The sequence below is a fragment of the Anopheles moucheti genome, chromosome 3 (assembly GCF_943734755.1).
Source record: "Anopheles moucheti chromosome 3, idAnoMoucSN_F20_07, whole genome shotgun sequence".
NCBI lineage: Eukaryota > Metazoa > Arthropoda > Insecta > Diptera > Culicidae > Anopheles > Anopheles moucheti.
The window spans coordinates 6,143,755-6,215,843 of NC_069141.1; the positions used below are offsets into that span (position 1 = coordinate 6,143,755).

Here is a 72,089-nt window from a genome sequence, read left to right on the forward strand (position 1 = left end):
GGGGGAAAAGCCACCGTTTGGATCTGACGTTGAACGCTTCCGGATGGAAAAAGCGGGACGGTAGTCCGGGTGGGGATGGGTGTCCCGAAAGCCATGGCGCAAGTGTTTACCTCAACCAGCAGCATAAATTGTATACGTAACGTCAATAACAAAAGGTCAGACGCCGCTGGGAGAAGATAGAGCGAAACACAAGCCGGAAAACAAGTAACCACCATCAAGAAAGGCTCCTTCTGCAGTGATATGCTGGGCTGGATGGGTGAAAATCACGACACAAAATGGCACCAACCAATGGCACGGAGCAGACTGATATTACACCACTAGGCAAAATCGCCCATCGTAACGTGCCAGTGTGTAGTTTTTTCTTCGTCCTCTGACACATTGCTCTGCTTTCATAATTTGGCACGGTTGATTTGTTTGGCGTTCAGTGTCGCCTGCAGCTTGCAGGCCGGGCTCGTAATTGAAGCGTGACCGTGGGCTATTTGCGTTCACGTGTCCAGCATGCATGCACAAATTGTCGGCACTGTGATTCGCCCCGCAGCGTCTCCGCAGCGCCTTTCAATCAACATGCGCATAACGCCTGAAAGGTAGGCACACCGCAATCACGGTCCGATTTTTACGATGGACGATGGCGATGGGGTTGGTGTTTTGTTGTGTATGAAACTGTTGTTACTCCCAGCTTGTGTAGGATGGGTTTGTAGTGAAGCGTGTTGTTGTATACCTACCGTCCACATATTCCGAAACCGCCCGAAGCAGCCAGCCATTACCGGGGTTTTGCTTGGCTGTGTTTTGTTTATGCTGCCACAGCACGACCATCGCACGGTGGCGTGCGCGGCCGGTGCTGCTGATGTTGATGCTCGTGGCAGGAAGGAATGCACCCGACCGGAGATTGGCGAAACGTAGGGCCAGTTGCTGTGTACTATACGAGCTGCTCGTAGCGTTTCAGGTTATTTCAGCCGGCTCTCATCCACCGGTCTATCGAATATTCCAGGGCGGCCACCCAGCTGCGCACCGTTCGATTAGCGGCGAGGTCAGGACAGGCGGAAAATGTATTGCGATGCGAACGATGAACGGACGAGCCACCATTCCGGGCGAATGGATAATGGGAAAAATATCGTGACGTGAACAGAAAGCGATTCCGGACGAGAAAGCGAGAACGAGAAAGTGGAAATCGGAAAGCGAGGGGAAAAGAAAATTAAATTTCCAATTGATGGCTTTATTGCGATGAATGGACGCGCTTTGTATCCTTGTCCGAGGGAATGGTACGGTGTAAATAGCCATCGTGCTTGTGTTTTTTCTTGTGGGATCTGCTTTTATAGCACGCTGCGGTGCAACAATAACAGGTCACGCTAACCGGAAGAAGCTGTTGCGATATTTTCAATAAAAATTTGCATGTGATCCAGTGTGCAGGATTTATGGTGCATGGTTGTCGCTTTGCTTTATGCAACGTCAGTTGGGCGAATAAAAGATGGATGAATACCAACTCACAATAGGAAACAGATATTTCTTATTCGGGGTTAAAGAGCTCTACGCTCTCCGTAACGTAAAGGAGAGCATATCTTTGTCATGTAGATAATGAAATGAATTCTTCACCACTTACCGCTTCTTATCCATCTCGGTCTCCGTGTGGAAGTAGTAGTGTCTGAGGCTTAGCTCTGGTGGTACTATCTCAAACGCATACTTCTTACCACCAGCCGAAGAGGGCTGTACCCGATAACCTTGCAAGCAGGCCATTCCTATTTCGATGAAGAGAATGAAACAGTACGTTAAACTCCATCCCAATGTGTACCAGTACATGCCAAACAAGCTCACCAAAAGCACTCTTGCTGGTGCCGTCGTGGTAGAAGTAAAGCACCGCATCCTTTAACACGCAGTACCGTTTGGTCCACGAACGCCATTTGCTGCCCAGCTTGGTCAGAGGTCCACTACAGTCTGGTTTGCTGATGCCCGTGGCTGCAAGACGCAGATTACGCGCACTGACACCAAAGAAAGGGACGATAGTTCAATGATGAAACAACGAATTTTGTCTATTTTTTGCAGTAATCACCTATTCTCCAACCATGGATCACACTGCTGAGCGGCGTGACTGATAATGGCAATCCATCGGCTGGCAGCCTCATCAGAATCCGCCGACAATTGCACCTTGGTGCCATCCTCCGTGTCGATGGCAAAGCTGTACGGGCGTGTAATCGGCTCAAGCGGGATGCGTTCGATCGTGTGGTTTGTCAGCATGATCGCACCGATCGGTTGGTTATCCTGTTAGTGTAGGATACATCGAAAGGAATATTCTGTGTTGAGTATTGCATACTTTCAGGGGTAAATATGCGATTTTCAAATAGGCAGTTGGTATTCGGTAATAATTACTGAAATGAGGAGTAGTATATGTCTTACCGCATCTGATTTATAGTAGTATAGACAATGGTCTGGTCGAAGGGAGAACCATCGTCGGACCCATTTACCACCGCTGGCACAATACCTCCACAGGAATCCGGTGTAGATCGAGGGATGCGAGGCGATGTCTTCCATGGGGGACAGCATCCCAATCGTACGAGCGACCTGTGATGGCATAAGGTGTGGTCCAAGATGTAGCTCCTAGTCAGGATGGGTCTAGGTACTCGTCTTCAACTTACCTCCAACTCGAGCGTATCGCTGCCAGCGTGGGCAATTTTCACAACCTCCGAGTGACTTTTGTCGATCACCGATATACCGTTGACCGACAGTACAATATCACCTACCTCTAGGCCAGAAGTTTCGGCCGGCGTGTCCGGTTCGATCGCGGACACGACGACCGGCTTCGAGCCGTGTATACGGAATCCGAACTCGCCAGACTTCCTGCATACGACCACCGTTTTATCGGTGTCTATAGATAGAAATAGCTAGTTAAGTGAAATTCTTCAACGCATTCTCCAATGCGGAGATAGCTTACCGAAACTGTTACTATTTTGACGTCGGTACATCTCGACGCATGACTTTCGGTGTACTAGGCGATGAGTGATTGCTTGATATTTCTTACGAAAATCTCGCTCCGAATCGGTGGAACCACGCCGCTCGAGCGTCGCATCTTTCGGACGATCAAAACTCCCGTCCGGTAGCTCGTGTCGTCGCCAAACGTCTCGATCGGCGATACAGATCCACAGACCGGCCTTATAGTTCCCATGATAAATGCCCTGTTCTGGTTCGGACGCGGTATCGATGTATCCTTGGCCGGCCGGTGCTACGCAGGGCGACGATCCGGCGGGACGAAGATTATTCTGTTCGATCTCCTCCTTGCCACGCTCTTCGCTCTGGAAACGTGAGGTGAGAGGTGGTGAAACTTCATTAGGATGTGAGCTATCATGTCGCTTGCACACATGAGACAACAAGATTTTCTATACTTTCAACACAGCCACTAAACATTGACAGTGAAACAGAAACTTCCGTAGAAACTGATACTCTGTCTAGGGTATTGCATACTTTCAGGCGAATCTCTGAACACAGACAGGCTTGCTTGCCACTTTACACAAAACAGTCACTGAGGCGAACGAATCTTCCCCTCGCACACTCATACGCACAACTACCCAGAGCACACAACAACGGCAGAGTTGATCACTAACCGCTTACCTTGGCGCGGTACTCCTGCCGGCTCTTGAAGTGTCGCCGATCGACGTGCCGATCTTCGGAGCGAAAGCGTTTGTCCATCTTCTTGTACAGTCGCGTATGGTGCGGCGTTTTGGTGCAGTCCGGTGAATCAGCGAACCCCTCCGGCGGCTGCACAATGTCCGGCCGATCGTTATCCGTAGAATCGAGCGTAAGGATCGACTCCTCCGATTCGCCTGGGAGATTGGCCACCTCGACCTCCTTACCACAGTGAGAGCAATGGACCTTCGTTTAGAGTTGGGAAATGAAACGCGTTACGGAACGTAATATACTGAGAGCAGGAAGTCTTACGATGTTCATTTACCTGTTGTTCGCAATGAGACAACGCGTCTGCTTCACTGTAAAATACCGAATCCGAACCGGGTGACACCGATCGCAGTGATTCGGTAGAGATCGCTTGCAGACGCTTCTCGGGAGATATTTTTTGCTTGTGAGGAGATCCCCCGGTGGGTGGACTTCGGATCTGGGAGTAGTACTGCGAGGGGCTGAGTTTCGTGCCGGTAGTAACAATGGTTGGTTGGGGTGTTGCCGGAACCACCGCCGTTGTAGGCGCTGCCGTCGTCGTTGTGATCGGTTTGTCAGGCGATCGTACCAGAGGTGTTTTACTACGTCGTGGTAATGTGCCTGATGGTCCAACTGTTCCCGCCGTTGCTGTTTCTTCCGGCACTGCACTACGCGCACGCGGAGACTTGCGAGTCTTCGGTCGGAAACGTTTCTGCTTGCTGCTGGGACTCGCTCCATCCAACACGTTTAGCGCACTCTTGTCCTCAGGCGAAAGTTTCTTGAAGCCCGGACTCGGCTGGCGGAGCATCGGTGTGGTGTAGGTTTTAATCGAGTCTTTGTCAAATTCCAGCTTGAAGGTGCTCTTTTTCCTGCGCCGTTCCTCCTCGTTCCAGTCGCGACCCCGTCGAGCGCTTCGGGCGATAGTTCCGGTTGCGGAGGCAGAGTACGGTACCTTCGGCGTGGCCTCCTTCTCATCATGCGAAGAAGAATACCTCTTTTCGCTCCGCTCGTCGTCTGACAGTGATTGCGGCTTCGAGGGTTTCACCTTGCCAGCGATCGCTTTCGGTAGGGCGGGCCGTGAAGGTGAACTCTTCTTGCTGACACTGAAACTATCGCTCGAACTGCTGCTGACGGAGTGCGTCGGTGAGGGTTTCGGGATCGGTGGCGGTGGGATCTGTGGCGAAACGGATTTCTCCTCGATTGGAGGCGTCTCCTCGCACACTGCATCGACCCGCGCAAGGCTGTAGATGGAGGACGCACTCTCAAAGGATGATCCGTCCTGTGTGGTGGCTGTAGGTTGTAACAAATAAACATGAAATCATTTATTCACCACTGCACGGTGCATTGCACTGTAACGTCTACCAGCAACAAGCCTCCATCGAGGGGGAAAATGTTCCGGGAAAATAAAAGCAAACGGCAGCTATAATCAAAACAGCGTTAACATCCTTCGAAAGCTCCTTTCATGAACATTTAACAACGATTGCATCGGGATGTGGAGGATTAACATTAAGGTGGGTGGGATTGTTTACTCTCTGGGATCGCTTATGTTTAATGAGGGCAGGGTTTTCTTAGCTCATTACCGACTTTAAGGTACATTGGAGATAAACCGTTGATTACCGGGATTGGATAAATGGAAAATGGTGGTTGGCTTGAGCGAATATCATTGGAAGCACATTGAATGAATCACCAATGCAATTATACACTCGGACTTAACAAGCGCTAACGATGATTGATTAATGTTCAAACGACAGTTGACAAGTTAATTCGCGAAAAGCAAAATGACATTTTGTTTCAAGAATATTTTCTGTCCATGCTTCTAGAAGTGACCCAGTGACAATATTGGCACAGTTTGAGAGATCGAAGGATCAATGCTTTTGATGATGGTGATGATGATTTTCGATCGTTGATAGTCTAGGTTACACATAAACCATATTTACTGCGCCGAATAGTGCAGTGTAACACAATCACTAAAAGTGCATTGGACAAAAATTGCTTACTTTCGGGTCATGTGACAATAAAGCATTTAAACAATAACAACTTTAATAAGCCATGGTTTAGTTCAAAATTATTGATATTCGATCTGAAATGCAAACGAATCGTTTATATGTTTTCTATAATTAATTAAATGATAATTAGCACGTGACGGCATATTGTACGTGATTATATGCCGGAATAATTAACTTTCATTTATTAGCTCGTAGGTCAGGTATGATAGCATTGTCGTATTTTATACCTCGACTGGACTTTATGTAGGGTTCAGGTATCAAATAAAGCTTTGCCCATCATTGTTAACTTGACGTGGCCCCGTTGAGGGTTGTAATTAGGTAAAGTGCATTTTTTTCCACCGCAACGGTTTAATTAAAAGGTAATTCATGTTGTGTTTTCATACGACATGCTTTTATGTACAACCATGGTATGTGGATTTTGTTCACACATTCGTAACGTTAATTGATGAGTTGATGGCAAATTATCGACCGTTGGAATAACAAACGAAAATGAGATCTGTGTTTTTTTTGTATGGTTTTATGGGAACAAATGGGAACAAAACGAACAGTGTTGCAAACAATATACACAGCGTACACATAGAACACAGGGAGCAGGTAACGAAGGAGACGAACCACAAAACGCAACACAGTCTGGGAGTGTACATAGAACAAACATTTGGCAGGGAACGAACGAACAGTGCGTGCGAGTGTGTAAGAATCGGACATTTCGAACCTGTTACTTGCTTGGTCGGTCTAGTGGCGTGGACCGTTTTGTATGTACCTTTAGCTCCCGAAGCACCGCGCTTCGAGTTCTCGGTGCACGTGACATAGTCTTCGGTAGTGCTGCCCTCCGATCCAGCACCACCGCCACCGGGCGTTGGCTCCTGACAGAGCACCGGATGGTCCTTGAGCAGATCGACACCGTTCCCGGGCGAACCTTTGGTGAACCGTGCGGCCACCGGTGTGGTAACCGTGATTGGATGGTGGTGGTGGGGTAGCTTGGCTGAGGAAGGGATTGGTTGCTGAGGTGTCGTGGAACCACCACTTCCGGGAGCCATCGAGGATGACGGACTGGAATCGGTTTTACCGGTACGGTCACTAGCGTCGGCGGAACTGAAATGAAGTATTTATGCGGAAAAATGTGTTATTTCAATTTTCATAACATTTCCTTTCAATTTCAATTCCAAAAATGAAGAAGTAACTAAGAGAATGACAAAGAAAATAAATAATAATAGAAAAACGAGGAAAAACGCCTAAAATTATGCTATTTGCATGGCATATGCGTAAAGTGTGCGGTGAAATCATGGATATAGCCCGAAGGTTTTTTTTAAATCTATTTCAAGCTGCATAAAACATCCATAAATGTGTTAAAGGTATCAAAATCAATCGACACGAAGCAGCTTACGAGTTTTTTGCATTAATACAGCTCTCGCACTTACCGATGGATTAAAGGTTCGATTTTCTGCAACTTTTGCTGCTTCTGCTGCTGTTGTTCGTTCCGGGCGGCTCGCTTGGTAGGTGACAAGGGTCGCGAAGGACGGCGCAGGGTGGCTGACTTTTGCCACTGCAGATCACGTTCCTCACGTTCCATGCTCGGCGACGGAATGACGGCGATCAATGGGGTCGTGGGCTTTACAATACCGATGCCGGCCACGCTCGGTTGAATGGCCGTCCCGTTCGGTTGTTGCTGATGGCCCGTGCTGGGCACCGACACGATGTTTGTCTGCAGTGCAGTAGTGGCCACGGTTACAGGCAGCGGTGGCAGTGGCTGAAAAGCATAGAACAAAGCAAAATGCGCTTGAACACAAAAAATAGCTACGAGCATCGACTGCACCAGACCAAACATTTCGGAATCCTTCGCAAATCCTGGTGTTTAATCCGCTAACGGGGCCAGGGAGTGGTTAAAATTAAATAAAACCATCCTCGATGACGATGGCTATGTGGAATATGGATGCAGTGCCGAAAAAATGCACACCACCGAGCTATGCGGCTTGCGATGCACTGCAGCGTGTTTTAAAACATAAAATTAAATCATCGCCCTTCGTTTCTTTCTTGAGGCCAGGCGGCATCTGCAACATTGCAACCACCCGTCACAGTAAGTTAGAAATCGAGCTGTTGGCTTCGGTATGGCAGTGAATCCTGTTTCCGAAAGTAATGTTTTATAGCAGACAAAGTCCACTCTCAGCTGGAACAGTACGTACAATCTCATCCCACCGGTTTATGGGATTATGTATGCGAATTTTATTAAAACCGTAGCTCCAAAGCTAACCGAGCATACATTCTGTTATCTTGCAAATCTGTATAGAAAACGTTATGCAGCTATCTGTTAGTGTATTCAAAGGAGTTTAAAATATTCGTATATCGATCGTAAAACCGCCCTCCCAGCGTGGTTCTAATTTATAAAATACAATTCAATTTTCAGCTTTTTGGAATACTGGTGCACGTGACCGTGATTTAAGCTTCAAATTCGATGTCAAATTTCCATCAAAATCGTCTCGATAGCAAATATTCGTTCGGATCGCTTGACTATGGATGAGTCACCATCCCCGGAGTAGGCTCATGATGTGCCATGAACAGTGTAAATTTCATGCTGGGCTTATCCGGTGCTTTCTAACTATAGTTGAAGGGATGTAAACAATGCTGGGGCGTAAAATGGGGCGCCTCCGGTCGGTGGCGTTACAGCGGGCCTGTTCCCAGAAATAAGTCTTTTCCGTGAAATATGCCAAAGTGCGGGCGAGCAAATGCTGGCTTCGAAATGGTTTCGGGCAACCGAGCCGAGGTGTAGAAATTATTAATTAGCAAAGTGTTTGCTCGCGTACTGCGCGTAGAAGGATACAGAAGAAAAAAACGAAAGGTGAAAGTATCCGCAGTCGCTTCCGGTGCAATATTTCAAGCGAAGGAAATATACAGCGAAAACATACTGAAAATCAATCAGGATGGAAAAAAAAGGCTTAATTTCGTTGGGAAGCTAAATGTTTGCCTTTTGGTTTTTGTTTTGCGCGACGCGTTTCACGAACGAAAGGTAACATTTGGGAAATTATTTGGAGATAAATAATCCGACAGCACCTTCATCAACACTTTCTGAGGTAAGGGATACTTTCACCAGGGATTTAATTTCCTGCTGGAGAAACCCTTTCGTTTTCGATTTCATCGACCGAGCGGTTAGACGGTTTCGATTAAATGTATTATTGACCAATAAAATTAAAATAAACGGAAAACAAGAATTTAACGATGACTGCTAATACTGTTTGCTTATTTAATTAATGTTAGGAATCATTAGAATTACTGGGCTTCAAAAGTCTGTGCTGTGGAACGAAGACAAATAAAAAGACTCCAGGTTTTCGATAAAATGCATAAAACGCTTTCCATCTCATATGGTTTGCAAACATAATTCCAGAGATCCTGGAATTGTACAACTTGGAAGACAAACAGCAAACATTCTATTGAATTCTCGTCTTTTCGATGGGATTTCCCTTGCAGATACGAAACAGAGTAGATCGATGTTGCTAATATTACCTGATCAGCAATGTCTTCCATATCCAGCGCATCCGTATCCATAGAACTCCGTTGCTGGTGTTGCAGAAGAAGGTTCTTTCTTCTCGATGATGGTGTCAGTTTCCCGTTGTCCGTAAGACTGCGAATAGAAAGCGAGTTGGCATTAACTTCCAGTTAACCAAGAATACGTTGGTTACGAATTCCTCTCACCTTGTAGTCATAATCGTTGCCTGTGACTCGTTCCAGTTCCCATCGGATGTATCCCGTGTGACATCGTTCGCCAGCGAGTCCGATGAGTGGAAGGGAGAAGCCTCTCGGTGAAGCTTCCCGGTCGAAGCGGAGCGATCCTCCTTCTGGGGCGATGGTGGTGCGGAAAGATGACGGGATCCTATCGCTGCTCCTATTGATCTAGACCTAGACGACATCCTCTGTGCAGCGTGCCCATGAGATCGTGCATCTCCACCAGCATGCTGTTTGATGGGTGCCTCAGGCAGCTCATCGTCCTCCTGCTCGCAGCTCGTCGGCTGGTCCAGACTAACCGAACGCTTGCGGAAGCTTTCCTTTCGTCGATCCACCATCACCGGCGGTTCATCGTCCGGAACGGAGCTTTCACTTGCATCGCGATAGTCCGGTTTCGGTAGTGCTGGTACACACTGTTCACGCATCGTAGACCGCCCTTCATCGTCGCTGGCGGTCGGCACGGTAGAGCTTCCACCGTCGCCATCTCCCGTACTCGATTTGCGCCGTTCGGCGTGTGCCAACTCACCCTCGGACTGTGCCTTCTGGAGCTTTTTCTTCTTGACCGCCCCCGGCGAAGGAACGGGAGAAACGCGTGGCTTAAAGTCGATGAAAATCTCCCGCTCCTCACCGGGACCGTCCAGCTCCGGTTCGCTCTCGGACTCGCACGTCGAACAGCTGCCCTCGGAAGAAGACTTTGTGTCGTCCTGCATGTCCAGCGGTTGAATGTTGGGCGGAGTCACCGGACAGGATGGTGGGGCGGTATGGGAGGTGTAGTGTGTTGGTAGGACGGGTGGTTGCGGTTTGACCAGCGGTTGGAACGGTTGTTGTGTCTTTACCGGTGTGGCAAACTGTGCCTGCATTATCGGTTGCACCTTCTGGATTTGCTGATGTGGAATGGAGTTCCGTTTGGCCAGCGCGTGTGTGTCCGGCGTTACGAATGCGTAGGATGCACGCCGCTGTTGCTGCTGCTGATGTTGCTGATGTTGTTGCTGCTGCTGGTGAAGCCCTTGAACAAGCGGGAGTCCAGTCGAGTGCTGCTGCTTCTCGGGAGGGAGTACAATCGAGTGGGCCGACATCCGTCGGTTCAGGGTCGTCACCGAAGGCGTGCTGTCAAAAGATCGAACATCTTGATTAACGCTTCCGTTGGACAGGATGAGATGCTCTGGGGCGGGTAGCGTCGGGTGTGACTGATCCCGATAAACTATCTCGTGATGGTGATGTGCGTGGCCGAGGTCACGCCGTGGCAGTGTGTGCGTGTGGAACTCCTCCGGTTTGTGGTGGATGCAGGTTCGTCGCGGCAAACTGTGCGTCTCGAACGGTACGTAGCCATTCTCGTAGCCGTGCGTGTACTGTGACTGATGTGGCGTCGGTTGGAGTTGGAGCTGCTGCTGCTGTTGCTGCTGATGGTGATGATGCACCTGCTCTAGGTCCTGTTTACGCAAGAACTGGAATGTCGGTTCGGCGGCATGGCTAGCACGACGCGGCAGCACTATACTGTCATAAGCGTCGTACGGATAGGAAGCCGTCTCATAGGACGTCCGTGAACCGTCCGTCGAGCGGTAGGAGGTGGCACTGTCCTGCGAGTGGTTTCGCGAGTGCGTCAGGTGCGTACCGTCGGAATGGCTCAACTGTGAGGATGTACGTGACGATGGTAGCTCGAAATGTGGCCCTACATGGGAGGCGGGCGGTGACGTGATGGTGAATGGGGATTTCGGTGGTTCTTCCGATTGCGTGCGATGCAGCAGCTCATGATCGAAGTTTACATTCGGACTGCTATGTGCGTTATGCGTTTTTAAGACCGTCCGATGGATTTATGAAGCGCGAAAGCAAATTCAAAGCGATAACATGAAACGAGAACGTATGGAACCAGGTGAGGCATAATGTATTTACCGAAAAACGAATGTATCCTGCTATGTTCATGATGCTTGAGAGCAAGTGCAAGCATGAGAGCATTGGTAAGCAACGTGCCTTTAGATATTTATGTCAGTACGTGAAAAAGCCACTCATTCGGCTATACTTACGTTCCCGTGTCGACAGGTTGGATTACGTTTGGATCGATTCCATTCTCCTGGATACGATCGCCAGCTTCCGATAGACTCTTGGTTAACTTACGGCCCCCTCCGTTGAGTCCTCCATTCGTTTGGGCACCTTGGGAAACCATTTTTACCTGTGACAAGGACGAAAGATGGATTGGTTGATCTCACTTAAATAGTCGAACATTTGTATTTTATTTTAATACAAAACTCTATGTTGAACAAATGCAAGGTGTTAAAAGAAACGAATTTAATGTTACTTGAAACACTTTCAAGTTGGATGCATGTGATATAATTATCCTTGTATGTTTGTTAACCCGTATGTAATACACCTTGATTTATGCGCGAAATAATCTCAAAGATATATTACGTCAGAATGTATGCAATTCGCACGACATTTTTCGCATTACAATATTAAGGTTGTTCTTTATCTTTCGTTTTAAATAAAAAATACTTCGTCTTGGAATCAGAAGTCTTAGTTATGGTAAGTTTTAAACATGTTAAAAACATTGAGTAAATCCATGAAATGTGGTCCAATGGATAATACATGATGCAGTAGAAATAAGGATTTATCGAAAGAAAGTAAATTATCACTCAGGACATCTTGAGCTAGAACAGTGTTGAAAGAAAATAATGTTTAGGAAACAATATAAATTAATGTTTACATAAACATTAGCAATGCTCGCAGCACTTTGTTGAGCTCCAAATAAACGGAACAAAATAGATTGTTCCTGACTTTCGGGAACAGGATTTTGTTTTCTGTTTATTATCGAACCCACGCCCATCGCATTCCAATTTCATGATCCGTAACGAGGGCTTAAGGGAAAAACAACAAGCTTCAACCACAGCATGGGCCGGATTCGGCATATGCAATAAATCTGAGCTGCGAAATTTATGGAGATTTTATGCTTCATACGTTCCGTGCACGATCCTAGTGCCTTCATAAAAAGAAATCTCAGTGTTTTCGTTGCGCAGGCACAGTTGCCATAGCGGCTTTTGTTTCTTCGATGCAAATTCTTTGCAAAGATGGTCACAACGGGATCGATATTCGGTGCAAAGGAAGTAGAGTGTGTGTCATCCTGTTAGTGTGAGCAGAGATGAGGAAGTTTTTATGAGATTCAGACTGTCACCAGCTGTCGCTTTCGTTTTGAAGCCAGCTAGGAAGTGACCCAGTTTTGTGCTTCGACCTCGTAAAAGGTCGTGAGTTGTTCGATGGCGAATAATGATTCAGTGCGGCAGTCTTTCGATTCTCATGACAATTGGAAGCAACTGAGAGTAAAAGTATGTTCCATGCCGGCTTACGTAGAAAAAAGCTATGAAGGTCAAAGTCTTGAAGCAAATGTAGTCAGTGTTTGTAGTAATGAAATTATTACATCCCCAGGAACCATAATCGTCATGCCACGGAATACAAAGTGTCAATGACTGTTGGAAACGACTTGATAAATTAAATTGTTAAATGGAGAAGATCTTGCATGATATACAGGCAAAACTTTATCTCGTATCTTCCGGCTCCAAACATTCGTGATATATTTGTTCATCGCATTATGCAGTTGTCTGCGAACAAACAGCAAAACATTTCCGTGCGTACTCTCACCTCTACACGTTGCAATGTACGAGAGACGGTGGAACGGTCCTAAATTATCACCTCCATTCGTGTTGTATCCTTGTTGGAGCGTAAATCCATGGCTCCACGCTGAGCTTTAATGAAAATTTCCCTTCAAACAGTATCCGAGAACTCGCTCACTTCCGTTTTATACTTTTACCCACAACCAACCACACCCCAGCTGCTACCAGCTGGAGAGCTTTTCTTTACCCTGAGTGTTTTTTTGTGAGTGGCACTGTTGTTGATGAAGTTTGCAGCATAATTAGAAGCAAGTTTATCCATTTATCCGTGCAGCACAGACAAGTCGGTTGGTTGGTAAATGCCTTTTTTGCCATTTTTAGTTTCTGAACGGAAGCACGAGGCAGCCAGAAAACGAATGGCCAGAAATCTGAAGCCAGTGGTTTGGTACGCGAACCAAGCAATGTGGGAGGGCTAAAAATAAGAATGTTTCTTACCGTACAGTTTTCGGTAGAGAAGATGCATTCCCAACAGCAACAAAATGAAGAGATGAGAAAAAGAAAATGAACCCGGCCCGAAGGATTGTGGAAATTGCCTCGCAACCTAATTTCGGTAAGCTGATGCGGTAATTGAGGTTGAGTTGGAATTTGTTTGTGATGAATGTGATTGTTTCTTTCGAAGGCGAATCGTGATGATTAGGGGCAATTTGTTGACATAAAGTCGTGTGTTGATTAAAGCCTTTTTTAATGTATGCATTGAATATCCGCAAAAGTATGATCGTGTTTACAAAATATTGATTCTTAAATCGTTTAGTGCCATCTTTCTTTTTCCCATTTATCAAAGAATCAATAAAAAATCAAATTTTCAATTAGCATTTTATAAAAATGTAACTGAAAAGGTACGATAGAAGTGTTACGCTCTTCCTGTACGGCGCATTGCATAGCACCAGGCGTAAACCAGGATGACAATTATTTCGATATCGTACCATCCAGCTGCGTAACATTGGGCAATCGGAATTGGAAAAAGTACTTTCGTCCAATGGGGACAAAAAATGGAGCACCAAAAATAAACGAATCAGAGCGCTGAAAACTATTCAAAGTATATTTTTAATCTCTCTTTCATGTTCCATTCCAATTGAACGAGCGCACAAGTGCAATTGGTTGATATCCGGAAAAAAACTTCCACGTTTGTCTTTTGCTTGCAATCTGGTGAGCAATTTGTAGGGAATAAAAACAAATGTGAGGCTCTCAAACAAAACTACATACAAATGAACTGTGTCCGTGTAAGGGGTATACCTGATTGCTCTGCCCATGGATATGGAGTGTTAATGTGTACGAAAAAAAACTCTCTACAATTCAAGTGAGTTTTTGTTAGATATGCAAAAAAAACCCTGGAGGTCATCTCGAAAAGTTGTGAAATGGATGCAACGAAAACAGAAGTTCGATTCAGCAGAAGGTTTTTTGTCAAATGCAGCTAAATGGAAAAAAGGTGATTAAAATTATAATCCTTCTATCGACAGCTGTGTAATGGTTCATTTGCACCAGATTTACGACACAGCAAGGGATGAAAAAGAATCGGCAAAAGGCATCACGAGACTGGTTTCGTGCCGATTGGATAAGAATGCGCCATTTTAATCCATGTGCTTGGACGATTGGATGCTGGTTATTAAATTTTTGGTGATTATATTAATCGGAATTTTATGACTTCAGGGATCTCATAAGTCGAATTGTGATAAGTCGCGAAAGTGTTGGAATAAAATTGATCTATCTTATGAAACTTTTAGGGATTTGATGAAAAAATGGAGCATAATGTACAATGTGATATAGAAAATTACTTGTCAAACGTTAAAGTACTCATTCCGTTGAGTTTTCTCTCCAAGTTCATACCTTTTGGGAACATATTCTACTACTCCACCAACCCAATTAGCTCGTTGTCAGCAATTGTCTGCTAAATGCTCTACCTAAATGATAACCTATTAACCTGCTTCCGGAATTGCACCCAATACTAGCTTTATCCAATTCGCGGGTAGTTGGTTTCCGTTGCTATAATCATTACCATTCCCATCATCTTTGCAAGTGGCACTTCTACGGCAAGCACATTGTAAATGAGCAACTTTCGTGTGGGTGTGGCTGTGTGTGTGTAAGTTACTATAAGATGCACATCCAATAGAACGTTTAGCATCTCGCTGTCACGTTCAATCCATTGCATGCTCGTTACCGGTAATAGACAGGTATTCGAAACATTTCGTCTTAAGTTGCCTCACCGGTACTGGTAAAACAGTCGAAGGCAACCAAGGGCACATCCGCTCATCGGCAAGTCACGAGTGCAAGAGTTATGCATTCTGACCACCCACGAGTACCCCGAACTCGGTGGTCTCGTCGCAGAGATTCATGGTAGGGATGGTAGAGATTTCCAAACTTTTCCAACCCACAGCTAGTGCAACCCAACCCACCGCGCCGAGGATAAATAATTCGATGCGCTCAAGAGCACTTTAGTTTTCCCGGGCGTAATTGTTATTGTGTCAGGCTGAAGTGTTCCATGGCAGCAGGCGTTTTCTTTGGCCAGCCTGAAGCAGAAGTGTAAGTGTGCTTCCGGAGCGTGCCCCGGGAGCGTGTTATGGCAGAAGTAATTTTATGCCCTGTTATCATGCTGTCGCAGTTGGGCCAATGGTGTTTGGTGTAAAATCGACCCAAAGACCCGCCCCCACGCTCTCACTTTCTGGATGGGACGGTTGGTTTATAGTGGAGAATGTTTTATATTTTTGCTGTCCTATGCTGTGTTCACAGCTGTCGTGGAGAACACTCGAATGAACTATGCCAGCGACAAGTGGCATTGTGGATGAGTGGAGCGAGTATGAAGTGTAGTAGTACGAGAGTAGTTTATCTGTTCGAAAATATATAACATTTTCCCAGTTTACTCAAGCATCAACCATCTGAATCATAACTCAATGTTGTCAACTTACATATAATGTTTTCAATAAATAGGAAAATTAGGTCCTAATAAGGCCTAAAAGGTTCATAAATAATGAAAATTGTACTCACCCGATGTATAGTTCTGGGACTAAGGGAGAGATTGTGTGGTGCAGTCCCTTTCTTCCCCAAGTACACTTCCGTCTGCGTTGCTTGCGTCTTCATTGCACTACGTTTCACTTTCTCCAGCACAACCATTTCTTGCTGATGCTGTAGTTGCTGTTGCTGCGCAGCGAGTTGTGCTGCTTGATGCTGCTGTTGTTGTTGCTGGTGTTGCTGATGATGATGCTGTTGCTGCTGCTGTTGTTGTTGCTGCTGCTGATGTTGATGCTGAAGGTGTGCTTGATGGGCAAGCAGAGCCGCTTGTTGATGCTGCAGGTGTTGCAGATGCTGCTGGTGCAAGTGCTGATGTAGATGGGATGTCGGTTGCTGCTGGATGAGCACATGTTGAGGCTGCTGCGGTTGTTGCTGGTGTTGCTGCTGTTGCTGCTGCTGAGGTTGGCTATGGCTCGGGTTCTGCGGCACGGACAGGGGTTGCTTTTGGAGGGCTTGTGGCAGCAGCGGTTGCTGGGCGGTGGGTTGTGTGAGGATCGAGTGCAGCGGTGCACCCGCGTACGGTGTGGCCGTGTGCTGGGCCAGCGTGATGGTAGGCTTCTTTCCGCCTATCAGTCTTTCTTGGCTACGGGCCGCTGCCAACCGTGACAGGGGTCGACTACCCATCGCCTCGTCGAATGAGGTGAGCGTGTAGGAACGGGCAAAGCTGACATGCTTCGTCCTGCGATTCGGCGACACGGTTCGAATGGGAGAGAAGGAATGAAAGCAAATCGATTACGATTTCATGGCACGGGTTTTCGACGGCAACAGTTAAGAAAATTACACCGATGCAGAAATTCCACGAATTATTGCAGAGCAAATCTGCGAAGCAAGATTCACGCTTGCAGATACGCTTGGATAATTTGCGAAACAATTTCACTTTGGACAGAAGTTGAACAGTATCGGAAGACTCCAGATGATACTCGAGTTCGTTAGCATTGTCAATGTGGGTTTGAATTTCGCGTTTGACAGAGCTGAAAATTAAGTTCCATCTGGAGGAAATTGAAATACTTTCACCGAACAAAAAAAAACCAAACTGAATCGTTTGCCAACTATGCTAGAATGGTTACTATTTCAGATCAAGTTCCATTGCTTAAGCAGAAATCGCTTTACGATTTTTAATTAATTTATATTATTTAAAATCCTCAGTTAGATGACTAGGTTCTAGCTTTTCTTGATTTTTCCCAGTATTATAAATGAATAATCTATTCACTTCTATTTGATATTTCAATTCTTTGAATCTAATTTCATTTACAATATACGAATATTTGATATGTGTCAAATGAAATCCTTTCAATTACCATTCAATTTCCTCTCTGGCAACAGTTTTCCCATTTTTTAACCTTTTGCCAACTTGTCAGCACCAGATTGTTAACGTTATTTTTAAAGATTACAGCACGTGCCGGATGTTTTAGAGATATTATTTCTTCGTCTCCCAAATAATGTCGTTCCCTCACGGAACCTGCTTCATAATGGAGGCGCCTGGTCTTTTTCAAATTTCTGCCAAAAATAGCATCAAACGAGACAAATGGTTTGGCCGCACACCAAAGATTATTTGTATTTGTGCAACCAATCCGCACATATATTTTTCCACGTGAATGGCGTTCGTGGAATCAGCCCACAAAATTAGTTCCATTTCTCTGTGACACGGCTCGAAACAGTATGCGCTTGAAATTGTTGGGGGCAATACGAAGTGGCCACAGTCGCTAAGGCGCTTACAAGTCAACAGATCAATAAACAATTTCACGGACTAGGCTGTGCGTGGGTCGCTGGGTCACAAACTTTTAGCATTGCGGGCACACGGACAGGTCACGAATGGCAGGGAAATGGGGTGGTGAAGATTTGAAGACACGGTTCGTTTCATTTGTGATTGGTTTTATGGTTGCCTACTGGAGCGCAAAGTTGTCCAGGTGGAGCGAAAGTAATTAAATGGCTCAATTTCATTTTCGTTTTTTCGCTGATTTCGGTTGCGAAATAGTTTGATTGAATACCATTAAATCAAATGCTTTTCAATTCGACTTATAGTTTACTTTTCCTTCAGCTCGAAAGAAATCCTTACAAACAAAGACATCAGATTGGAACAAAGTGTGCCTCAAACCCAAAGGCAAAGAGCCGTGAAGACAGAAAAGCGCAAATTGCACAACGTCTCTATTATGAAATGAAATACACACCAACACAGCAAGCGCTGTTAATTTGAAATTTAAATTAAATATGAATGTCACTGTCACTGTCACTGGTGGAAATGTGCTCCTCAAGCTCAAACTACTTGCCCCGAAGGATGTTTCTTGCAATTGTGTTATAAAATTGTTCCTCGTGGCAAAGCACCGCATAGTGTGAGTGACAATTGCTGGGATGGAAACGACCCGCAACTGGAATTCTCCACATGCTGCGAGTTACGTTTTTTTCCAACGCCCAAAGGGAAAAATGAAATCAAATTTAATTCATTCAATGAAAGCTCCAGAGGAAACGACACAGTGCAGCCAAATGAACCGCCAGAAGCGTTGAAACTTTGCATTGTGTGATGTGATGGAAAGAAATTTTAGTCGAAAAATGTTTTTTCTTTTGTCATGGGAAAAATTGGTAGCAAAATGGTAATGGAAAAAAACTTAGACAGTTGATTCAATCATGTTTTAGTTCCGGGAAGCAGATGGTTTGATAATTGTATTTAAAACTTTGTTGGTTTATATTGGTTTTGCAATATTTAAAATGTAATGGAACGAGAAAAAAAATCCAAACACGTTAATGTTCACGGTTTCGTTTAAATATAAATAAATAATCCAGGCATATTGTACCAGAGTCAAGCAGTGGTAGACATAATAATAGTTGAAGTAGCAGTGGTGCATATCTATTGTTAACTTTTGATTGACAGTTTTAATTTCTTATCGATTCCGCTCTGTAGACCCTAACTTATTATAGTTGAATTTAGCACTCATTACGATTTTTTATATAGTTTCTACAGAACTATGGTAGTGTAAGTAGTGAAAAAATAATGATGAACTTTGTAAGACTTAATGTCATATGATTTCAACTTCAATGCAAACTGAAATACAGAAAGTATAAACTTTTTTCCTAATGCACCTTTTGTGCATTGTTCAAAATTTGGCCGACACTTAGAACGATAATCATGACGTTGTAAAGACGGCTGATAATATAAAACGGCTACAATGTTGACGACGTTGCAGCACGATCACGCAGATAACAAACACTCCATCCCAGTGTTGCTATGCATGTCCAAACATAAGCAGAATCAAAAGCATTCCAAACGATGCTAGTGGAAGCAGATTTAGTTACATGTTGAGGGTAGTTTGGAGAATTGTTTTTACTACACAGCTCTTCAAACGCTGTCAAGTGCGCTTTTTTCGCCCATGTCGGAATATTCGTGGAAAATCAAAAGCACCTGAAAGGAGATACTTGAATTTCCACCGCACCGTTGCTAGCCTTTGTTGCGAGCTAGTGCTTGTTAAACAAAAGACGATCCTGACTGACAGGACGGAAACGGAACAACGATGGAGAGCTCGTTGTTGGTCCCGATTTGCCACCAAAAAGTACAAGCTGTTTTGTCTGACTTCCATAAAGCAGAACAATCTCGGCAGTTGTGGTTTTAGTGGGTGAATCATCTTTAAGCGATAGGCGAAATTGGAGCTCTCGCTATCGTTGGCAGTAGTTTCGCGTTCCCAAACAATTCCCAACGGAAGGATAAAGTATAAATTGGAGCTTTGTTTTTGTGCGGCTTATTGTTTGGGAGATTTAATATTATGTTCGAAACAGTTAAAAACAAGCACAAGGCTGTATCTGCACGAAAAACAAATCCTCACGCTGATGTTCTAAGAAGAGCAAGACGTTCGCAAATAAATCCCCACCAAGAAACCCAATATCACATTATGAAATATGCACTCCTTTTATGCAATCCGGCTCCGTTCCAGCGGGCCAGCGAGTGAAAAGCTGCCGGAGAACGTGCTGCATCTTCAAAGCGCCGAACAAGATAAGCAAACAAACGTCTTCTTTAAGCCGTCAGCCTTGTTCGGCCGTGTTGTCTTCCAGCTGAGCTGTTTGTTTTGCTTCCATATTTCGGGCAAGTGGGAATATTTCATAATCTTACCTTGCCCCAGCGGCATGCGGCGAAAATTTGCCTCCGCACAAGCAATATCCATCCCGCTGACAGTTGTCGGCAGTTGAAAAATTACCAACAGCTTCAGATTAGACAACGGATTCAACTCTTGCACGAGAAAGCTCCCATCGCAGCGTCCTATCCGTTCCATGTTTTGTTTGATCTTGCCGGAGCAGAAGAAAGAAACAAGGAAACAAACGCAATCACCTGCTTGGTGGTTCGTGCTTTCGCTGTGTAAGGTGCTGCCACGCTGGCAAGACACAAAACAAAATCACATCACTCACGAGATGATCTCCCGCGAAGAAGATATCAAATATGAATGAGAAGCTACGCCTAGGAAGACAATCGCCAGTAAGGGAAGCGTTAGAGCGTTCGCGCTTCCTCCTTCGCCCTACAGATAAGGCACCAACTGTTGATAAGGAATTGCACTCTACCGGCTCCTTCCCATCAATGCTGTTTGTTTGGGTGATTTTGGACAGGAGCATTAAAGCTCTCTTCAAACGGCATGCTTGATTGCTGCTTCGGCGCAATCCCGACCGTGGGCTTTGAATTGGCTTCAGACAAATAATTTTGGCAAGCGAGGCTAAGGGCTTTGTTTGCGCTGGTGGTACGCAATTGTGCAGCGAGCATGACAATTTATTGGCGAATGCAGGGAAAACACTCATACCGTTCGTTTATTTGCGTGCAGTGTGTCACCTAAGGGTTGCTAAGGAAATGGCATTATTTAAAATTGGACCTAAAACGATGTGAGTGGCTGTTGCACGAGGCAGCTAGTTTTATGGATCGGAAATAATTAATGGCATAAATTTGGAACTTGGTTGCAAGTGAAATTTATCTCGTGCTTTTGTGTGCGAATGTTTAATTAAAAGCAATTGAGTAAATTAAACGAGACAAAATGAGTTTGAATAAATGAAGGAATAAAAGGGACTTAGTAATAAGAAACTAAGTAGCTATGTGTTTACTTTAGTAAATAATGTAATGCAGTCTTTGATATTGCTACATTTATTTTTCTGATGGGTACGTAAACACTTACTAAATCTCAATTAGATTGTACTGATTGACTGATTTAAATTGCAAATTAATCTGAGTCGTAATTCGTATTTTTATAGGGCAAATTATAATACGTAAAACAAAAAATTATTTATATAATTCTTCTTTGTCCACATTCAAGCACATCGTCATGGGAAAATACATTATGCAACATGCAATTAATCTTTAATTTCTGCAAGGTGCTCACGAAGAAACACGTAAGTCTTTCGTTGCCCAATTCCACAAGTATAAGAATAAAACAATTAAATTATAGGATAATCTTCTCATCGTAACGTGCACGCTCGCATCCATTCCACCCCAAAGGCAATATTATGATAGGTTCGTTAATACTAATTAATGATCGCATTTCACCGTTCACTATGAGCGGTTGAGCAGGCAACCGAGCCAATCATTATACACAACCGGGCAGTAATACGATTGCTAAACTTCATCACGAAGAAAGGATGGGAAACTCATCATAGCGCTTCGGTTACGTCCTTTGCCAAACTCCTGGCCCCACCAAATGCTACTCCGAGGAACCGTCTCTTCCATCCAATCCGAATCGAAAGTATTTGATTAAATTAACATTTAGAGATGAGACGTGGCCACCAACCAGCGGCAATAAAGCAAACAGTGCTCCTCATTAGACGGATTGTGTGTCGCGATGCGAGTGAAAGGGAGGATTAATGAAGGAATCTTCCTTTCTAATTACGTTCCATTCTCGCTGCTCGATGCATCGATGCGATTGCCCCGTAGGATGAAGCTTAATTGATATCAATTCGTTCGATTATATCTCCTGCACACACAGCGATGCAGTTCTCGTCGAAAGCCAGAGATGAAATTGAGGAGAAAGCATTGTGCTAATGTGTGTTTGTGAGTGTTGTTGCTTTGCCACATGTTGCAATTTTTGTTCTTCGTTCGCTTTCGATCGATCGAGCTTCAGGAATCCTCTGCTGAATGAGTCCAATGATGATGGCGTAGTTGGCATTTCACCAATACGCTCACCGGCGGCTTGGATGTGACCCAAGGGACAGAAAGACGGAGAGCAGCTTGTTGAGTCTGGTGGGACAATTTATTCTCCGCAGTGTCACGGGCCCTGCAATGTCCTCGATGTGCTCTATCGTGTATCAGTGGTCGCCGGAAGTATGCCAAGCAATAAATGCACATTGCGTAATGGAGTGTTTGCGCAGTGTGCATAGTGTGCGTTGAGGTCAAGGCAAAGGAAACAAAACCAGATGTTGAAGTTTACAGTACGCAAGAAATTCAGAAAAGAAAGTAAAGTGAACTTGTTTTCTCATAACTTAGCATATTTAGTATTAACTTTCTAAATTTCCTAAACATTGTTAATATGGTTCTTTATTGGTTCCAACAAACCTTGGTGGTCCGCCCGGGATGCCATCGATAAGGCCAATGTTCGGTGGTGGTGGTGGTGGCGGTAGCAGATCGTTATGAGCTGGACATCGATAAAGGCTGCCCCGGTGTACCGACGGGTTTGCGGGTCAGCCATTGTGGATGCGTTTTATTGGCGTCGATGTGCAGTGTGGAACGTGCATAATAATCGCGACGCCAAGATGAATTAAGGCATGGTTTTTATTACATAGTTTTATGAAAATTGAGTGGTGTTAGCAGAATGAAACAGCAATAGAAGAGAAGGAAAGATGCAAGAAAACGAGATAGAAAACGTTCACTCAAAGTGTCAAGAAAATATTAGTTGCGCTATTTTAAATTAAAGAATTTAGAAACGTATTTATAGTTCGTTAGGGACACGATACTGATTTGTATAGTACAATAAGTTACAACTGGCATGTAATATATTTATATGTGTGGTTTTGTTTGAGAGTTAATAAAGTTATAAAGGTATACATCAATAAGATACAATGTTACGTAATAACAATTACTCATAACAATTTCTTCACCAGATGGTATATAATTTGTTGTATTTCGATTGAACTTGAATCAAATTAAAGAAAAACATCGCTAGACAATGGAATATAATTACAATATGAAAACAAACAATTACAATAGTCTGTGAGTTAAAAATAAATACACAAATTTTACACCATGAAGGTATGAATGTACCCAACCGATTGATATGGTTTGATGAACATGTTTACTTTTTTTGGTATAGAATGTTTTAACTAGAAGGAAACAATATGAACTATTACAAATTCATTTTATGACAATCTTTTGAAAAAAGTTTGTTAAGTAAAGTATTATTAAGTATAGCTATTATTTACAAGATATTACATTATGTACAAAAATAAAATCAAAAATAAATAAAATCTTAATTCAAGAAAATATAAGCTGCATCACTACTTTGTTGCAAAAATTTAAAAATCAATCAGAGTTTAATTAACAACTAGCCATTTACGCGAAGTCGTCGACGGAACAGAATTTACAAGTTCGGATAAAATAGTCCATCCAGCTCCACTTTTATCTAAATCATCATTTAATTATACCGAAACATCAAACAACATTTACTCACGCTGTTTGTGCAATTTCTAGGTTGGTTCCCGGCCTTTTTTACCTTTCCTCGCCATAACTTCAAAACATTGAATAAATAATTCGATTTCGATTCTGTTATCTATTTCGTGTGGCTTAGGTTGGTTGATGCCATGTTGACGAACCGGTACGAAAGCTGAAATCCTATCATTCCGACACGCTGTTGACATTTCGATAGTGAAAATCACAGCGATCCCGCACTGCTTCCTCGTTTGGTTTCGCTGTACAAAACCCACCCACGCAGTATGCCATGTCACCTTTGGCATATGGACAAGACCGACGACTCCGGTTAGGTTGTGCTGGATAACCCTCCGGCCGCAAACCTCGGACCGTAGCGCACCAATGACAGGTTAGTATTATCTTTCAATTAGTGCTAAAACGTTACCAATTTTCCAACCCTCACCTCGACTAGCGTTGCGTCGCCGTGTGGTGTCACAAGTCCGTAAGGAAGCATAATACACATTCGCTTCATTCCGTCGGCCCTGTTCGGTACATAGACCTCGTGGGCCCTGATCGATTGGCACCATGACGACTGATAAACGATCAGGCTTAAGTTTCACCTCGACGATGCACTTTGGCACCGTTTCGATCCAATTCGAAACTGCCCGAGATGGAATGGCACAACAGCCGAGGGATGCTTTTAACTTCTCATCCCAATCACATTCCACGGTTCCACACAAGTGGGGAAGCGAGCATGTATGCGTGTGTGTGGTGAAGGATGAACGTGTTGCACTATGTTCAAAAGTTCGGGCAAATCAATTCAAGCGCACATTTCCAGGCAGCTTCAAAAGCTGTCAGTACCATTCAATTCACAGCACAAACAGATTGTGAAGTGATGAGCGCTGAAAGGTTGAACTTGGAAGCTTGTCTAAGGATTAATTTCACACTTCATTAAACGTTTCAGTTTTGGTCAAATGATGAATTTAGGATCAGTTTATCGAAGCTCGTGAAAATTAGGAAACTTATGGTAAATGTTTCGAAAATTTGGTAATGGTAAATGGTAAATGTTTCGAAACATAATCTTTGATGAACCAGAATAAATGATTTTCTACCATAGTTTGAACAATATGTGTAATTTGACTCACACATAGCTCGAGGCTCAAAAAAGCCTGAAAGTATGCAAAACGAATGTTTGAACTAAGTATTAGCAAGATTGGCCAAATACACCCGGGTTTCCATTTTAGTTTTCCATTTAAAAAAAATAGACAACAAATTTTTTTTTAAGTTCGACAAACCATCATAAGGCTAACAGATAAATGAATTATATTTTATGTCATTTCCTTTGTATATGATTTTCATTCGAACTACTGTTCATTATACATAGGTACACAATATCATACGATCTTGATACTCCTGTTGTCTTCCATACCTACAATAACAAAGTGCTCTCATTATCATAAATAATGCTCGTTGCATCGATAGCAAAGGAACAATGACTTAACATTTGTAATTTCCTGCCAATCTGCTCAACTTCCATACAAGCGCACTGTACTTCACATTTAATGCCATAGCAGTAATACCCTCTCAATCACCGATGTACGCTTTGGTGCATACACTTCCTTGATTGGCTCATTTTTCACGCTATAAGCCTGCTTTCGGTAAGAATGTCTTCCTTGCCGTGAGTAAAGCCGTCGTCATCGACTTGCGGAAAACCCTTGTGCGTAAAACGGTGAACGCACAAAACAGGAGGAAAAACTAGTTCCTTCTTTAAAGATGTTGCACGATACCAAGCCCAGCTGGCTGGAAGCAATAGTCCTAGTTTCGTTTTATGCCTTCTCTCTCGCGTTAAATGAAACGAAGTACGTAAACTGTAATCCAAACGACCCGGAGTTTATCCTTGAGCCTTTGGCACAAGACTGTCTTTAAACTGTCTTTTCTTGGCCTTGGCACTAGCCGACCACTCGCAGTGTTGTGTATGTGTATGTTTGTATGACGTATAAAAAGTACGAAATGTCACAAACGTCGACATACACTACACGTCTGTTTGAGAAGAAACAGTACTTCACTCGAGAAGGAAGGAAAGAAAACGACCCACCCGAGTGTTGTTATGGTAAGCTGTTGTAGCTTCTGCATAAAAGGTTTTGCCGTTTGAGACGGTACTGGTTGTTTTTTGTCCCCTCGCATCAGCACCATAGAAATGGAAACAGTCAGTATTACGAGGGCGGATTGGAGTGAAGCGAAGCTTTCGTTGCATTCGTGTAGAGCAAGGCGTATATGTGTGGAATATGATGGCATACTTTTATGCAACGAAACATTCATGCACAACACCATAATTGTGTCGGCGCTGCAGTTTGCACGGGTGGCTGTAGAATAAAGGAGCCGAGCGTTAACAATAAAAGATAATTCTTTAAAAATTGTACAAAACACCAGGCGCCTCCATTGAAGCTGGCTTCGGTACTGTAGTATGCAGAACACTATCGCTATAGCAACGGTATGTGGCATGGTGTAGGATGCCAAATGTGGCGTATGAAATCGAGCAAGCGAAGCTCAAGATCAAACCTTTCACTCTGCTAGACAGTTGTTGGGGATGGAGGCTGCGTATGAGGTTGCCCGATGACGACCATTTCTAGCACCCGTTCATCCATTTAGCAACCGAACACGAGACTCGAGCATTTAGTGTTGTTGTCTCTGTTTTCTTCACCAGGAAGTGCAAATAAATGTCTGCATAGATGTGCTACCGATACAAAATACCAACCCCACAGGGATGTGTAATAAAATGGGAGCTTCAGTCATTCTGCTAGAATGATGTCGGGGGGAGATTATTTGTTTGTTTCAACAATAATGGAATCTCCGGGCCCGGCTTCGGTTATTGTCGGTGATATGTGATGGAAAGAAGTGGAAAACAATGCGGGCGAGATCAGCAGTGGGATGGAAATTAGTATGAAATTACAGCCTTTCCGCTTACAGCTTCACAGCAGGCACAAACGGTGAGTTTATTTGGAGTAGAAACGAGTAATACGAACGTACCAACAATGGGAATTTGTACATTGGATTTACGAGGAATGAACACCGGGAATAATGGTATAAAGTACTGGGTCTAAATAACACACAAGACACACAGGCAAACATACACCGGGGAAACGATTTGGACAAAGACAAAGGTACTTGTATAGTATAAAACACCATTCAACAAATCTTCTACTGTTCATTAATAATGGGGGAAAAAACGGATACACAGTTAACATACAGCCAAACACTCAAATACACACGCACATACCAAAGGCGAAAGGTCAGACGAATAAAATGTGTTATCTTGTGTCGCAAAACTTGTGTACCGGCGAGTTTGAAAATTATGATTGTTTGGAGTGTGTGTGTGTGTGCTACGGTTGAAGGTCATTTTGAGCAGTGCGGATACATCCCCGAAGTCACCCACAACACTTACCTTGGACCCTCTAACCGTACTGCTTCGTCCTCTGCCGGTAGCCAGGAACCGCCGTACCGCTTGCTGTCACCTCCAGCGGGCAGTGTTGCGCTGCTCCCTATAATTAAACCCGTGCCGCCACCGCCACCGCCGGCTGGGCCCGTGTTGCCGCTGTTCGATAAAAAAGAGGTCGGTTTTCGGCGGAAGTACGAGCTTTCCATGTCGTCATCGTACTGCTGCAGGATGGATTTCGCTATCGGGCCGGAATTGATGTACCTGCAGCAAAGCATGGAACGAGAACGAGCAGAGCGGAGAGTGAGAGCTGTGGCCGGTGGTGTAAAAGCGGACTGGAAAGATGATATCGGCACTTGGAAGCAGTTTGAAACTTGGCCAAGCTGTGTTTCGTGCTGCGGCAGAGGGGTTTAATTTACTGTCTGCGTTACGGGACTGGAAGTCAATTGTGAGGAAAGCAATGGAGATCACTTTCTTTGGTGAAAAGGTTTTCATTATAACGCAGCAAAGATAAAATCCATTGGCCGGTACATAAAGTCTCGACTATCGCTGACTGTTTTGTGTCTCGGTTACTATTTCATTCGAGTTATTCAAGATTGCTGTACTTTCGAGAGAAATAAAATGATGCACATAAGCTTTAAATCGGAAGCATTATGTGATGATTTGTAGTAAGAAATATGTTAGACAGAAACAAATAATCTAACACCATACCTTATGCAATATACTGTTCAATTTGACCCAATGCGCATAAATATATAAATAAATAGTTTAAGAGTATTTAAATGTTAGAAATTTGCAGTGTGCCAACAGCATTTTCAAACTACTTTAACGAAAACTGTTTCATCATATTTCACCACGTTTAAAGCACATCGCGCAAGTGGGTCAAACACATATTTTCATTAAAATTAATTCATTCACAGTACAACGCACCCATCCCGGCGTTGATTGGGGCAACTTCAAAGTACGTGCTCCGCCAGCCAGTGTACCGACCGCTTGGTTGAATTAAAATTTCACACCTGCAGCCCCATTTCACCGAAACGATCGACGTGAAGCCATTTCAATCCACAAAGCCCAACGACCAGCGTTCTCAAGCAAACGGCGGTTGTAATTTGTGAGCTGCATAATAATCATTTCGTGTCGCGAGTACCATTTGTCTTTGGTCGGCGAAATCGGTTCGTTTCGGTTCCATTTACCGCGAGCGGTTGCCCTAAAAGCCGATCCGTTGCTTAAGGATAACTCACCAATGGTTTTGTGCTGTGCTGCATCAGCAAAATCCCACCAGCGCTCAATCATGAGTTGTAGCTGAATTCCATTAGCATTTCAGCAACCCGAATCAGTTCAACGTTCGACCCAGCTAGAGGATGCTACGTGTGGAACTGGATGTTCCGTTCCGAGAATGAGAAAAAAAACGACCACTACACATTTCCCGCGCCATAGGACCAGCAAGAAGTAAAACGAACCCACGTACCGTGTTTTTTTTTTTGGAACTGATAATCATGAATATGAGATTCGTAAAAATTACCATCTGCTCTTGGTTGGCCTTTTTTTGTTGGAATCGTTACCTGCCCTCAAGTCACCACAAACGCACCCCTCGTACGGGGGAAATTACGCAACAGCTGTCCACGGAGAGGCATCTTTAGGATTTAGGTCAACCTTTAATAATGGCCCCGAGAATGAACGAGGTGCAAAAAGGTGTTGCGATCTGTATTTCACGAAACAAAAGACGAAAAAAAAACGGATTCCCACCACCCCATGTCGGATGGGTTCAAACGAAGGCCAACACCGGGTGCCGTTGATGGAAGATGGGTCACATTCTTTTATTCATTTTTCGCTCAGCTCGAATTATCATAAAAAAGTATATTTTATGCATGTACCGGCTTTTACCTTTTGCGCAGCGACGGGTAGACGCGGGTTACCTTCACCCAGCGCGCAAGCAAGGATTAGAGCTTTGTGCTGAATTTTCATCATGTTCCGTACCTGGAGCATCTTGCGGGATGGGGTGCGAACGCATACTTCCGTGACAAATATTTCATCGTTTATATACCCTCGGTGGGGGAGCAGTTGGACGTGATGCCGGTGAAGCAGCAGATGACAGAACAGTCGAAAGAACCGTGCCGCCCCGTAGTAAAGGTGTAACGGAAAAGGCATTTTGAATTGAATTAGCCCGGCTAAGATGAGATTACCCGTATGGAAGCCATAGAAATAACGGTTGAAAGAATCATGTTTGCATGTATTTCTTGCCGTAAACCTCCGGCTCACGGGTTCGTCAGTGTGCGCTGCGGCATTTTCCCCGGGCTGAGGTAGAAGATTTGGTTTTTAAACGTAAACATAAAACTCCACCGAGGAAAGGTGAGCAAATGATCCCCAGGTAGTGGATTACCCCATTACCATTGGTGTTAATAATGCTTTTGTATGGTTTTTGTTTGGCGGCGATTCAGACCGAAAGGGACACGCAAGTGGTTCGCATAGATTGCAGTTATTTATTTTAATGGACGCCTTTCTATGGCGCAAGTGTTCCATCGTGGCGTGAATTTGAATGGGAAGTGTGTTACGATGAATGCGGTGACATTTGAAACAATTTCTATTCAGTTATGCCTCTTGATTTGATAAGAGGATTTTCCGCATGTGAATGAGTTTTTAAAATGTAATCATGTAATCATCAAATGCCTTTGTTACGGCAAAAGTCTTTCAGGGCGTAACATAATTTTTCAATAAAGTGAAACAGATTATTTTGCTAAATAACTTCAGCATATTTATTTTCTAATTTATTTTTGTAAATTTAACAATCAATGCCGTAAAATGCTAAATGCCATACTTTGTACTCCGGATTGCATACTTTACGGAGCTCACTATCGATGTACTCCGATCGTTGAATTCTTTTCACACCAATGCGCGTAGAAGTTATGCTATTTGCAATGCGCATACATTATTCCACATTTCCCATATTAATACATTAATCCATATCAAGATACAGGTACAAAAATATCCTTTAAATTATCCATCTATTCAGTAATACACAGATGAAATAGTACCGATAGGAAATAAAAATGAGAATTTTCCATAAATCGTTAGCTTCTATCACTGCAGATAGCCCAAACCATTCCATCGAGATAACAAAAGATTGATAACAATGTAATAGATGTTACCATGAAAAAGCCCATTCGTAGCTAAACTTTCCATTCAGTGGCGTGTACTATGTTTCGAACCTAAAATCAATACTCTTTCCAATCCCTTGATCAAATGTGCACCATTGCAAACAAAATTTAATGCTTTTGTGCTATCTGCGATCGAAACGCAACACTACCTGCACATGGTCTCACTATTGGCTCATACCAAACATGTTTCGCCGTACCAAGAACTGACCGTACACTCACACACGATATCGAAAGTAGGTGTACCATCGTGTGACCCAATTTCCTATTTTATTCCACCCCGAATGACCTCTCGCACACAGCAGCGTCCGTACGTGAGAAGTGAAAACATTTTACTGCAACATCACAATCCTGCCCACGGAATAGTATTTCGAACCACCGACCGATTGTGTTTTTGTCCCTGCGTGCTCGTTACCACTGACACCGGTGCAAACTGGCACTGAATGGCGAAGGATACCCGAAAGCCTTCACCTAGATAAATTGGTCGAGTAGCAGCAAAGGCAGCAAGAGCATGTGAACTTGCCAGCGCAAAAACCACCATCGGGTCACCCGTTTGCACGCTGGACGATAACTACGTCGATGACGACGACCACGACGACGACATACTGTTTAGTGACAATCCCGGTGGCGTGCGAGTTATCTCCTGTGCAGGCATCTCCTCTGCGGACCACAACCGATGGTCGATGGACATGTTTTTCCGATCGACCAGCAAGACCGACCCGGAGACCGTACATTAACTGAATCAAGCTGAGAATCGTCCGTAACACAATCGACAGCAACTTTGGCCGTTCGGACGTTGGTGAACACACGGCGAACAGTGTGAAGTTCGTGAGACATCGGGAGTTGGAAACGGGAGACGAATGCCTCACTGATGTTATCGCCCGAATAATGGTCGGGTGAGTGAGTGACGAAGATATGGAGCAGATTTCGAGGGTAGTGCACACAAGTTTGTCCACAGGAGATCCCACGATCTCGGCATTGCACGTCAGCCGAGTACGGACGACTGCCAACGGACGATGTCGATGCGGTGCAATTTATGATTTCACCAACTACGGTACCTATTGAACTTCAAATTATCTTCTCTGGCTTTCATCCAAACGTTGCCGCGGCGTCTGTAACCAACCCGAACGCTGTCGAGTCGGGTTGAGCTGGGAAGCAAAAGTTTCCCTTTTGCTAAGTGCACTTTCCATCCGCAAGACTTTCAAGGCTGACCTGACCGTTCAACGCAACGCCATTAGAGCTTTAGTGAACCCGGGCGAAAGAAGTGAGTGTGAGATGTTGCACGAACAGCTATTAATAGCCCGTGCCCGTACGGGCTATTACTGTGGTACTGTGTTACGACGGTCATCCTGTCCCGCTTACGGCGCGTACGCAACCCAACGAAATCTTCCCGATGGCTTCGTGAAATGACTGTGCATAATTCAAATGGTAATGAATAAAAATTACCCAACGTCGCAAACTTACGAACGTTGCGGTGCTCGCTTCTGGTTACCGCACCGCACGTTTAAAGCTGTGCAGTGTGGTCCCGTGGAGGTCATCCCTGAGATGGTTACGTGCCCGCAGCATCCATAATGAAGAGTTATATTGATCTTGTCCTGGTGATGGTGTGATGGTGAGGTGGCATGAGAAACATTCTTAGAATTATAGCTTCGCTTTTACGGAACGACTCTTCGCCGTGTTGAAAGTTTGTGTTGATTCAGTAAAAAGTGGTTAAGGTTTCGAGTGATTGTTTAGTAACATGAGCGTAATTTAGTTCGTCAATAATGGAATCAACTTTCTAAATATCTGGAAGGGAAGATAAAATGTAACTGGTAATAGGCAACTAAATTACGAGTCCGGACTGGAGTCATATCTCCACTGCACAGTGTCTTCGCTGTAGGATAAGGAAATGGGTACAATCCAGTCATAAACGCCTACCTAGGGTAACGCTGCATCGGTGCATAGTCGGCGAGGTTCTCGTCGGAGGGAGCCCGACGTCCAACACAAACGCCCAGGAACGATTGGGGAGCATTGCGACCTGACCAGCAGCCAAAAAATCGCTCGCGCCGTGGCTGCTCTATTGAGTTGAGCTGTCGATCCGTCAGACAGTACTGTAAACAATGAGACGAGAAATAGTTAGTGAAAGTTCCAACGTAAAGTACAGAAAAGAATGGATGGTTTGCAATATATTCGGCTCTCTTTCTTACAGCGTGTTGTGAGCCTGTGTACTCAATTTCTCCCATCAGTATTAACCGCTAAGATACGTTTTGAAACATGATGTTCACGATGAAACAGTTTGAACACATTTCGGTCTCTTCTAATGCCAACTGCTTCGATTTCGGTTTGTCCATTCCATTTCCCGGTACGAAGAAAAGGCCAAAGGCGTCCCGGATGTCAAACACTGTTGACATTTTCCATTTCCAGCGGTACACAACCGACGCACTTGTTCGATTTGTTTGCTCTGGTTTTGAAGCGTTTTGAGTGGCTGGAACGGGAATTGGCAATGAGAGCGATCGATTCCATCCTGGCCGGAATGGATGGAAAAATTCAATCAACGCCATCCGACGAAGGCTAAGAAAATTTGATTCTAGCAGGCCGCGACGCAGACGGCGAGTGTGTGTATTGTTGAGGTTAGAGGCGAGAAATCACGCAAACACCTCAAGCGTTCGTTAGGCCCCGCGAGGATCATATTACGGCGCGGTGCGGGAATTTTGGAAGGAAATTGAATAAAGGTGGAAATCAGTGTAAAAATTGTAAAATGAATATTTTGACTGTTGCTCCAGGCAATCGGCTACAAACAAGAAGATCGAAAGGAATAATTTAGTTGGATCTTTGATGCAAAGTACAAATATTTGCTGTTGCTCGTTGAAGCTTTCGCAGCATTGTTTCTTCAAGGCCATTTATCTTTAAAGCGTAGCAGAAACTAATGTGTTCAAGAAATATAAACTCATGTCAATGTATTGCAGCTTATTCCTCTTTTAGGTAACCACGTATTACTTCCATGACAATACGGCACAATGTATTTGAACCGGAGTACTTTTCAAACCCCTACTAATTGGCTGAATATTTTATGGTTTTCTGGAAACATAAAACACACCCAAAAGCGCTTGAAGGTGTGTGTACGCCATGAATTAATAATCCGTGCTACTCCCATAAAGCGGCACGAGAATGTGTCATTTGTGTCCTATTTCCATAATACACACATATTTACCAACCACACTCACACCACGTCAAATTGTTCCTCAAACAAATTCCTTGCAGGGTACTCTCCTAGGTTGGGTTGGAAAGACATTAGGAGGCAAAAGTTTTCGCTATCAAATTGTTATGTCAAAGTCACCGAGACCACCCTCAGCCGAAGATCGTTCACCTGTGAAGGGCTCGGATACATGACGCGATACGGACGAAGGGTGCCTCACCAGGTCGGGACCAACACAAACATTGTGCGATAACGTTGTCGGTGGGCAAATTTTCACCACCCGCCCGATGTTTCACTCCTTTCACACCTGTCGACCCCACTTCACGTCCCGGGTGCTCATCAATCACGCAACAAGCGTTTCGATTGAGAAATGATCAAACCGTTTGGTTGCCGTGGGGGCGAAGGCACTCCCGGCCACAAGCCCGAGGCTTTTCCAGGATGCGCCCAATCACTCAAATCGTGTACCGGTTTGTTCCGGTAATCTGCTGGAATCTTCAAACAATCAAACCTTTAACGTCCAGAGCGCGCCCGCGCCAGTGCGCCTGAGCGCTTCCATCGACCGGGATGATTCGCGCCGCCGATGATTAATGGCTGCGTAACGCTTTGAAGCGAGCGGAGCTATTAATTTCCCCGGAGAAAGCGACAGCGACGCGACAGGCAAGGGATTTCGATCTGATCTTTTCGGGGGGTGGGGGATGGGCCGCACTAGCATGGTGATGCATGTACGACCAACAGCAGGGCGGACACAAACTTCGCGAAGTTCGATTCATTTGGAAGAGGAAAAACTTTTCGCGTATTCATTGTCAACTTCCGTTTCCTTCCATCCGTTGCTATGCTTTCATTAGCGAAGTTTGGTCAAGGGTTCTTTTTGCTTCGCTTTCATTTACGGATCGGGCACATTTCCTGGCCGCGGTCGACTTCCACAGCGCGTTGCCACTATTGGTAACAGCTCTAGGGAATTCTTTTCCGGACGCCCTTTCTGTCGCTTTCCGGCAAAGCTGCACAGCGAAAGAAGCAGCTATTAAGCACGCAGAAAGAAGGTGCCCATTTAAAGTTGTTTGCTTTTCCTCGACTCCGCAATCAATTATGGTTCAACATGATTTTCAAAATTTTCCACAAACATCCTCAGGCCCGCGCCGTTTCCCTGCCCACCGTATGCCTGCGTTATGAAACGAACCTTTCCAGCGACTTCCGTAAAGGGACAACTTTAGTGTCAACGATAAAACATCCCTTCCCCGGCCGTGTGCGCCCATTTTGCATAATTGCGCATAATGGTGGGCCCATTGACGGTTCCACTCAATGGGGGCGAGCGGGCGACAATTTTTCCACTCCAGCATGGCAATCTCATTAAACAGGTTTGAGTGGCTTGAAACCGGCTCCCAAAGCGACCACCAACGACTCCCGGTCAACAGTATTGTGCTGGATGCCCACTGGACGATTCGTATCTTTTTGCTGCCGGCCAACGTATTACAGCCGAATGAATATTAATGCCACACACAAACACAAACACATACACTCAGACCATCTCGAGAAAGCTCGCGCTTTGGATCAAACATGTTTCCCTCCGAACGCTGCAAGTTGGCACGGCAGAATATCGCACACAGGGGAAAACACTGTTTGAGAACCAGCGCGGGACCAACGGGCCACGTAGCTGGGTAATCGAATTAACTGTTAAGAAAGCCGTTGCAGAAATTTCCCTACGGACACGTTTGCTTTGCGCACGGCGGTGGGAAAATCGTTCGCTTACCTGCTCGCGTATATCTCCCTTGGAGTAGACGGGAGCCCTCGAGCAGGGTCCCGTCTCAAAAGGCCGTCCCTTCTTTCTGCCCATATTTTCATCTTCGGAGTCGTAACTGCGGGCCGCAAAATTTACCTTCGCCTGGAATTAAAACAACAATCGTTCCATTTATTGGTTTGAGGTTGGTGCTCACACATAAACGATAATGAGTTAAAAATTGAAATGTAATCATGGTAATTGCTTTTTGTCAGTTAGATTGGCGAAAGTATGACACATATGTGTCTAAAATTGCAAACAGTTATTGGTAAACTCGTACAACTATCTTTCATGTCATCTCGAAATTGCATACATTTAGGCTTATATATTAAACTAGAGTTGAAACGGCGTTTTGAACGTATCTAAAGCCTAGTATTATTCAAATATTTTTTTTATTGTTGAACTGTAACTGTGACTGTTGTTGAATCAACTAAATTGATTTAAACCGTGATTAAAATAAGATATTTGCAAAATCTAAATCTAAAATCTTAAATAGATCTTGGTCCCATAACGCCAAAATCAATGGATGCTTTTTTTCAAGAATATTAGATAGGAGTTTCTCAATACAATACATAATACAAATACATAATATACTTAATAGTCATTAGCATACCTTGCAAATGTAATAAAAAGCGAAACTTATAAATCTACGAAACATGGAAAAACGCTAAAACTTATGCAATACGGAGAACATGACGATATTCTTCATGTACCTTAACTTAAAGTTTTAATTTTCAAAGTTTTTATTCAATTTCGAACCGAAATACATTTTATTTACTGATAAGAACCGATCATATTTTAATTTTCATTAACCTTATAACTTAATTTCAGTTCACCTACCTGCGACGATGTGTCGATATTTCCCAGCGACGAAGCGTGGTGTAGACCTGGAAGAGAAATGGGCGAGAGAAAAAAATCAATGCACGGGTAAACAAGAAACAGTTTGTACAATATCGTAATCAACCCACGCGCTCCAGATAAAACCCAACCCAGGGATACACTTTTCTATCAATATGCTCGATAACAAGCTTCCGAAAAAAAAACCAGCAAACGACATCATTAGCAAACGGAATGGAATGTTCGTTCGTTCGCAAAATTCACCCCACAAATGTTGTTTCGAATCGGCCCACGTATGTGCGCTCCGCCCGACATGCCATACGATAAGCTAGTTCACTGCACTCCAACTCTAATGGTGTCAGTACAGCGTCAGGTGGGACATCATTTCCCGAAAACCCACCATCAGTGCCGGGCGGATTTGTTGTTACGCGACCCATTCGGACGCTCATACTCAAGATGGGTGGCGTGTGTCTTGCTAGGACGCAGACTGCCGTACGGCTCGAAGAATAATCCAGCTAGCTTTACGACATCTGCAGCCCATTTAGGCTATTTGTTTCGAACAATAAATACATGTTTTCGCAGACAACCGTCTGGCGTTACTTCCAGGAAAAGAGACCGGTGATCCGATTCACGCCACCATACATGGTGTTTTGGGACAGATAATGTGAAATCGAGACACTCGTTTCGTGTGGGGTGGGACACAAAACAAGGCAAAACACAGCAAAATGGTTGCAGAAAATGAAACCATCGTGTGCAAAACGGGACGGCAAGGATTTGAGCCCCGTCGAAAGGACAGGTGCAGATTTGTGTGTTTTTATTTATTGCAAAGTGCCACTAAAAGCAAACGCCTTCGGTCTACATTATTTCATTGAAAGATGTACACGGGAAGGTTGCTGTGTGGACCGTTTCCAAGGCAACCGAGCGAGGTCCCGTCAGGCGGGACGATGCGTGTGCGTGGTGATACCTTTCGACGCCGAACTTTTTAAGCTCGGAAGAGAACGCACCACTCAACGCTATTCGATATCCTTCGAGTGGGATTATTCAGTGGGAAACGTTGTGAAACAATGTATTTTATTTCACGAGCTAAGAGTTGGTGATGATATTTTATCCGGATGCATTACGAATTCTTGGTAGATGGGGGAGAGGATCTTTCAAGACACGATAAAAGCTTCTACGAGCATAGAACAAACGTTGGATGCATCCAGAGTCTGCCTTCATGCAGCAAGGAAGGCACACGTTCACTCAAATCTATAAAACAGCTAAATTTCCATCGCACACCATCTTGTACATTTTCTCAGGTGTATATTCATCGCGGGACGGACACAATTTGGAGAAGCAATTTTATCGTGCCGCACGTACCATTCCGAAACTTGGCCGCTCTCAACGAGAGACGAGTCACGTACCGGTCGTAATCCTCCAGCTAAACGAGACGTATTACGTATGAAAACGACAATTTTCCGTTATTCACCCGCTCCCCACCACCTCAATGCGTGGACTGGACACGTGTACACGCAGGGATTCATTTCATTCGGATAAGAAGTACGCACCAAACCTTCATCATCGGGAAAACGAAGAGTAATATGTAGGTGTGCCGGTGTATTTTTTTCTTTCGTATCGCAACAAACGGCATATCTGTTGTGTATTTACAAACAAACACAGCACAATAACACGCGGAAAAACGTGCCCGTGCGTGACCGGAAAATTCGATTAAGCTCACTAATCGAACGAAGTTGCGATGCTTTGTCCTGATCGTTTGGAATGGTATGGTCCGGAGTTGCAGACTACTAACGAAACGAACTCAAAGAATCACACACTCACGAAGTGATATTGTGGGGGAGGAAATTGAGCATTGCATGGATATGAAAACAAATTCGTACGGCAGCATTGTGTGTGGTGGGAAAGGATTATTTATCGCTCTTGCAGAACAGATAATTCAGATTCACGTACCAGTTAAATATGGCCCGATGATTGACTAGACATGTGTTAAGGTCAGACATTCACTAATACTATATAATTTTTTCTGTGTACTACGTTTTACCAGGAAAATATTCTCCACCAACGGTTTGTCTATTTCCCAGACTTCACATCACAAAGACTAAACATTTTAATATCGATCTAAAACTTGTGAGTTTATTAATTGTGATCGCTAAAGCGCACAATAGTGCCTCGAGTGTCTGAGCCAGTTTTATTTATAACTGGAAAGCAGAAGATAAAGCTACCCATCACATGCTTCTGCTCCTCCGTTAAGAACAGCATCTCCACCAGCAGAATAATAAAAAAACAACAACATCTGCAATCGGGGTAAGTAATTTAATTTACTCTCGGACGGGAATCTCCTGGGAACGGTTTTGTAAGAATTCCACCATCCGTTTCGTTCATTTTCCAACCGACAATGGCAGACCGGCTCGAGGTATTCGCCAGAACAAAAAATACGACATCCATTACTTCGACCGGAAATCGTCGTTCTCCGATTGGTCAGAAAACGCAGCACGGAAAGTGGAGTGGCAACGATAACGCTGACGTGCCCTGAAGGAGATGCTGCTTATTTTTTTTTTGTTGGTTTGGTACTCAGTAAACGAACCGTTTTTGGCTCCCTGCTTCGGAACCCCTGCGTGGAATCGATTCGCATTCGCTTTGCAGGATCATAATTGAAAGAAAACTTTCCATCTTTCAGACCCATCATTCAGTGTCCGTTCGGTTGGTTGGGAAAGTTTTTTCTCCTTCATTTTCCGCAAAAAGGGTACTCATCTTGTTTGGGCGAAAAGGGACAAATAAATAGCGAAAAACAAGAGAAAGGGAGAGAGAGAGAGAGAAACGGAAAAATCGAGGACAAAAAAGAAAGGAAAAGCTCAGCGGACCTGGAACCCGGAGGATGATGGAGAAGAAAATTAAAAATCGATGAGCAGTTTGGTTTGGTGCGTCTTTTTTTTTCTTGGGTGTTCTTGCTTCAATAACACCTTCGCATCCATCCGTACACCGTTTGTTTCGGAGAGGAAAACTTTCTTCATCAAGCTCGTTATCGTCGTTAGACATTATCGTCACTTTCAGCACTATTCTAAAAGGTAATATATTTCGGTTCCCTTATGCAACGTAATGCATCAAGAAGTTTTCCATTCGCTTCCCGGCATTCCAACAGATCTGTGGCTATTGGAGTATATGCGATCGGTGTATACCAGTGTGCCCGAACAGCGGAATAATAAGCAAGAAATGCAGAGGCGACCAGCATCTCGAAGATTAATGACTTGATGAAGGAGGTAAAAACTTATCTTTGAATTTGCTGCGAAACATAAAACAAAGGTGCACGGAGCATAGAAAGAGAGCAAATTTGCTGCTGCAATGTATATTGCGTTCCCACGTTCAAAGTTCTCTGGCGCCTGAGGGCTACACTGATCAATCAAAATGACGATGATTGCGCTGTTCTATCCGTTGGTGCCCAGTGTGACCCACAGCGTTGCAGCATGTCTTTACCTTTGTTCAGCTGGGAAAATAGTTCGGGATCAGCATTCTTCTACAGTACCCACTGCAGAAGGGATTAGTATTCTTCTACCACTGTTCCAGTGAGTGGTTCGATTTTCAGTAAACATTTATTCCCGTTTTTCATCCTCAGCACTATTTTCTTTCAATGTTCATACAACAAAAAGGAGACGACCAAAAGATTACCGAAGGCGCTTAATTTTGAAACAGTTTACGAAGGTTGCCTCTGGAAAGGAACGGTACAGGCAGAGCACCTTGCATTCGGTCCCTCGCCAACGTACTTCCGGCCGGATCTGTTCCAGCACCAACCGTGCACTGTGGAACAGTTTCATGAGCTTTTCTTCATAAAGCTGCTCCTTGCTCCGTCCGTGCCGGGTCGGGGAATTGTCGACATCTTGTAAAATGTCCTCATCACTAGCAATAGCATGGCTTGTGGGAAGATTCGAAGTCGGCCCATCATTCACCAGTGCTGCCCTTCCATAGCGCAGCAGGGAAACGTTTCGCTCGGCATCGTCGCGGAACTCTTCCACCGTGGAAATCCTATCACTGAGCACTAGCACGTGCAGTGCGGCCGTGTTCACCTTCATCAATTGCAACAATCGTCTTACGGTGCCACCGTTCCGGCTGACGACGAAGACGTGCTGGACGTTGTGCAGGCGCGCTAGGGCAATGCCGCACTGAAGCAGTATGTCTCGTACCGGTTGCGCCGGGCAGTACTGATCGTCGCCGTTCGCCGACGGATCCGGTCGTCGAAGCGGGATGCTTTCACATGCAGCAATCTGGCGAGAAGCTACGAGCGAACGCCAAAAACACTTCGGTATGTACCAGGGCAGAAGGTCGGCCGGCGATGGGAGAGCTTTGTGGAACACGTCCTTCAATGTAACACTAACAATTTGAGCCTGCGCTTCCTCCATGTTGCCACGCGGGGTTGGTGTTGATTTTGACGTGATTGGCTGAAAGCAAAGTGGTTAGCAACGGGTTACTATGCTTCCTGTAGAATCCCCAGCGGGGTTACCATAGCTACCAGCTTCAGATTGCTTTTCCCAAACTACCCGTTATTAAAAGAACCGAGTGGCGAAGGAATGCATTTCCCAGAGCAATAATGCGATGCATTGTGTTCAGGTTCAAACCAACCACGACAACAACCTCGCAATGGTCTCTAATTGAAAACCATCGATTTTGGGCATTTCAATGGGTGCTTGTTATGAAATTATTATCCCGCATCGCTCGAAACCTCTCAAGCTCGTGCATCCCGATTATGCGTTACGTGTGCGCGCCTGCAGACACATACAGACGGGTAATCAAATTGCGCTCGTTTGAAGCACACGGTGCAAGCCACAAATGCGAAAGAGTAAATGCAAATATTAATACATTCAAATTGTGCTGTCCCGCCATATGCTACCTACTACTGTGTCGCGTTAGGTACAGGCTGGCGGCACCGATTCGACGAACATGCAATTATCGGCTACATCATCGTTCGAATTTACCCAACGAGTACGTGTAGTGGCACGATACACAACGTGTTCATGCCGATAGTGTATGCGGTTGGAAGCCAAATCGGAGTTGGACGAGGGAAGGATTGATGAAAAGCCTATTGGATGCTTACAATGTGGTGCTAATATTCGGTGTCGAATCGGGACAGCTAATCAAACAGATTCGAAGTACGGATTTGCATTTGAAAATTATTTTCGAGCTCATTTGCACATTCTATAATGAGTTTCTTTGTTCCCTCTCGAGTAGGGAAAATATGTGCATTAGCAAAGCACTGCAACAGTGACAAATACAAAATTTCTGAATCTAAAGTAATCGCCTTAAAGTATGCAAAAAGCATTACATATTGTTGTTGTTTCGAGGAATATTGAACTCCAGTGAATAACGAACCTGCGCAAAATTTCGTTTATAATTGATCGTTTAGGAATTTGGTTCACGAATTGACTCATAATGCTTTTAACCTTTCTTGGTGACTTTTTGTAAGAAAAGGGTTAATTGAAAGTAATTAAAATTAATTACACCGAAGTCGCAGACATCATCAACCAAATTTGCTTAATTTGCATAAAGTAAGCAGTCAAAGTTTACGACAGTCGTCTCGCCTCTTTTCGAAAGATAAGTTGAACAATCAGTAAAAAACATTTAAGTATCATCTAATTTGATAGCATAATTCCGAAATTTTCATCGCAAATTGATAATCCCTGTGTACCTTATGGGGTTATGAGACCTAGTATATTCTGTCAAGTAATTTTGTCCTCCGAGTGATTCTGTCAAGTAAACTCTACTAGTCACCACTGATTTTTATTTAATTTTGCCGTTAAGATATTTGATGCATTCTTGGCTTTTCTTGCTATGTGTGCTCCAATTTATCCGGTCGGCGTTCGGGGTTTATACCGAACTTTTAAAAATTTCATTTCCACTGAATTGGTATGTTCGTATTGAAGCTTCAAATATATCAAAGTGACACATACCTTCCTGTCAATGCCTTACTCAGTTGTCCCTTTCCCATACTACGCAGTTCATTCCCATTATCAATATTCCGCGGCCCGATAAATAATTACATTCCACACATAGAAATGAACCACTAAATTGCACGCTTTATTTGTGTTTCCACTTTGTGCAGGTTAATTTCGGGTCGCATTGGACACATGGAGACAAGAGCGAGAACGAAAGAAAAGACGACTTCCCGCTCATAGATCCCGATCGATACGCGGAACGTGCTCGCCGGAATGCAAACAACGTGCCGCAACCCCACGTGGATTGGTGGGGGCAACTTCCTTCCTAACATAATTTACTAACATTCAGCGCAGGATGTAGGCAGCGTATGTGGGTAGGGATGCTGCACCGTGATGAAGTGTGGACGTGCCTGGGAACGTGTGCGATTCGCCCGTGTTGCTAGTGATTGCGAAATTTCGATACGAAGTGCAGTGTTTGTGTGAAATTCAAATAACACCCCAGCGCACACCGCGCCATGTTCGGGGTTGGGATGAGGTTACGAGAGGTTCCTTGATGATATGGATGTGTGTGTATTTGGTAGCTCTACGGAAAATCAACCACATTGGCTGGTCCTCTCAACCGTGTCGGTAAAATGAATCCCACAGGACCAACCACTCATGCACTAGCCTAGTCTAGCCCACATTCAACGAAGGTGATGATTTTGTTCCCTCTTCTCACTCTACGGTAGAGACATCGTTTTAAAAAATTGCTCCCAAGTGCAAAAAGTGCTGCTAGGAAAACCGAGTACACAGTGAGGAAAACAGGCCGTTAATATAATAAAATAAGTATATTTGCTGCTTGACTCAAATGAGATTTTCCAGCACACACACGCCATCCGTTCATCATGCTCAGGGTTGGTGAAAATTGTAACGAGACACTCTCGACACGCTCGAGCACTGCGCTGCGCTCAGGGAAGACATTTTAATTTCGCGTGAAAGTACACAACCATCCCCGGATCTGCATAACGTGACAGGACTTAGTGCCAACTCCGTGCGAAACGAAATTATAAACTTTTGATCGTTTCAACCGTTCAACCGAGGCGTAAATTTGATGCAAAATATGTTGCACGCGGTAAAGTGTCATTAGGGGTGGCTTTTTTTCCTGACTATCTAAAGCCAATTCTGGAAGCTTCATTGCTCATGGGAGATGAGCGCCAACTTGCCAACGCCAGTGCGCAGCGAAAGTGTACCTCTTCGTTTGGGACCAATTCGACCATTTATTCCCTCCTGTTGAACACCGCCAGCGTACCAAGAATGCATCGGTTGGAAAATTGAATTTACAAAAAGATCTATTGATTTTCATTCCAAAGATGCGCACCGAAAATCTGCCGCACGGGAGCCGCTTACTTTTCGCTGCCCGCTTTGCACAACATAAATCCTTCCAAGCGAATGCTGCAACCTGCATCTAGCAAATCCGGACACTACATCTGTCTGGTTCAGCTTTCCGGGCAACCATTACGCCATTGTGCTCGAAAGCAATTTATATGTGTTCTGCATCAATGGGAAGGTACGGTGCAAAAGAAAGCACCGTTCGTTCGCTGCAATATGTTACCTTTGGGCATACGGGCACGCCAGATTCGAGAACCGAGCTTAAACCAATCTTCATCCAGTGCGGTGTGGAGAAAAACACCTACATAACTCCTTTTTTTTGGGAGGCGAAAGCTAACGATCGGAAATGTATTACTTTCTTTCAAACCAATGCAAGAACCGAATGCAAAAGTTGCACGATTTACTGTCTCCACATCCCGCATGGGGTTTCGATTTACTTTGCGTGTTCTACGTTGAACGTTTTTTTTTGTCAATTTCAAAATAAAAGCACTCGTCTTTAGAGCCCCCCTCCTCGGATGCCCAGGCCAACGTCCATTCTGTGTGCAGTCCATTCCGCTAGATTTAACTGGCACTTGAACGTAAACGGACACGATTCAATTGCCGAGTGAATCGTACTCGGCACTGCCCCGCCGGGATGATCGTGTACCGTGCACGTTCTACAGGAATCCGTTCGAACCGGCGGTAAAAAAGCGAACGCTTCTCCATCATTATCCTCATTGACCCAGCAGTTTTGGCCAGCCAACGGTAGAAGTGGCTTAGAGAAGTCGGCCAGAATAAACACACACCGTACAATGGTACGGTACAGTGGAAGTAAAAATAAAATCCATTTCCCCCATAGAACCGACCCGGCAAAGTGTCAGTTGGCCACTCTAGGCACTTGGCCAACAGTTTTTGGTGCTACCAGCAGTGATACAAAGTCTCGATGCTGCGGTCCGTTTTGTCCGACGCTTTATGGGTGTAACGAAGTGCTTATTAGTTTCCAGACAGTGTCAGACCCCTTTGTGTGTGTGTGTTGTTGGACGAATCAAGAAGAATCGCTTGAGAACACTTGTGTGCCAAGAAGTGCCTTGTATCTTGTGTCTCTGCCTTGGCAAAGCATTCACCGTGGTCTCTGTTGATGTGCACCCGAACCATGGACGTGGGGCATGATAATCAAATTCCAATTGCAATCTAAAACTCCTCCCAAGTGTGGCACGTGATGAACTGGTGGGTCCCGTGCCGGGGGCTGAATATGACACAACGATACCGGGTCGGTGACGTGACGATGGATTTATGAATTGATATCAAATTGTACTTCTTCTCTGTGTTTCGCTTTTTTTGTCGGCATTTCACGAAAGAATAGATATAATGTTATGCACTTCATTCGCCTCAACATATTCCATTCATCACACCAGCGAAAGGACGAAACTTGTAGCTACGAGTGTCCTTTGTGCTTCTCTGATATAGTTCATTGTTTTACAATAATCCGATTGGTTGACAGCGAACGATATTTATAATTCATGAATCAATCCATCAATTTTGTTGTACAGAAGCAAACGGAATGATAACATATTTTGTTTACATGAAAATAAATTTTATAATCCAGTAGTGCTTATTTTCTGTTTTTGCTAGTCTCGATTTTTATCAATACAGGTAAATTGTAATGATCGCTATGGGTTTTCGTATGTACGCAACGCTTTTAAAGAAAGCTACTATGCTAATTATTTACATGGTTTTAGACGATTTGTTTCCACCGAACTCTTATTATGTTATAAAATTCATCTCATGTTTTCAACCTTTTTGTGTGTTTTTGTACAGCATTTCCTATCAACGTTTAACAATATTTAGCTAAGTATTAATGACTTAAGGCATTTTTCACAAAAAAAATATTTTTTTCGGATTCTCCAAAATGAAACATAGTGTCTCCTGTGTTGTGCAAGCCCTCACTTGGTACCAGCAATTACACAAAATTTGTAAATTATGCCCAAGCACGACACACTGCAACCGGGCACCGGGTACTTTGCAAACGACCGCAGTGAAAAGTGATACCGACCACCATTCAGAAGAATGCACAACAGCAGCAGCACCGGCTCTCACACTCGCACATAAATTTAGCCTCCTCTACGCAAAAAAAAACTCTCTCGTACAGCCCGTACAGGTCTGTTTCTTCATCGTCCCATCTGTTTGCGGAGTCATAAAAATGTAGCACACACCAGAAGGACGCACCGGCCAGAACGTACTGACGCATTCTAACGAGTGTTCTGCACTGCACACTGTACCCACGGGCTCTTGACCTTTCGCAGGCAGGGCGAGGTCATGTTGCGGGCTCGTCCCGAGCACGAACAAACATTAATCTGCAACCTGAACCCGGGGTTCTGGACGGTGAGGCCCTGGCGGTTCCACAGAGCGGTAGAACCGACCGCAACACGTGTCCCGGGGTTATTAAGAAGCGGCGTTGTGCTCTGGCGTGTGATTACTTCTGGTGCAGCGGTCCGCCTGGCTCCGGGGAATGTCTTTGCAAAAGAATGTAGAACAGAGTTTTCCTTTTTAACGACTTGACATAAATTTATGTACATGGGGATGAAAGCAATAACAATTATTGAGCATGCTGGTCTCGGGGATGGGAAGAAAAAGAGCTTAGACAGGTTAGCTTTAAGCTGTCATTGTTGCGGGAGGAAGACAGTCGATCACAAACGAGATCGATAAAAACACAGTTTTGTAATGCATGTTGCATACTTTCAGGTGCGTAAAGTATCTTTCCAAGCGAACGATATGAATAAATAGTCATACTGTGCTCAGAAATTGCATAACTTTGCAACAAACAAAGAAAATATACATAAGTAATCCCTGTTATGAGAATTTCTGTTTCATAAGTAAAGACTCACCAAATTTACTATTTAATATCGTTAAAATCGCATCGGGGCATCTTATCATCATCAAGTTGAAATACCTTCAACCATCGTAACGACAGCAGTTGGCTCAATTTGTAGTACACTCGTCAATTAATTTCCAGAATCGAAACGTAAATCATGTGTTCCATCGACCCCCTACCTTATTGTCACGTGTATCGTTTTCGAAAAGGCTCGAAGCATTCAGCACCCTAAGACGCGATGTGAAACGGAGGCACGTTAATAATTCAAGCACATGCTTTCGGTTCGATAATAATGCATGTGAATGTCTCCACCACATATCAGCACCGGCCTGCATGTGATCGTACCGTCTATCGTCTCAAGATGTCGGCCCGGTATCGTCCCGAACGCGTGTGTGATGGAGGCGCCTGGTAGCGCTCATCTATCGCACCAAGTTACGAGATGCGCCTGCTATATTTATAATGCACTTGAGGCAAAGCTCGGGCAGCAAGGCATGGCTGGCAGGGTTGGAAGGGCTGGCTGCGCAACGGGAGTGTCGTTGAACGTCTGCGACAATTTGGAGAAAGCAATGCCTGCCGGTGGCAGGAAGCTCCGGGTGCCGGGTGAATGAATGGTTACGTGTGAATAACTCGACCCCCGGCGCAATATGTACGACCAATTTTCGTGTCCTGCCAACGAAACTAGTGCTCGTTGCTGGCGTCTTGCAGCCACTAACAGCCATCTGGGGAGGAAAGAATCGGCAGCGGCAGTACCAAGCGACAAGCGTGGTACGTTGCAATGAAGCGTAATCCTTTAATGTTTGCGCTCCGGTTCTCGGGCATGCATTATTAAAGGGAACTGTTTCCAGTGGTTGTTTGGTCGGTGGCACTGGGAGCTGCAAACGATAGACACAGGAAGACGAAGCGAGATTATTTGCCTAAGAAGGAAGGGGATGGAGTACAAACTTGAAGGAGAGCATCTTCTCGTTGGAATGTTTTCATCAAGCTGAGCGAGCAAAGGCAACAAGCTTTCCCTGTTCTTTGCATTAACGAGGTAAGTGATTAGCTATGGTACGGTTGGGTAAGGGTTGGGATCGCTTCAGATGCGCTGGGAGCGATAAGTCGTTTGCAGGGGATGGTTCTGCCGATCCTAATACGTTCGCTCGTTTGCTCTCCAAATCCGGCCCGAGCAGTGTGCAACGTTTTGTGCATATTAATGAAGCTGATGATGGTGAAGGAAAGGATAGTTTGCTAATAACGATAAGCTGGAATGGGAGTCTAAGAAAGAAGCGTCCCATAAGGAAATATTTTCTGAATTTTTAACCATTTTAAATCTTCTTCCCACAAGCCCCGAAGCAAAACAGGCATGCATGGGTCGGTAACTCAGGAACTACAGTTCTTCAATTTCCGTTTTGTTACTGTCAATTCACCAAGGAATAAATTCTGGAACTCAAGCTCGCCACATCTCAGCTAACCCCTTTAGTTTCCACTTTTCCTCACCTCGTTTCTTCCACGAAGAAAATGGAATTAAACCAAATTAAGCAGTAATTAAAACTGAATGATATTGCCGTCAGCGCTCTCCTATGCTCAAGTTCAGCTGCCGGGATTGGATAGATCCCGGGCATCCTGGCCAATGTAGGGTTGAAGATGTCGAGAAGGTTTTCACCGGATTTCATAGTTGGTGCTAGCATGGAAAGGCCATCAAACACTAAATGAAGCTAATTTAATCGAGGTACCAGTGGGTACTGGGGATGTAAACTTTTAGGTGTGAACTCATATTCATCGGAAGGGCAATAAATTTATTTGTGATTGAGTGAGAACTGTTGACCTCCATTTGTGAGCCAGCTATTGCTTTAACTCTATTATTATCGCTGCAGGAAGTTTGTTACTCGGCGTTCAATGTGATGCAACTGATCTATTCTCTTTCTGCTAGGATGTTAAAGAGCATCGATTTAAAGATAAAGCTGAACCAAATAACGAATCAAAACAGATTTCACAACGATCGATGATGATTGAGTTATAATAACCATTTGAAAACAGAAATCTTCAGCTGATCTTGGCTCTTTGAATCCATTTTGCAATCATCTTCCAACTCTGCTGCTTGGTTCCAACTGCTTTCTTATGATGGACGTTTGAACAATAATGGGCTACAATCGAATCAAAAATCAATTTAACAGTCCATTTAACGTTATTATGCCTTCACAACCATTTAGATTTATTATCCTGCAGGGATTTTTTAGATTGGTATCAAAATTAAATTGATCAAACTATCAAACGGCAACAACATGTTGTTTCTAGCGAATTTTCCTCCTCATACCATCAACGCTTTTTTTGCCTGCCTCCAGAAAATTGCCAGATAATGTAGAAAATATTCAATTATTTCTCCACTCTCAACGACCAACAGCCAGCACCCAGTGTTACTTCCAATGAAGTGCTTTGATGGTTGGAGGTATGGTTTGTGCCTCCCCACGTATTATCACCGTCCACTAAGCACTGTATTATGACCCGAGGGGAATGGAAAATTAAGTCAGAAAAACCGAATCTGTTCATTTTCGATTGATTGCTCTCAACAACAGCCACACAAAAATGCTCATTTCCATTCCAGGTGCGAGATTGAATCGCTTTTACAAAATGGCTAAAAAAGAAATGCATGAATATTAATAATATACATTGAGAGAGGAAATAAATATCGGAGGCTTCCGGGGTAAAGAAGGTTCCCTCAGCATAGAATGACCATCGGTGGACGTGTTCGGGATTGGAATGTCTGCTAAATGAATCGATTTCGTTGCGGATTTATTTGTTGGAAATCTGATTTCTTTTCTCCATTCGATTACGGAAGATTTTTTGCAGGAGGCGTTGCAGTGGTTTTAAAATAATGGCGCAAATTAAATTCAATCTTGAAGGAATATTTTCTCTTCTTTAAAAGGATCCATCCCTCACAGGATGAAGATTCGGGTTTTTTTTAAATACGACGTTATTCCTCATAGAAAATCCTTACCCTTATCATTTTTTCTGCACGGGTAGAACGATGCCTGCCTAATCCTAAAGAGCCTGATTGTCGGTTAATTATTGTTATTACTCCATGCCGCCCGTTCATTACTCCCGTACGAAACGGTCATTTTTTGTTGCTGCCCAACGTTCTGCGATAGTAAACTAAAAGGATCAAGAGGATCAGTTTCTTGCGTTGTTTCCATGTACCCTGCAATTAAAGCTCATCCTTAACCTTCGTAGCAGAGCCGCTGCTGCCGGACAGGGTTGGATGTAAAGGTTTCCGCTTCATTTAGTAACTATTAATCTCGTACCGCTCACGTGCGGCCGTGTCACCGCAAACTGGGTGGTTGGGATAATTTGCATGCAAACCGCACGCGGTGCAACATCTTCCCATCGGATGGCACTCGGAAAGGATGAAAGATTCCAGGCGACACAACACCAGATTGGTCAACGCCATGGAATGGGAGAGAAAGTTTTACACAAAACGGCGTAACCTCAAAGCGGGTTGCCGACCTACTATGGGAAAACGTAGGTCAAAATGGTGATATTAAAATAGTTTTTTGCAGATATTAAACAAGCTTGCGATTTAATGCACGATTTAAAAAACATAAGAAATTTAAAGGTATATTAATTCTAGGAAATATTAATTTTACTCAGTTTAACAAGCAAAGCAAAAATAATTTTCATTTTAGAATATTTCCATTGTGAATAAACTCCACAATCCGAAAATCGTTTGCGGAAACAGCATTAAGGGCAAAGGAAAGCGCGCTCCATTCTCCCTATTTTCACTTTATAATCTTGAGCCTTCTAAACCTTTTTAAGATTCCAGCAAGCACTTCACCATAGCTCTCGATCCACTCACTCGATGAAAAAGGAAAACTTGCCAGACATCCCACAACGGACCGGCTAATCTGGGACAGGGAACGTCCCAAGCGTACCCTATCTTCATCAAATGATATTTTTATCTCGAAAGCAAACGGTCACTATCTCCCGGCCAATGTTATAAAGATACTGCACGAGAGATTAACATACGATTTGAAAGTTAGCTTTCAACACACCGAGTTCCAGAAAGGATGATGGATTGATTCGTGCTCGTCAACGTGCTCACCGACAACAAGAAACAGCAAACAAACAAACAAAAAAATGTGCACCCGGTCGTCAGTCGATGATAAATTACAGATCCAGCCCCAAAAAGGCATCCGCAGTGCCTTCGCCCACAGTGACCGGCGGGTTCATTTTGAGTGAACTAAAAATCATACTACTGCAAACATGTACACCGTGGCTGAGAAGGTCGCCCCCACTGTAAGGCTTATCTAATCTGGTTTTAAAATTAACCTCAAATTCGCAACGTCATCGTCGGTGAGCGTGGTTGTGTGGTTTTTCTTCTGCTCGCCTTGCCGACACCGACCGTATGCTCCTGGTTCCATGAATCACGTACCGTAAATTATGATTAATGGAAATAGACGAGTTTTGGGATGTGGTTGCTCGGAATCGGATTTCTTTCCACCGTAAAGCACCGGCTGAAAGTTTAATGCGAGTTAGGGTAGGGAATGTTCTCGAGAATACATTACTAACAATTTCTTATTAAGAGCACAGGGCCTTAACGGTGCGCTTCGCAGAACAAACTGCCAAGTTCATCAGAGTAAATGCGAATTACCCCTCCATGTGAAGCAATATGCAATAAATTGGCTACAAGAATTCTACTCATCTAACACCTCGTCTGCCTTATTTTTAGCGTGCCAATGTTGTTTCTTCAAACATCCCTCGTTTCAGCAAACCACTACGCCTCGTTTGTTTCAGTTGGTGCTATTTAGGGCAACCATCATCCCACCTCGACAAAGAGTGCTTCAAGAACTAAGGTCCACCGTCTCACAACCGACTGCGTCAGACAGTGTCTGCCAGTGGGTGGACAGATGGCAAACATGCCCAACCTACGACACAGGGCCACCGCACGCACGGTCACGTGGGTCTTGGGAGAAAGGTCGTCCGAAGCTACAATGTTTGCCAGCAGCCTTCATCCGCCTTTCATTGCGTTTCACCCCCCCATTGTCACCCGAAACACACGAATGGTTTCATTTCGGATTGCTTAATGAAATACGAAATAGCTTGTCAGCTGGATCATTGGTACCGATACCGAAGCCCGTTTTCCGAAATGCGGAGAAAATCTTTATTGGAATGACAAAACCAGAGCACATGTGCCGTTGTCGCTGGGGCTAACGTTTTCCACCCGGGAACGCTTGCTCATGATCCTTCCAGTCAATAGAAAATCATCCACTGTCAGCCTTCGTCTCGCTTATTACGATAGTCCCGAGAAAGTCTCAATACATGGAAGGTGATGAAAGTTGGAACAAAGTGTACAATTTGCACCAGGGAGAGAAGGAAGGAAATGTGAATAGGTAATAATCACTGCCGAGGCTGGGGGGTGTCTTCCCCAGCCCACAAAATTCCAATCCTCCCAACTGCTTTGCCGAGCACGAACGGATGAGTTTTTTGGCTTTTGGATTTGGATTTTTTTCCTCCTCAAAACACTTATAAAGTCCCTAGCTACAAATTCCTCCCAGCCTGGGGGGGCTTTCCCATTGCCACCCAGCCGAAAAGGGCGCATGAGAAGGAATGCTTATTGAGGAGGCATTTGGAAAATATTTTCCCACTCACCAGCGCTGTTTGGTGGGAAGCATTTTTTTCACGCACACTCACTGCAACGTGCAAGCGAGAAGAGCGACAAATGGGGACGCTGTAATTTGCACCATCCTACGGCAGCCAGTACACATAATTTCGTAAGGATTAGCGATGATTCTTTTTCCCAGTGGTGAAATGTATCAGCACTGGTATGGGAGCCCAAATTCCTGCACTACCATTAAAATTCTTGCTCAGTGCTTAACACTTCCTTTGTGGGAGTTACGGCTGCTCCATGGTGAACCGTATGGCCAAACCAGGTCATCATGAGGGAAATCCTTTTATTGTTCTGGTTATTATTTATGGGGGCATAGAGGTGGTATCAAATGGGGTAACATATTTCCGTCACTGTAAAGGCCTTTATACAATTGTGTTGTTTTCCAAACCGTTTTAAGTTAGTACGTACAAAAATATTAAACGATTTTACAATACTTTTTTCAAATCTCCATCTTTACTTGATTGACGTTATCCCCTCATCTCTCTTGATTTTCCTGAAAACGCCTCTTCGTTTATTGATTATCATTTCAACGACCCTTTATCTATAATCCTTCTGCTGACAGTGATCCGCACTGACCACCAGCGTCCAGCGTCCCAAAAACGATTTGCTCAAGTGTCCCGTCAATCATATCGAATTACCGCATCCCGGAGAGTGTCACACCAATTAGTTGGGTTGCAGTTTTATCTGAAGATTGGTTTGCGGTTCCTGCGGCTAAAGCGGATCAGGATAAAATTGGGATACCGGGTTCGTTATGATCTTTGTGTCTCGGTAAGAGAACACTTAATCGTCCTCGGATATGAAACGTTAAAGTGTGTGTTGAAATACTGTTCAAAGGGTAATTGTATTCGACGATAACATTGAATGGCATTTATTGCCATTTCTAGCCTTGTTAAAGTATGCTCTATTTGTTTCGAACAGCTATCGAATTAGATAACACCGGAACTGCCATGTGATGGTACTGGTAAAGCCTTTTCCCCGGTAACGATTGAAACATTTCTTATTAAAAATAAATTTCCCATCCACCTTTGACCCTTTCAATCATCACTCATCGCATAGAGGACACTTTACTGCCATGTCACAACAACTTCCTTTTTATATTTCCCTCCCGACACGAAGAAAAGGTCTTTGGCAGAACCTTTGGCGAGATGGTGTAAAGGGTACAAATGCTACTCCCTTGCAACGCCCGTCATGCCCCCAGCCCCCTCCATTGCTCCATATGTGATTATTAGGGGGCTAAAGATGGGAGTTCATATCTGCACTGCATGAAAGCTGGAAAGCGAACCGTGCCACCATGGTTTGCTACTAACCCAATAAACAGACGCAAGAATAGCTCCCAGGAGGGTCGTAATTCTGGCCCATTGTCTTCACAGTACCGCATGCAGGCACAAATAAAAGCATCGCATCCAACAGCATCGGGAGCCTTCACAAAAAAATGGCATCCGCAGCCCCTTTGTCGGGATATGGCTCACTTCGGGACGAGGTTACCGTGTCGGGTTTATATTGAAAAAAAAAAATTAAAAATAAACGCAGCATGATATACGGTGTAACCGATTATGTATTGCACCATAAAACATCACGCAACAACAATTTTCGCAAATGCACACCCGCCCGCACGCACGTAGAAGAAGGGCAGGGGTTTTCCTTTACAACCTCCGAAACGGGCGGCCGGAAGAGTGAAAGGACACACACGCGCGTTTATTACGCGCGATGAAATTGTTGCTGGCTTCATCTAAATCCCAACCCGACACCGGTCGGGGGCTTTCTTGCCTGGCGCGCCTTCTGTGTTTCGGTGTACGGTGGTTTAGTTTTGAAATTTAAATTACGACCTGTGGGCCATTATTAATCTTGCTTCGGTACTGCGGTGACGAGGGAGAAAATGATGCAAATTAATTTAAAGTACGGTACGGTTTTTGCGTATAAATTATGTTTTATTCGTCTCAATGCAATGCGTGGGCTTAACACGCAAACCATCTGGCTTTGGTGAGTGTGTTTGGGCGTGCGTGTGTATGTCGGATTGTAAATCAAATCGCAATTACACAACATCGCTTCGAATGGGTAATGAGAAGCAGAAAATAGTTTACATTCAATAAAACACGATTTTATAATGTGAGCGGAATAATTTACTCCATTTGATAGACGTTTAGCATAAGTTTCATAAAAAATAAATGCATCCAGTAAGAGTCTTCGCTTAACGATGGTTAAGTTGTACGATAATGCCATGCGGATTGCATACTTCAATAGCCCTGCGCACAATCTCATCCTGAAAGTATGCAATTTGTGTTACAGTTCGTCACTTTCATGAGAAAAGAGTGTTTCTTTGAAGATAAAACCATAAACTATTAAAGTAAGTAAAGATTAAATGGATACTATTAGTAAGACTAAAATGAAATGTTTTACATAAACAATTATACCGTACAACCTATGCTTCATGATTTGTCAGTATAGCTTTAATGAAAGTGATTTTCATTCCTTATTTCTAAGCTTCTATACTTTAACATTCACATCTAACAGCTCCAAAACAATGATAAAACAGTTAAAGCAACAAAGCTCCAGCAATTTCACTCGCTGCAAATCGGAAATGTAATATGCTCCCCGGCTAAGCGTTGAAAACAATTTACCTGATGTCACTCACCCACCCAGGCCCGGGTTCGTAGTAGCTGCTCTGTCGCGGGAGAACTTCGTCCTTTTGCTTTGTATGTTGCAAAGTGGTTCTTTTATCCCATCGTGAAACAGCTGCTATACTTCGCTTCCTTTCACGCACAAGACGACGCCCAACGAATATATTGTGTGCGGCCGGCGTTGATCGCTGATGAAAACTAGCTGTCGGCACGGAGCTTAACGATTTCAATAATCCTAATGAAAAACTTCTATCTTAACACCCTTTTTTTCCATGCGTCCGAAACCGTACACTATTGCATGCCGTAAAGGGGAATCACACTCGAACACAAACACTACCGATCGTCATTAGATTAGCTCGATCTCCCTCTGCACGACGCATTCGGAGTGTCCTGTTTTTCCTCCCCGCTGGAAAATGGAAAACGTCATCCATAAACTTTACGGTATCTTTCTGATGCCCATTCTTCTGCATGCCCCCTCCGTCCAACAGTCACTACGTTCGCCGTTCATGGCGTAACGAGATATTTGACACTCCATGTTCCCAGCAACTTTTATGAATAATTCATCGTCAGCTCAGCTGCTCCGGAGTGCGTTCAAGGCCAGGCGTTTCTCCATGGCTCAGTGCAGCCACCAGTCAGCCCGTCCGAAAGGTGTCACACTCGTTCCAGCAGAACGACGATGCCACGGTGGAAAAAGCGGACGGGGGCGAAAATTGATTGTGCGGTTAGAGGGAACTGGGGTCGGTAGTCTACCAGCAGTGGGTAGAGAAGGCACAGAAGTAGTAGTAATCAGCAAAAAAGGGTTCGGGATTGTTGAACGAAGGAATCAAAAAGTTAATCTCGCCAATTTTCCCACTTTTCCTCGGTGCTGGACCACAGCGCTAGCGGAAGGAGACTCACGAAAGTTATCCCTTCACAAAAATGGCCCATAACTTACGCCGAAGATGATCAAACCGTGTGATATTTGAAGATGCAGAGCGACGAAATGTTGACAGACTTTTATGTCGTCATAAAATAATGACTTTTCCTTAACCTTCAGTTGTAATTTTCCCGGCCCAGCAACCTTCACTCAAAGCGTCCGTTTCCGTGTTTTCCGTATATATATCTACCGTACCAAGGCGAACAATTCATCCATCCAAACCAGAGGAAAACCGTTGACACAAACACGAACTAGCGCTACTCACACTACGCAAGGTACGCAGGGACTTCAGACAGCGCAGCGAAGAAAAACAATAGACCCTCGAGGGAAGGTGTGTGTGTGTGACCGCCCCAGTAGAAAGGAAAACATTTTTCCTTCCCTTTTCGGGCGCGTTTTCTACCATCCGCTTTTCCAAATGAGCCGTGAAAATGGAGCTTCTTACAGTGCCGACCGATTAGGTCATTTGAAGGGGGAGCATCTTTTCATGCTTCGCTAGCATTTTCCCCTTCAAATGGTTTAATCGCCATAGAGAACATTTTTCGTATTTATCTGAAGCTCAGAACATCTAGATATACACAGTATTTGCACAATATTTCAATCGTTGCGAGCTTGCTTTGTTACAATTTTTCCCGGGTCACTACCGCGGGTCGAGACTTTCCACTTCACGTATGGCAACAGATAACGCCGTACTGTTGGTCTTGCGTTTTTCTGGCAACTAGCCAACCGAACGAGCGAAGAAAATCTTTGGAAAATGACCGGAACAATGCTTCACTGCAACATAGATACACACACACGCACGCACGTCTTTCTATCCACCGTACCGGTTGCGTTGTGGTAACTCCAGGACAAAAAAAAACTTCAAACCCCGTGCACAGAATGCACGACTTTTGGGCACGACACGTCGATTTGCGCTCACGAGGAATGGCCCATAGGTACGTGTATTCCGACCGCCGTGACGTCACTCACTAAGCGCCACGCTCGCAGCGAAACACCACACCGTGTGTGTGGGACGATCGGTTGCCTGAAGACAACAACCACAATACACACACATGCCCACGCACACAGTGGAAACTCATCCTTTACACACGGCCGCCGACGTATAGACGTTCACACGCGAGAAGGATGCCTGCCGGGTAGTAATATCGCCACCATGCACATGGTGTGCCTGGTTTTTCGCTTCCGTGTGCTGCAAAAAACCACTGCCACTGCACAATGTGTCCATTGCCGAGTGCTGAGGGAAAGCTCTTGGAGCTGGGTGAGCAGTTCATCTCACTGCGGTGAGTTTGGTACAAGGGTTGCTGAGATGGGACGGAGCTCACGCAGAACGATGCTGTGAGTTGTATCTCGGTGGGTCGGGAAGACAGATAGCCATGAGATAGCGGACGATGATTCGTCTCATCGAGGAGGATGAGCTCACGTGAGACTCACCCGAACGGAAGGTGCAGCTCTTTCCGGGAGGTTTTGCTTCTCCAGTTCGTTAAGGATGCTCTCGCACGTAGTGCTTTTGTTACTATTAGTTGCTTCTCTCTGTGCGCTAGAAATGTGAGGCATCTCCAGAGTTAGCGTTCCAATGTATAACCGGTTTATTCAAGCTGGCCAAAGTATGTTTTAATATTTTGATCCTTCCACTTGGAATTCAGCAAAAGAAGGGATGTGACTGTATCTCAATTTCCCAAACATATTTTTCCTCCGACTCAACAACACTATCAATGTATTAACCCTTAGCACGAACTTCCTCCACAAACACTCACACACTCGGTGGACCTACGAATGGGTTAAAGAAGACTTCTTTCGATTGGCTTTTTTGTTATTGCCTGTTTTCCACACACCATAGCTACGTAAGAGAAAAATTAAATTATTCGCGAGAAAAACGAGAGCGATAAAGCATGCTGACGAGAGCGTACACTACGCAAAGCCAACAAACATTTGTTTGGCTTGCATCCACGCAAGCAAACACAATGCGCACACATAAACACACCGAAACAGCCCGACAACCCAAAACAATAACAGTCCATGCCCTGTGAGTCAGATGTGTCAATTCTGTCAATGTTGTTCTTCTCCTGTTTGGTTTTTTTGAGGTGGCGGTGAGTACGAGCTTTTGCTGAGCGAAAAACTCAATCTCCCGTGCCGTGCTAACACCAACACCAGCGCGCCAATGGTGAGTGTGAGTTGGTGTTACTCTCCGCCACCAAGGTAGGTAGGACGATACTCACCACTGAGCACAGCATCCGTCACGCAACAACAGGATGCGAAGCGAACAAACTCACCTCAAAACAGATGAGCTATTTCGGGTGTTTCGTTCGGGTTCGTATTCGTTTTTTTTTATTTTGCCTTGCCAATGCCAAACGGGTCAGCGAAGGAAGGAAATGGGCAACGAATGCCGTTGGAGGTGAGTGTGTGTTCGTGTGTTCCGGTTTTCTTCATTGAATGAGCGTCTCCCGTGGAACGGCTGGGACTAGGCTGGCACGTACACTGTTTCACGCGTGGTTCGAAGCGGAAAAACAGGAAAGACCCAACGGATACCAACACAGGCAGACGCAATGTTGCCAAACAGCATCCGTACCTAGCACCGTGAGCTGATGATTTCTGTTCTTCGTGGCTGTGGCTTTTTGAAGCTAAGCGAAGAAAGGCTGCATTGTAAATGGTTCGTAAAATCATAAAAAGCTAATTAGGATTTTTTCGAAATATAAAACAAATTTCTGAAAGTAAAAATATAAGTAAAAAAGCAGTAAATATATGTACTGTAAAACATAAACGAATATCCTAAATTTCCCTGTTCGTTGAGGTACCAGGCGTCTCCATTTCGTTAAATAGCTAGTGCATGGTTCATAAAATCTTAAAAGTTATTTAGGATTTTTTGAAAAATAAAATTAATTTCTGAAAGTTGAAATAAAAGTCGAATAGCATAAATATATGTACTGTAAAACATAAACGAATATCCTAAATTTCTCTGTTCGTTGAGGTACCAGGCGTCTCCATTTCATTAGATAAATTTCGAGATCATGTTAAATTTATTATTTGAAAACTGAAAAATAATTTCGATTTGAACAAAATCCAAGCATAAAAAGAAGACGAAATGTTTTTCTCATACGGCATTCAATATTTGAAAATATTACCATTTTAATATGTCCAAACTTCGAAAAAGCTAAAAAGAAATAAGATTCGTTTATTTGAAAAACTTAAACAACTTCAAGAAAGAATAGCGTTAGAAAGAAACCACTATTCGAAATTCTAAAACAAATACTAAAACAGTTCTATAACAGGAATTTGTCCACCGGAAACTTATAAAAAACACTCTGTGATCCAACTGGATTTCGTTCTGTTGGTTATTTCAACCCGAGGTTATTTCCACTAATTGAAAACAATAGTTCCACCGCAACACAAACTGCCCTACTCATGAGAAAAAAAATTTCTAATTCAAAGGCTATTAACCTGGGCACCATTCTGCCATCCGCTAGGCACTTGTTGAGCAGATTCGCTGCAAAAGCGCACTCATCTAGAACAATGCCAACAGAGAGCGTTTCACACCTGCAAAAGCCCATTAAAGGCTTTACCCATCCATTCCAGTGCCATTGTTCAACCGCATTCGTCAAAACCTGCTGGCAGCTCGCTCCGTTTCATCGAAGCGTCTGATCGACTGATCGGGCAACGAATAAAAGCGTGCACCTATCACAATGCAACGCACCAGCAGGGTGGAAATGCCGATATGCAAACCAGATATTTTCCCTATTTCGAGCTACAGCGTTGGCCACCAGCGGGTGGTTGGAATGATTTCCGTTGCAAAAAAACATTTCCACCGCATTGTAAAATACCGATGCATTATTGCAATAACGAAGCACATGGAAAAGGCGAACAACGCAAGCAAAACGCTCACAATCGTAACCAAAACCCCAGACAATAAATTGTCGTTGCGCTTTCGGGATCCTATGTGGGGCAACCTACCAGATAGCTTGTCCTCCATCTTTGCGTCATCACATCCAAAGGACGCCATAGCTGAGGGACGGAAGGGTGGTTTGTGTTTGTGCGAGGCAATGCAAATGCGGCAAGCCGGTTGCTCGATTGATATCGAAATGAAAGGATCGATGCATAATCAGCATTTTCACAGCCGTTCCACTTACTGCGGCACGTACGCCACTGCACGACAGCTGCAATGAACGACGTTGCAGCGTTCCTCGTATGCCCCAAGCTCCCGTTCGGTACGAAGGCGAACCGTTGCGAGTGGAAGCGTCCGGGTTGGCGAGCTACTCCTTCGTTACGTGACACAGCAGGGAACTAACTCTCTGTTTGGAAGTTGGCATGCGGACGTGAATGCGCTTTCGATACTCCTAAGTGTCACATACAATGCACTCGAGATCGATTTTGTTATAAAGGCACACTCGAAGAAAGGCATAAACGAGAGTACCAACTTGCGCCAATACGCTCACTCTGTAGGGTGAGCGGTGTACTGCCAAACCGAAGACCCATCCACGTGGGTAAAGAGGAAGCTGCCAGGGTGTGGAAATTACAGCCAAACGAAGGCAAATTATTGACACACATAGACTCAAATTGTGTGCAAATCGATTACCAACTCGTTCATTATCCCATCTACTGGAACGATGAAAGAAAAACAGAGTTTTGGCAGGGTTTTGTTGGCATATTATGAAGTATTTCTGAAGCAAACGCACGTTGATGGAGATCATACATTCGACTTGATTTTTTTTAATATGGATTTTGACTTTTGAAGGTTTAAATATTATCAGTTTTCCATATTGACTGATGGAGACCAAAGTGATTGAGATACTCTTAAGAAGTAAAGCAAAGGTTAATTCCTATTTCCTTTAAACAGTAAATAGGATCAACATATTCATGTGATTTATTGAAACACGATTTTCCCTTTAAATTATTTTATTTACAAAGTTATGATTTAGGATCATTGAAATAATCATATTTGCTTATTGCTTTGATTAAATTCGGTTCCAAAATAAATTGTCTAATTATTGATTGATTTTCCTCAGATGTTGGATTAGCAAAAAAAAACGATCATTTATGTCATTCTTTAGGTCAAAATGCTATGTCCCCCGGGAATCTCTTCAAAATGGTACAACCCAATCCCTGAGCTTAAGCTGGCCAACATAAAGTATGATCTGCCCCATTGTTAGCACACAAAAGGATACTATTCACTACCGCGGATTGGGTGCTGGAGCAGTGCGTTAAATTGTTATCACCAGACCGTCTGTGTGCATATGCTGCTCGTGGACAGCAAAAACATATTTGGTCGCTAATTATCTGCACCATCAAGCTCGGGCGCTCCGTTTCGTTTGTGTAAGCAATTAATTTTCCACAGACTGCATTCCACGCTGCACCGGTGTGATTTGGGACCTGGGGATACTGCACCCAGGGAGACACGATTACGTGGTTAGCAAATTAAACTACTGTTTGCTTTTGATGCGATGCGCACGAATTCTGTCGATCGATCGATTCTATTTAGTTTGTGCAGGGAGTGAAATGAAGGTTTGATAAATGTTAACGCCATGGTTTGATTATAAAATATACGTTTAATTAAATGCTCATTCCAACCGAGCATGCCCGAAAGAGAGCAATTGACAAGGAGAAAATGGCGTGTGAATATTGCTTCTGCCAATATGCGGATGACAATATGACGAAGAGGCGTAATTCTCAATAATAAAATAAATTAAATCAGCGAAAATAAAAATTCAAAAAGTATAACTTTGTGACGTTAATTGCCACTTTCACACATACAGCTCTTAAAGCACTTGAAAATATCCACAGTGTGAAACCAAACTATTAAAAATGTCTCATAATTTAAGTTTAATGACAGCACGTTTTAGTTATATCTCGAGCACAAGCGACGGCTTCACCACTTATGAAGTTTTAAAAAGTCATATAAACATTTTAGGGCATAAGGAAGGACCTTTATTAGGGTCACAACTCCCCGACAGGTGAGAACGTGGCGCTGTAAACGGTTTTGACGCTATCAAGCTACACTACAGCCCTGTTAAAGAGGCTTACTCCCCGGGCGTCAAGTGTTCGGCTCTTCATTAGGGTAATTATTTCGCTTGCCTGTGCGATGGTTCAAGTGCCAAAAACGAACACCGTCGCTAAGGTCAAGCATCAGGGCATCAAAGCATCACGTATATAATCCGGCGTTCGAGATCTCCGGGTCGGGAGCCCCGGGCCTAAACGCTATCGCCACTGACATTAATCCTCCTGATGCACTCGTGCCACACTGTTGCTTATGGCAGTACGATCGCCGGATGCTTTTAGCTGACCAAACATGTTCACACAACACCAAACACAAAAAAACGAATAAAGAAAAAAGCGAATTAAGTGAAAAATAAAAACAAGTTCCACCCCGTAGAGAGAAAAATCACCCCCAAACTCCACACTGTTGGGACGGTGACCGTTGGCTGCCGTTGGTAGCGCTTGAGATGAAATTAAATTTTTCTGCGTACGTGAAACATTAATTAGCCTAATTACCAGCACCGCCCCTGGAATCGGTGGTAGAGCAGCAGTCGCGTCAGGGTATGGGGGGGGGGGGGGGGGGAGGGACTGCGAAAAAAAGATACAACTAAAGTAACAACAAACAAACGATGCTGCTTTTGCTTCTAATTTTCAACACCCATCTCACATCAAGTGCGTTTCGTCGTTAAACATCGTCCACACGGCTGTGAACGGTGACGGTACACGGTGCTGGATTAGATCCAGGTACGAACCTGACCCAACACCAGGGTCCAATGGCGCTCAAACACTGCCAACCGGTCCTACCATCGAGGCTGTCGGCTTTGCCACGGCAGAACGGCTCATGATACGCCCTGTTTGCGTTCAGTTAGATATGACATCCTTTCGTTGCGCCGGCAAACGAGACCCCTCCGAATGGAAATTGGCAAGCGCGTGAAATTATGCTTCTGTCGTTCTGTCGGTTCTAGCCATTTGCGATGGTGCGGGGCGTTTTTTTTCTGTTTGTTTCAGATTCATTTTGCTTGTGGCCAAAGGACGCCAAACGAAGCCGAGAGTGTTCTACTTTAATGCGATTTGACACGAGATGGTGCCACATTCATCAGGTTGTCGTTAGCAACCGAGTTAGGCTTGGGGTGTGTGTGTATGGGTGTGAACACTGGTTGCTTTTTTCATATTCTCATTATGTCCCTGTACGACTAAGTTCATGTTGATACCAGTACGCTGCAGTGAGCTTTTGGGTATGAAGCTTTCCATGGTAATGAAAGCGTTGAAAGCGTATTAATTGAAATAGGCATTACAATAATTAAAAAAATATCAAAACCAGATGTGAAATTAATATATTAATCATAAGATAATGTAAAAAAATCATTGTTAATTTGAAAATAAGTAAACAAACATAGTATGTAAATAATCAACAATTTAATAAATTTTGTTTTGAATAACACAATAGTAAAAAAGATGAAATCTTACTATTTCTTATAGCAAAAACTTTAAAGTTTATTTAATCAAATACAAAGTTTCTAAGCCACACGGTTTCTTTAATTCAGTTCCGAAAGAACATATTTTGATATTATGAACTTTAATGCTGTAAAAATGACAAAACAAAAAAAGAAGTAATTCGAGCTCAAATAATTGCATATGCACACATTTCGAATGAGGGAAATACAAAAAGGTGTCTTTTTTACATCTCATAAACTTCCAAATACATCTGCTACCGAAGCGTAAAACACAATTGACAGAGGTTTTTTCCATCCTATAAATTATGACCACACCTGCAAAAGCAAAGTTCTCATTCAAACGCGAGTAATACACAGGTACGCGTGCTTACCTTCTATAAAGGCGATAAATTTTCCCGACCATCAAAGCTGCTGCAAGAAAATCACCTCCTCAACAACGATCCACTCACACAGCGTAAAAAAGGCACAAACAATATCCACCCAATACCCAAGAGTTGGTCAGCGGAAAAACGCTTACTTCCCGGCCCATTACTCATGCCGTAGCAGGCGGAAGAAAAACGCCGCGCACATATCCACAACCTGGCACGGAGGAAGAATCCGTACCGAGGAAAAACAAACACAAAACCACCACTATCTAGGCAAGCCAGCACAGAATTAATGATGTAATTGTAAGCACAAACAATTGCGAGCAAGAACAACAACTACCAAAATAAAAACACAAAGAAATCCCCGGAAACTGCACCATAAAAAGTGACCACTCCGAGAAGAGGGCCTTTTCAGCATGATCATCATCATCATCGATCAATGTGTTTTAGTTCCAGCGTTCGATGCTGTTCGGAGCTGGCACACGGTGTGTGATGGGCAAGGGACGGAAAAACAAAGGTATCCTTCCGGTCGGATGTGCTCGGTCGTCACGTTCGTTTCAATATTTGAGCCATTTTTTTTAAATCCACATCCACTTCCACCACTTGGACGGGATCGGAAATCAACGATCCCTGTCCGTAAGGGACAGAGAAAGGAAATGGTTTCACAATGATTTCTTGTCCGTTTCATTATTTTTTTTTTGCGTGTTACCGTTCGCTTTGGCGTGCTATTTTACTCCATTTCACAAAACAGTGTTTACACAAGCACCGTTTACAAACAGGAAATCATCCCGACCTGCTACGGTATCGGCCGAACGGCTTTCTGGACCGTGTGGATCCGTTTCGAGTTTCATAAATCTCGGCACCTCGTCACACTTACCTCCGGTTCTCAGCGTGGCCGCCATGTTTGCTGATTATCCTTTACGTTTCCGGTGGGTGCGGCGTTGCAGTAGGATTTTCGGGGTATGCAGTAGCGTTCCTGCCCGTTTGATTGGGTAGCAAAACCTTTTCTTTTATCCCTATAAGCGTTTTCTCTGCGCTGAAATCAAATTCTCGCTGGTTCGTTGTGCGTTCGTATCCTTTGGTGAGAAAAAGAGAAGAGAAACAGAACATTACCAAAGAGTATTATTAACAGTCGGCCGTTCGGCACAAAACAATCACGGGAAGTGTGAAAGATCAACATAAAGCTGTGCAGCCGTCCTACCAATTGGTGAGTTGATTTAGCGTTTGATTTTCTACCTATCGATACGCCGATCGATCATTTCCCTAAATTGAGCACTCGCTCAATCTTGGATGCCCTTCCCAATGATTTACCGGATGTTTTGGCCCCAACCTGACCCGAAATCCAAACGAGAACTGACACCATCGAGCTTTGTGTGTGTGTGTGTGTTGTGAATGGGAAGTTTATGAGCACTAAATTCTGTGCCCTGCTCTAAGATGTAAGCATTACATCACATTACGCTAAACCACCAATGCCTGGCTCCGTTCCAGCACGTTTCCAAAACCATACCAATAAAGCAGTGAATTGCTGTGATTCCGTGTAAGGTCGTTTTTTTGTTTCTTCTTCCGGGATGGCGGACGTATTTTCCGAGGCATTTGAGGGGGGAATTTGATGGTCATCGTTTACTAAAGCTTAAGAACAGGCGAAAAAACCGGCCAATACGATTGCGAACCGTCGTGGTAGAAACCGATCCTTAAGAAAATCACTGTCCATTTGAAAGGAAATCATGTGCCTCCTTTCGATAATAGCGCTCGGTAAAGATGTATGGGGCTTTATGGGTCATTGATTTGGTTGGCAAAGTAGTTTTGCTGATTTTCTGTACTTTATTACAACTAACGGTATGGTTTATTGCCCAAGAGAAGAGAGAAATGATACGCATACTCAATATAAAAACCTACAATAACACTTATTTTGTTGTCGTTAAATTTGGAATATGCTATGCCATTTAAAGCACATTTCCTTGCTGCTAGATGTGTTAGATTTCGAAACAAAACCATCCCTGGGAGCGTTAGAACTGACCATTATGGTAATCTGGAAAAATTATAGCCATTTTTTTATTGTATTGAAAAATAGAGCAGCATTTAAACATTTCAGATGAGTGAAACGGGCACAAAAAGCAGCAGAAACATCACAAACATCTGCCGTCCAACGGCAAACAAACAGAAACCTGGGCAAGTATAATGGGTAATGTGGGCCGTGCCAGTACGATAAACGTGAAAGGGATGCTTTAAAAATTGTACAAACAGAACGAAAGAAAGTACACAGCACCAGAAGGGAAGAGTTCCCGGCAGGTTGGTAAGGGTACTAAAAAGCTTATAATTAATGGTATCTCACTAGCAGTGACACATTTTGTTCGTTCCTTACTCCTTCTCGGGCGAAAAAAAACGGTGGCAGTTTGCAGTCAAGAAGTAGAAAAATTATTGCGAAATGGTACGACGCGCGCAAAATGGTGCACGATTTTAGGTACGCAGACCAGCGGATGCAATTATTCTTTTCAAGCAGTATTTACTCATGGTTTAAGAAGGTGTATGGTGAGGATTGTGATTGTGAAATTAAACCGTATTATTTATTGTTTGGATTAGAAGAGTAACGATGTAATATAATTATTCCGAAGTATTCATTAGCCTCTCATGCCATGTGCGTGTATTTGCACAATGATCATTGCATTCATGTATTGTTGATAAATAAGGAGCGCTGATGCTGATATGTTGTTAGCTCCACTCCCACAACAATGACTCCGTGGCGCAACGGTAGCGCGTCTGACTCCAGATCAGAAGGTTGCGTGTTCAAATCACGTCGGGGTCAATTAGGAATTGCTTTTTTTTGCTTGCATTTGTTGTATTTTGCTAGACTTCTCTTCACTTATACTCGAGCACATCATTGTTCTTTTGTTTTGATACAACCAATTTCGCCCGATTGCTCTTCAACGGTGCTAATCTTAATCAAATCTGTGACAGCATGTGAAGCTCCACCACAAACGAGTGAGAGAGACGAAAAGCAAAACAGAAACATCTCCCCATTGGCTCCGATTACTTGCCTTTTCATCGGTGTGGCTGTCGACACACGCGAAACAGGCTACAAAAACAAACGCTGAAGCGAAGTTTAATTAAATTATCAACGAACATATAAATAACCTGCTCGCGTTCGAACACGGCCAACACGCACACGCGAGCAACACATCGTGAGAGGCGCATCGGCGGTATAAAGATAAGCGCAAAACACGCGCTGCGTTTGTTTGTCCCATATCGCCCGTTTACGCACGCCGTGACCACCAGCAAGTTGCCACTCGTTGGAACGGAAAGAATCACAGTGCGTGACCAAATTTGCCGACAGTTGCCGACACTTGTGCTAGTTTCAATGGATGTGCGTTCGTAGAATGTTATATCAAACTTCAGCAAACAAATTTCTTTCAAATAAATAAGTTGTCTATACTTCATTATTTTTGTAAGAAATCTTGTTTGTCCTAATACTATTCCCACCACTGTAACTGGCGACGATGAAAGGGAGAAGATGTTTGTTTAGCTCCACTGACCCTTCACATAACTGTTTTGTTTAAATTGTTGCCTGTATGGAGCCGTTGGACACTTTCAAACGTTACTCTCCTCCGTTCAATCAGCCACCATCAACCCTTGAACGAGTCGTCTGTTAGCACCCTCAGTGAAGTCTACGAGGCTTGGCTTTATCACCTCCAATATTACGGCAATTTCGAGTGCAGAATACCGGCTCACACCTAAATGTCTGTTGCCAATGATAAACGACCCTAGCGGCATCTGTGGGAAATCGACACTAAACTGCAGCAGTCGATGAGTCACCCCACCACTGCGACACTGGTTGGGTGCTTAATAGTGATAAATATTACGTTCATACGGTTGAATTGTCATTCGTTTCCAGTTCCAAATTTGCAAACGTATTTTGTCGGCGAATTAAGCATCAGCTTATACCTCTAGGAAGGGTAGTGTAATTCTTTGAAATCGATGTGTACCCAATTCGCACCACCGCCATCAAGTGGAGATTAATTTTCATATTTGATCCACGGTTCTGCTAACAAGTTCTGTTCCTTAGAAATCAAACATTGTTGCCGTTGCTTTGACTCGTAGTGCCAAATCCTTCCGTTGTTACCGGATAATTCCCCATAGCAGGGTAATATCACAACCTCAAACACTGCTAAGGCGATTAACGGCTTTCCAATGGCACCATGATTCCTCAGAAAGTCAGCCCACATGAAAACAGTTCAGATTTTGAAGTTTGTTACTAAGAAACTTCGTCATTACTACCGCATGCTTAAGGTAAGCTTCCCTCCACCTGGCTTGTTAGAGGTTTTAGTTATTTGAGAAACAGTATTTGTTAGGTCGAATAGCAACGAGATGGATTTATTTCATAGTCTCTTGAACATCAACTGTTACATTATTGTTGTAATTGTGCATAATTACCGCAGTAATTAGTCTTCGCAAGAAAATTTCAGAGACCTCGTCGACTGCGTACTAATAAAGTCTTATAAACTAGTTAGTAACTGGTTTGTGAATCATTTAGATCTTCCGTCAAAGCGCCTGTCGAAGCGTCGTGAAAGAGCAAACAGTGCTCCAATTATACAATAGTCCAATAGTTCCCCATATTCATCAGAGTGCGATGCCTTTGAAAATTTTAATTCAGTTTGCTCTACTTCCTAAAGGCTGGCGTTACAAGCAACTCAAATGTTTGAATGTTGACATAAACCTACACAATGCATTATGTCTCAAGTGAATGTGGTTCAAACAGATGATCTCTAAAGATGTTTATTCAATAAATAAACAAAAGCTGACCTAATCTATCAACACTATTTCAATGAAGATAATTTTGAGAAGAGGACAAGGTCACAGCTTTGATTTCTAAATCTCTCTCACAAAGAGAAGAAAATCACAACTGAAATGTGTTCATTATTTATATTTGATTGTTTCCAAACAATCATACAAGTCATAAGTAATATATAATTAGCAACGCGTATCTTAACACAGAAGATGCTTGCTTTGGTAAATGTTGTCCCGTTTAACACCTTTGACGTTTTGCATGTTAACTACTTGCACACCATCTCTGATTGTAAGCAAAAGACGTTCATGCACACATACCGAAGGATTTATAATGGCAGATAGGTTAACCGTAACGGCTTATAAATGTAAATAGCCACCATCTAGACACAAATCAAAATAATAACAATGACAATCGAAATTTTACTACCACGTTCGTCTCGCATGTGATCGTGCGATTGCACTCGTTGAACGCCCCGTCCTGATAATGACACAGAAGGATAGGCTCTGTCGTCACGAAACCGTTACCGGCGATACTGCGCCCCCTTGACAGTGAAAGAGGTCTCGGTCGGCTTGCATGTAAACCGGTCCATACCGGGATAGGCTACGATGATGCTGTTGCGTTTTTAAATATTTACACGCCACCGATTAGTATAACTTTCCGGTAGCACGATCCGGATTGCGGTATAAAAGGAAAGGCAGACCGTTTTCTTGAGTTTGTTTCGTTGGAGAGCTGCCAGCAGTTCCTGGATGGTTTTACAATCAATTTTACTTTCAATATGATCCTCTACACCGTCGGGTTGTTTGCTGCGGTTGTGTTCCTTACACTCAAGTACGTCTACTCTTACTGGGATCGGCATGGCATTCCGAATCTAAGGCCCGAAATTCCTTATGGCAATCTGCGAGTTCTGGCAGAAAAGAAGGAATCGTTCAACATTGCTGTTAACAACCTGTACGCTCGTTCGACCGACCGACTCGTTGGAGTGTATCTGTTCTTCCGGCCGGCTCTGCTCATCCGAGATGCACACCTTGCCAAACGCATCATGCTGAACGATTTCCAGCATTTCCACGATCGCGGTGTCTACTGCAACGAACACGGTGATCCCATGTCGGCCAATCTGTTCGCCCTTCCAGGGCAACGTTGGAAAAGTTTGAGAGGAAAACTAACACCGACCTTCACGTCCGGACAGCTGCGAAACATGCTTCCCACGTTTCTGGATGTGGGCCACAAGTTGCAGCAATATCTCGAGAATCTGGCCACCGACAAGCAGGTTGTGAATATGCGTGACATTGTATCGCGTTACGCGCTCGATGTGGTCGCGTCCGTGTTTTTCGGGTTTGAAGCCAACTGTCTGGGCGATCCCGACGATCCGTTCCGCGTAGCGCTTCAGGATTTCAACAACCCAGAAAGCTTCCTCAACAACATCCGATCGACCGGTGTGTTTCTGTGTCCGGGATTGCTCAAGTTTACCGGCATCAATTCACTACCGCCTGCGATGAAGAAGTTCACGACGGAAGTGATCAGTTCGCATCTGCATCAGCGTGAGACGGGTCAGGTGACGAGGCGCGATTTCATCCAGATGCTAACCGATCTCCGTCGCAAGGCGGGAAACAATGCGGCAGAATCGCTCTCCGAAGCACAGTGTGCGGCCAATGTGTTTCTGTTTTATGCCGCTGGTGCAGACACCTCCACTGGAACCATTTCCTTTGCACTGCACGAGCTAACGCACAGCCCGGAAGCGATGGCTAAACTTCGGTGTGAGGTGGATGATATGATGGAGCGATACAACGGTGAAATCACGTACGACAACATCAACCAGCTGAAGTACCTCGATATGTGCCTTAAAGAAACGCTACGAATGTATCCTGCACTTGCTGTGCTCAACCGCGAGTGCACGATCGACTATTCGGTCCCGGAAAGTGACGTTGTCATTCGCAAAGGCACTCAAGTGATAATTCCTCTACTTGGGATAAGTATGAACGAGAAATACTTCCCGGATCCGGAACTCTTTTCTCCGGAGCGGTTCGATGAGGCTACGAAGAACTATGATCCAGACGCGTACTATCCGTTCGGTGTTGGACCACGCAACTGCATCGGTAAGTAGAAGAATTTGTCTGTGATATGTTTCATACTTGATAACGCCATCGTTGCAGGTTTACGACAAGGTCTTCTGCTGTCTAAGATTGCGCTAGTACTGATGCTGTCCAGATTCAACTTTTCTGCCACCATACCGCAAAAGCTTAGCTTTGAACCTGTCGCCGTCACACTGGCACCGAAAGGAGGACTTCCGATGAAGATTGAAAGGCGATAGTGACAAACTAAACTAACTGTGAAATTAAAGATAATTGATGACCGTTGACGATTGATTCATTGTTGAGCGATCGCCTAGAATAAATATTATTCCTAAATATAACACTCATACGATCGAACTAGGTGTATAGTTAATACTGTACAGCAGAATTACAGAACGATTATAACGTTTATATTTTGATTATGTGGCTAGATTACATAACATTTATAGAAATGTTGATAAAACATTGATAGAAATCTGACGCCATAGCCACATATCTTTGAGTCGACCTATGCTATAACGCTGAAGACGAACACCCTACGGAAATATCGCGGCTCGTTTTGGCACCCCTTTCAGCCAATTGGTCTACATTATCAATCAATGCAAAGCCGAGATGAGAATATAAAAAAAACAACGTCTAAAATGAAGCGCCGCAGTGTAAACCAGTGTCCACCATCAAACCTATTTCACAATGTTTACAAACATCCATCCAGACCATTCTGTGCGATGGTTTGAATCTTCCAGAGCACGCGTCATCACATCACTATGTGGTTTGCCTAATAACCGTCTCCGACTCACACAACCATTTGTTGCTGTTGATTGCGATCATGCACACTGTCTAAAACACACTATCCGCGGTTGAAACTCACGCACGCACACCTCCTCTCGAATCAGAAGCAGATGCTATAAAAGACCCCCGGTAAGCTATGCTTACGGTTAATGTCTTTCGTGGCCTTGGTCGAGGTGGTACATCGTTACGTCTTGACCCAACAGCAGTGTGACAGTGCTTCGTTCGACGACTCGTTATAACCGACCGCGCCTCGCACAGTGACGCAATGTTTGTTTACACGCTTGCACTTTTCCCGATCGCCATCTTCCTGCTGCTGCGGTACGTTTATTCGTACTGGGAACGGTATGGACTGCCACATTTGAAGCCGGAGATTCCATACGGCAACCTGCGGACGGTTGTGGAAAAGAAGGAATCGTTCGGTGTCGCCATCAACAATCTGTACCACCGTTCGTCCGACCGTCTGCTAGGGGTGTACCTGTTCTTCCGTCCGGCCATCCTAGTTCGCGATCCGCACCTAGCGAAACGTATCATGGTCAACGATTTCCAGCATTTTCACGATCGTGGCGTCTACTGTAACGAGAAGGGTGACCCATTCTCGGCCAATCTGTTCGCCCTGTCCGGCGAACGATGGAAGAGCATGCGTGCGAAGCTGACGCCCACGTTCACGTCCGGGCAACTGCGGAATATGCTGCCCACGCTGATGGACGTCGGTGGTAAGCTGCTCGACCGGATGAACACGCTGGCGGACAAAAAATCGGTCGTGGACATGCGTGACATCGCGCAACGGTTCGTGCTCGACACGATCGCTTCCGTGTTCTTTGGCTTCGAAGCGAACTGTATCCACGACTCGGACGATCCGTTCATGAAGACGCTGCTGCAGGTAAACAAACGGCGCGGCTTTGTCGACAACATCCGCACGTCCGGTGTGTTTATCTGTCCCGGGTTGCTTAAACTCACCGGACTGACGTCACTGCCTACGGAGTTGATCAATTTCGTCATGGAAATAATTACGAAACAGATCGACCATCGCGAGAAGAATCAAATCAGCCGCAAAGACTTTGTGCAGCTGTTGATTGATCTGCGCCGTAACGCAGGTAATGATGGGGAGCAAGCCATATCTGTCGAACAGTGTGCGGCCAATGTGTTTCTTTTCTACATTGCCGGATCAGAGACGTCCACGGCGGCGATTTCGTACACGCTCCACGAACTTACTCACAACCCGGAAGTGATGGCGAAGCTGCAGCAAGAAATTGACGAAATGATGGAGCGGAACAATGGTGAAATCACGTACGAAAACATCAACCAGATGAAGTATATCGACTATTGTGTGAAGGAAACGCTTCGAAAGTATCCGGGTCTACCGATTCTGAACCGCGAGTGTACGATCGAATATG

At 44.2% G+C, this 72,089-nt stretch overlaps 3 protein-coding genes and 1 non-coding gene across 4 annotated transcripts in view; 3 read left to right on the forward strand and 1 right to left on the reverse strand.

Annotated features, from left to right (window-relative positions):
• Positions 1 to 899: 899 nt before the first annotated feature.
• Positions 900 to 40,350, reverse strand: LOC128305865 (uncharacterized). Its single transcript, XM_053043490.1, has 22 exons — positions 39,718 to 40,350; positions 37,322 to 37,382; positions 35,966 to 36,012; positions 35,099 to 35,230; positions 32,094 to 32,266; positions 27,034 to 27,288; positions 22,524 to 22,619; positions 15,992 to 16,694; positions 11,378 to 11,523; positions 9,327 to 11,129; positions 9,138 to 9,255; positions 7,061 to 7,389; positions 6,403 to 6,734; positions 3,938 to 4,926; positions 3,598 to 3,858; positions 2,924 to 3,281; positions 2,628 to 2,857; positions 2,389 to 2,553; positions 2,045 to 2,253; positions 1,810 to 1,973; positions 1,598 to 1,733; positions 900 to 1,001 (listed from the first exon to the last, which is right to left on the reverse strand). Exons 1-22 carry the CDS (start codon positions 40,348 to 40,350, stop codon positions 950 to 952), a joined length of 7,392 nt encoding a protein of 2,463 aa, XP_052899450.1. The 3' UTR covers positions 900 to 949.
• A 25,435-nt stretch (positions 40,351 to 65,785) lies between these two features.
• On the forward strand, positions 65,786 to 65,857 carry Trnaw-cca (transfer RNA tryptophan (anticodon CCA)). Its single transcript has one exon. It is a non-coding gene; the product is annotated as a tRNA-Trp (tRNA).
• A 2,755-nt stretch (positions 65,858 to 68,612) lies between these two features.
• LOC128305207 (cytochrome P450 6d3-like) lies at positions 68,613 to 70,145 on the forward strand. The gene is made up of 2 exons (XM_053042547.1): positions 68,613 to 69,930; positions 69,988 to 70,145. Exons 1-2 carry the CDS (start codon positions 68,613 to 68,615, stop codon positions 70,143 to 70,145), a joined length of 1,476 nt encoding a protein of 491 aa, XP_052898507.1.
• A 718-nt stretch (positions 70,146 to 70,863) lies between these two features.
• The window catches only part of LOC128305206 (probable cytochrome P450 6d4), a 2,487-nt gene continuing 1,261 nt past the window's right edge, over positions 70,864 to 72,089 (forward strand). The window contains exon 1 of the mRNA XM_053042546.1: positions 70,864 to 72,089. This exon is cut by the window's right edge and continues 189 nt beyond it. Coding sequence (XP_052898506.1) covers positions 70,961 to 72,089 — 1,129 coding nt within the window. The 5' untranslated portion in view covers positions 70,864 to 70,960.

Excerpts from the sequence above, each read along its gene's own strand:
- LOC128305865 (XM_053043490.1), bottom strand. The coding sequence starts at position 40,350 with ATGGAGGAAGCGCAGGCTCAAATTGTTAGTGTTACATTGAAGGACGTG. Across the intron at positions 32,267-35,098 it reads AGGGAGATATACGCGAGCAG|TACTGTCTGACGGATCGACA; the intron begins GTAAGCGAACGA and ends CATTGTTTACAG. Across the intron at positions 11,130-11,377 it reads CAACCTGTCGACACGGGAAC|CAGTCCGAATGTAAACTTCG; the intron begins GTAAGTATAGCC and ends TAACGCACATAG.
- LOC128305207 (XM_053042547.1), top strand. The coding sequence starts at position 68,613 with ATGATCCTCTACACCGTCGGGTTGTTTGCTGCGGTTGTGTTCCTTACA. Across the intron at positions 69,931-69,987 it reads TGGACCACGCAACTGCATCG|GTTTACGACAAGGTCTTCTG; the intron begins GTAAGTAGAAGA and ends CCATCGTTGCAG.